Genomic DNA, 72,089 nt, shown 5'->3' with positions numbered 1-72,089 from the left:
ACATCATTTTATCATCTTTATCATCTTTTTCTTCCACCGTAATGAGCTAAGTGCAGATTGCAAGAGTTATCGCATACTCAATCATGTGGCATAGAGATATGACGCATGTAGGAAACCATCGAGAGGTGTGCATTGCACGAGTATAGAGAATCAATCTCATTTGTTTAGTGCGAGGCTATCATAATGCTTGTCTCTGAGTGGAGTAGCTATAACCAAGCTCGAGAAGGTAAGTAGTGAAACTCACTAAGTAAAGGAAGCAGTGTTCCTATAGATAGGAATAACTTTATGCTCGATGCAACCATGTGTTATGAAGATATAAAGCATGTGGCTGACCACCTAGAGTATGTGATGCATTAGTGTGGCGAGCTGGGATTACCTTTGCGACCAAACTTAAAGAATTGGTGATATCTCCTCCACAATTCTATTTCTCCATGCACCTCATTACGCGTTAACAGTTGCTGCATCTCTACCGATTCTCATAGTCAAACTTCAATTGTTCAATCTGTTTAGCTAGGAGTAGAAGTAGCGAATAGTTAATCAACATCTTTCTTTTTATTTTTATTCTATGCCTCAAACGCATTACTTTACAAACATAACTTAGTTGCAAGTCCCCATGTTTGACCTTGGATCATCCTGAGAAACTTACGATCTCGTTATACTTGGTGAGAGAGCAAGAAAACTTGTGATAGGACGTATGGTCATCGCATATACGATTAACGCATAATGCATATTCTTCATATCAATGCATGATCATTGCATGACCATCACCGCATGATAATTAACGCATATCAACAGAACAATTTATCCTCAACAGTCAGCTTGTAATTCCATTGCTCCATGAGAAAATACCTTTATCATTACAAAAGGGCCTGACTATCATGTCTTGAGCTTACCTGAAAACAGATGTGAGTAACATAAAACCCTTTATCCAGATGGGAATGTTCTTGGAGTGATCTTTTGGTGATGCCATCTAGCAGTGCGCTCCTTGTAAAGTTTAACATTCTCATATGCTTGAGCACGAAACTCCTCCATCTCATTGAGCTCAAAGAGTTTATTTGCTTTTACAATTTTATAGGTCCATGTTAAGCTTCTTAATAGCCCAATAAGCTGTATGCTCAAGCTCTATCAGTAAGTGACAAGTCTTTCCAAACACTAACTTGTACAGTGAAGTGCCTATTGGAGTTTTAAAAGTTGTACGGTAGGGTGCATCCTCGAGCTAAATGGCCCAATTCTTCCTATTCATTCGGACCATCTTCACTAAGATTTTCTTGATCCTATTAGATACCTTAGTAAGACTGTTAGTTTGAGGATGGTAAATTGTAGCAATCTTATGTTTAACACCATATTCATTCATCATAAATTCAAATAGATTATTACAAAAAGGAGAACCCTTATCACTAATAATAGCCTGGGGTGTGCCAAATTGTGTAAATACATGCTTATGCAAAAATTTCAAAACATTATGGGCATTATTAGTCCTAGTGATTTGATATAGTGCAAGTGCACACGTCAAATGATAATATAGTAAAACGGTTTTAAGGGACCGAGTATTGTCCTCAGGGATCAACTGTTGTAGATTTGTTTAACTATTTTATAATTTGTGAATTTTATTTGAAGAATGGAAACTAGTGATTTTCTTGAATTTTTTAAGTAACAATAAAGTAAGGAAACAAATATTGAACTTCAAAGGGTAAAGGGCGTCAATTTCATTAATTACTTTATTAAATCATGCAAAAATTCTACAGAATCTTGTGATATTGAAATGTTTATGTCTATAATATAAGCTCCAGTTTGTTATTTTTAAACAATAAACTTTGCTCATGCAAACTTACTTGATTACTAATTACTTGAAATTAAAATAAGAAGCATGGCATTAAAAAAAATCATAAGCAACTTTCATTATCAACTTAACTATTTTCATAAGAGATTAATAATAATTCAATACTATAAATCCGGTTAAATATGCAATCTATCTAATTGAACATTCAACCTAACATGTATCGATGGCCAATCAACACAATAAAAGCACGATGGTATTGAAAAACATTCAATTGCACAATTTCCATAAAATAATTATGCATCAATTTAAATCCATAAGAAAATCCATCAATACCATAGAACTAAAGAGTTTAGCCTCTCATAGTTAACATATACATACTCGCATAGAATTTGACAAGCTTAAAAAGTAAAGAGGGTGAAAGGAACAAAGAAAAACTACTATTAAAGCATTCTGTTGTTATTAGAATCCTTCAAACACTCCTTGGTTTACAACTCGGAATCTCGAATGACTTCCAAAATTATTCTCTCACACTTTTACTCTTTTTTGCAGCAAAAAATCACTTTTAGGGCTCTGAGTTTCATAATTTGGGGCTATTGAAAAATCCACATATTTATAGATAAAATTTTCCAAAACTATCAATTTTTTTTCCAAAAATAACTCTAGTGTCGCGGCAATGCTTGTGCATAGCCCCTCTTTTGTGTCCATCTATCGCAGCGCCACAAGCCTCCAATTTGTGGGCTTCTGTGGATGGCACCATGTCGCGACACTCTCCCCCTATTATGCCAATCTTCACTTTTTCATCTATTTTCTTGGGAATTTGGCCCGATTTATTTTTTTTACTCCCAACTCCAGTTTTCTTGCTAAATCTTTGAAAAACATTAGCAAACAACATCAAATTTAACAAAAAAAACTCTAAATAATTTTCAAAAAAAGCACTTTTCAGGTGCTTTTCATTGCTATAGCCTTACCTACTTAGGGACATAATCAACGTCAACTAGGATATATAAATAACCATCAGAGGGAGAAAAAGCCCCATACAATCAATTATCCAGACATCAAAGAGATCAACCTCCAATATGAGAGTCATAGGAAGCTCATGTTGACTGGAAATATGTTGGCACCTATCACAAGATCTCACATATGTATAACAATCTTTACAAAGAGAAGGCCAGTAAAAACCTTGTTGCAATACCTTTGTTGCTATCCTAGATGGTCTGAAGTGACATTTTATGAAATCGACAAATAAAGAACATGAAAAAACGTAAAAATATAGAATCAACACACAAATTTATATGGTTCACTAACAGTGTGTTAGCTACATCTATGAGTTAGAGGGAGAACAATTTTATTAGAGAGAATAATACAAAATTAAACAATATAGGCACCTCTAGGATTTAGAGAGTTTATATAGTGCACTTCTCTAAACCCTAGGGTCATAAACGTAAATAATATAAAGATGGAAAACATGACCTCTATACTTGGTCGTTCGAAGCACTAGATAATAAATTCAAGACATTCTAAGATGATCTCCATATGGTGAAGAGTGAAAAGTATCAAGTATACTTATTACCTATTCTTGAGGCACACACTTCCTTATGATGTTGTCTAAACAGATCTTAAATAGAAGTCATCTTTTTGTAGGTAGAATCTAACATTGTGTAAAAACATCTTCTTTTGTTGAGAGTTTTAATCAGATGGTAAATGGCCTCCTGCAAGATAGTTAACTATGTCAGCATACCAAGGTAAACTATCATGTATCTAATATAATTGCCCATCAGGGAACTCTTCATCAATGGATGAACTCTTCTTATCATTCCCATTCTCAAGCCTTGACAGGTGGCTAACTACCACATTTTCACATTCTTTCTTGTCTTTTACAACAAAATAAAACTCCTGCAACAATAACACTTATCTGATCAATCTAGTTTTAACTTCTTTCTTAGTAAATAAGAATTTCAAAGCAGCATGGTCAGTATGCACAATTATCTTAAAACCAAGTAGATAGGGTTCAAATTTATCAAAAGAAAACATTACTAGTAATTTTTTCAATAGTAGTGTAGTTCTGTTGAGCATTGTCTAAGGTCTTCCTATCATAGTAAATAGTCCTAAATAAATTAGCCCTATGTTGACCTAATATAGCACCTAATGCATAATCACTAGCATCACACATAATCACTAACTCCAATCAAGTACAACAATCATAGGTGCACAAGTCAATTTTTCTTTCAAATAATTATAAGCTAGTAGACATGTATCGCCAAATCCAAAAGTGGCATCTTTTTCTAAACAATTACTCAAGGGTTTAACACTTTTTGAAACATCTTTAATAAATCTCCTATAAAACCCTGCATGTCCTAGAAACTCCTAATTCCTTTTATATTAGTTGGAGGAGGCAATAGTTAAATAGCAAAAATTTTAGCTCTATCAACCTCCAACCCCTTTTAAGAGACCTTGTGCCCTAGGACAATGCCTTCCTTTACCAACGAAGTTGCATTTTTTTCCAGTTTAATACAATGTTAGCATCTTGACACCTCTGCAACACTAGAGATAAGTTAACAAGACAATAATCAAAAGAGGATTCAAAATAGACAAATCATCTATAAAAACCTCCATTACGTCCTCTATAAGCTCTTGAAATATAATCATTATGCACCTCTGGAAAGTAGCAGGAGCATTATACAACCCAAATGACATTCTCTTGAAAGAAAATGTCCCATATAGACAAGTGAATGTGGTCTTTTATTGACCCATAAAAGCAATGACAGTCTAGTTATAACCTAAAAATCCATAAAAAAAAAAAAAGAAATAATGATGAGAAAAACATGTGAGCCTATCAAGCATATGATCATGAGAGTTCTTAGTGTCTCGAAATATATCCTACAACCATTGCTAACCTCCACAGCCGTATCATTGGGTTCAATTGTTGCATCGATCCATTGAAGGATTGTTGTATCAAATGTCAACCAAAGTTCATTCTTCTTATTAGTTTGAGACACCTTAGCTTTGCCCTTCGCCAAAGGAACAATGTAGTGAATTACCCGATGTGATCTTGTGAAAATCTTGAAAAGTTTGATGAACGCCATATTTTTATATACGTTTTATCTTAAAATCATGATTAAATCATGTCAAAATTAGGTATAAGGTGTGTTATTAAAATCCCAAGAAGTTTTAAGTTAGTCAAAATAAGTTATTATATGTTTATGAGTCATTTTGGATGATTTAAGGATGTTTTGAAGTGAATTAGGATATTCTGAGATGACTTTAACAATGTCATAATTTTGAAGGATAACTAGAGAAATTGTCCTGATGTGACTGCATTGCATTGTGCCCTAAATCCAGTCGAACGGGATTTTTGTAGCAGTTTATATTTTACTACTTTTTCACTCCCAAACCATTCTTTAACCCCAATTCAACTAGGTTCATAGAGCATGAATTTCAATGATTAGTCCTACAAGATCTCCTAAAGATGATACAGTGAATGTCATTGATAATGTTAAAAAAGGAAATGTTGATTTGGATGATAAGGAAAGAATGCATGATATGTTTACTAGCAATGTTAAATTAAATGATGATTGTTTTTGTGAATGCCACTGTGGGCAAAACTTTTGATTCCAGGATGTTCTAGGATTGACATGAAAAAAATCACCTTGGGATCCGACATGATTGATAACCCCATATGGCTAAAGGACATTAAACCAAGCCCTACTTGGGAGGCAACCCAAGTTTTTAAATGCTTTATTTAAATTTTTGTCTTTAGTTTTTTTTTTTAATTTTTTTATAGAGTCACTCATAGCTTTCATTTTTTCAAGATCGTCATTTAACACAAAAAAGTACTCATTCCACTAGCTTATCCGATGGACTCCTGTACACTCTTAAGCTTGTATTTCTATCTCTCTCTCTTTCTCATGCATTGAGGACAATGCATATTTTTAAGTTTGGGGTAGGAGGTCATTCATACTTTTGTGTTGTTGGTTTTCATCTTGCTATGCATGCTAATGTGGTTTTATTGATAATATACATGTTTATTTTTTTGAAAATTGGAGAAAATTTTAAAATTTTTTATTGAGATTTGAGGAGATGATGAGAGTTCTTTGTTGTGTGTTGTTGATGTTGATTATCCATGATGAGATTTGAATATGCATGATTGGATGACTTATTATGGAAATAGAAGAGTAATATCTTAAGTAATGATCTATTTATGACCCTTTTTGAGTCTCTCATATCATGAGCACGTAGTCACTTTGATTTAGAAATTTTAACTAAAAGTATGATCATATTAAGTGTATTTGGTTGTCACCTCAAAAGGCCCCACCGGTTAGAGAGTTGATGTACATGATGATTTGTAATGTTAGACTAAGAGGAAAAGAAAAGAATATTATGTTTGCCTCTGAAAAAAAAAATAGTGTACATTTATGTGCTTAAAAGGAAAATATCTTTATTGTTTAAACTTGTAATGTGCATGCATAGATAGGGGTAAAAAGAGCTACCTTTTATGTGATCAATTAAGACATCTGGGAATTGACTAGGTACGGTTTCCTGTGATGAATGTGTGAAAACTATTGCCCCTAAGTAAAAGAATGCAAGTTTAAAGCCCTTTGTTGCTAATATTAAGGCACATTAGTGGACATATTTCTTGAAATGTGTATATACTTAATGATTGGTGCATGAGTCAGAGTAGGGGAAAATTGGAGAAGCTTTCTTGAACCTAACTATTAGTTCCTGTGTTTTAAATTGAATGTGGCTTGCACACAAGCACATGGGAGATAAATTGATTTGACCATGAATGATGATAACAATGGACTTGCTTGATTATTTTTATGCAGGTCTCTATTTGGCTATTTTCTGAGGCATGAGTTACTAACATACTTACCTAGAACTTCTCTATGATCTTTTCTTATATTTGCTCGGGACTAGAAAAGTCTTAAGTTTAGGATGGTGAAACGCACACAAGATGTGCGTTATTTGCCTTAGATTTAGGATGTTTTTATATGATTTTATAAGATTTGATGTGTTAGCTAATGATTTTTAGTTTATATATTAGAGAATGGAATTATATTCAAAGTGAGCCAAAAAGGATCAAATTATGCCTAAAGAAGTTAAAACCGAGCATTGGATCAAAGGGAGAGAAGAAAAATAAGGAAGAAAATATGAAGATTTGCCAACTACCATCTTTTGTCCGTCATTAAAAGGATAGCGTAATGCATAGGGTAGCTACGTTGCCCCGTTATGCTGTAGCTACCCTAAGTGGAGTGTCGTTACACTACAACTTATGACGAAAAAAGGTTGAGCATGTTAAGGATTCAGTGTCGCTACGATACAAAGAGCATAGTCTTACACTACAACAACAAAAAAACCATGCTACGTTGCAGCCGAGAGTTGCGACGTTGCCTTTCCATAAATGAAAAATCCCGCATTTTAGGAAAGATCTTGAGTTTCAAGTTTTCTTCCTCTATATATTTTGGATGATCTTCAATATTTAGAAGGGGGAATTATACCTAAAAGAAGGAATTACACCCGAAATGGAGGAATTACCCTCGAAAGGGAGGAATTACATCAAAAGAGAGATTTACACCCAAAAAGAGACATCAAGGACAAAATTTTGACCTAAAGAGAGAGTTTATGCATTAGAGGGATATTTTGAAGGTCGTTTAAGTTCCCGAGGTGATGATCAAGGCGAGCTTGGAGGATTCAAGAGATCAAAGAAGTTTTCAAGAGGATTCTTCTACGGTTCCCTTTTATTTCTCTAAATCTTATGCTTGAATAGATGTATGAAAATATGTTTGTGCAGCTATGAGTGGCTAAGCTTGCTTGTTTTAGAGTATTAATGAAGTTTTTATGAATTTGGATTGAGTTTAGTTCTTTTCATGGATATTGTTGAACTCTTTGCTTTTTATGGTATCGTATTTCATTCTTATTGATTGGCCATCGATGATTTGCTATGTTGAATGTTTAATTGAGAGATAGAATATTTTATCGAATTTATATCATTAAATCATTATGAATTTTTAGTTAGGTTAATAGTGAAAGTTGTTGATGACAATTTTTAATGCTTTGTTTCTTAATATGATTTCATCATATTTAATTATCAATTAAGTTGCAAGAGAATAGGCTATTTTTAGAGAAAGTAATCTTGAGTTAAGTTTCTAGACTTAGGCATAGTGTTCATACATGATTCTATGAATTGACTAGGGTAGATCTAATGAAGTAATTAACATATTCAATACCCTAGAACACTCTGATTCTCAGATTTCCAAAACACTTTTATTGCTTTACAAAACCTAAAATTCAAACTCGATTTCAATTCCTTAACTAAAATTGACACAATTCTGAGATAGCTAAACAACAACTATTAACTTGATCCCAGAGCACTACTACAGAAATTGGATTACTTGACATTTTTCTAATGTCAAGTAAAGGGTATACTTGACGCTAATAAAAGTGTCGAGTATTCGACTGTCAAGTATATTGTGATAACTTGATACTAAAAAAATGTCAAGAGAAATATTTCTTGACACAATTTTCGTGTCAAAAATATAATACATTTGACATTGATGACATGTCAAGTGTATTAATTCTTAACACTTATTACATATCATATGTGATTACTCTTGACATTTTTTATTTGTCAACAGTATAATATCAATAATGACCCAACATGGACAGAAAACTTCTCCTATTCGACCCTGTTGTCAAGTTTCTTTAGGAGCCTAAGTAGCTAAACCTATATCTCTATGGCTAGCTGAAACTTAGATCAGTTTCATGCAATTTCTAAATTCTATGGTGTATCTTATCTCTATGGCTCTTAGTCTCGTATTCCTATCTCTAAATCAAGTTTTATCTTAACATTCTCAACATTAAGATTCCACTAACATGTTAAATTAAGTGTCACTTCAATTTAACAAGACTGCAGTAAACTCAACAAAGGAAATGTAAAGATTAAGGCAACATGATAAATTAGCATTAACTCAAGCCATATGAAAGGATCGAATCTCGTGTGGAAGTACGTGAACATGTGTGCTTTTAATTTATATTTTGAATATACATTAGAAATATAAAGAAATTAAAATATTTCATTAAACATGCTTTAATAGTAAAGTACATAGGTTTAAGAAAAGCTTACCTTTGAAGATCTTCTTCAACTTTTTTCTCTGCACGAACTCTTCCACAAACAAGAACGGTAATCAATGGATAGTCACCAGTACATGTCTTCCCTACTATGTCTCAGGGAGGAGTAAAGGTTTGTAGGAACCAAGATTTAGAAGAGAATGGCCAAAAAGGAAGAGAAATAATTTATTTGTGATGATTTTGAGATTAAAAGATAATTGAGACCCTCCTCTGTGTCTTTAAAAAAAAAAAAAAAGATTTTTTTTTTTGTTAGAGTTGATCATTTTTTCACGTACACACAAGTGAGTTATTTTAACTCCCCACTCGCTCTATAGTTAACATAAAATTAGTCGTATTAAACTAAAGGGAAATTATTTCAAATGACAAAACTGCTGAAAATATTTACAAAATATAGCAAAATCTCAAAATCTGTCAATCATAGATACTAATAGACACCGATAGACTTCTATCAGTATCTATTGATAGATACTGATAGAAATCTATCAGTGTCTAGTATCTATCATTGACAGATTTTTCTAAGATTTTGCTATATTTTGTAAATATTTTGGTTTATTTTTCTATATTTGAAAACAAACCTAAATTAAATCTAATTTAATTTAATATAAAATTAATTTTAATAACTTAGTTATTTAAATATCTCATTTTTAAATAATATTTATTTAAATCATATTCAAATAAACATCTCTCATATAACCTACAGTTTTAATATGAATCTTATTCATATTAATTTTAACCTATAATTTTCTATATAAATCTCATTCATATAATTAATAGTTGAATCTTATTCCTCTCTTACATATACTTTACTTTTGAATCTCATCAAAATAAACTTTATACATGTTATTAATTGTAACTTATACAATTAATTTACATTTCTTAATTTTATTTGAATAATTCAAATTATTCCAAAACTAACTGGTTCTCATATTACCCTTAGTGAGCTAGTATGGGGACCTAATGGAACTACAGATTAGAAGCTCCATTGATACGAGATTAAATTAATTAAACTTTTTAATTAAATAATCAACCTTCATTAACTATGGATCGCTCCATTAAAGACCCACAGTTGCACTCTTCGTACCGTAGAATTACCTTTTACTCCTTAAGTAGCATTGATCCCTCTAATGAACAACCAATTTATAGTCCAACTATAAACTAAATTCCTCTCAGGCTAATGAGAGGGTGAGGCCTCATTGTTCAAGACCTAAAACCAGTCTTTAAGGGAGCAATTCATCAACTTACTCTAAAATGAGAAAGAGTGAACTTCATCTTGTTTAGCTATTCCCTACTTAGATAAATCTCCAAAATGGTAGGCTTATTGAGTCGACGACTCGGCCCATTCTCACCCATACAAATTAAAAGACTACCTTCATAGATAGAAGTTCATAACTCACTCAGAATTAAGGTAGAGTAGCCTATGGTTATCCTATAAAATGTTAATCTCTTCAGTCAACAGTGTTATAAAGAGAGATTAATCCATTCGTGGTTCGGTCTTATACAAACTCTTTGTATAGGATACCCCACTCGCATGCCTCCACATGAATGATTTAGATCAAATCGTTTGTAACTTACAACTCTTGTAACATTTACGAAGTGATCATTTCCATAGTGTCACCAAGATAAGGCACCAAACTTTATCTATATACTACAAACCTTTTAGGTTATTATTTGAACAAGATCCACCCATATATCAACCACATACTGTTCAAGTTATATACAATAACCTTGGATCATAGTTTATTGGATTGAGTTATACACAAATGTTAGCTCTAAAAAAAAACTAAGTTTATGGCCTTAACTTTCCTATATTTGGGTAATCTTTGTACTTTATTTGTCTTATTTTGTAGGAGAATTGACCCAATGGAGCAAGTACGTTGCAAGGATGAAGAATCAAGCAAAAAGGAAGGAAAAACCAGGAGTTAAATGCACCAAATCAAGCTTAGATGCAAAAGGAAAACTCTGCCCTGTTCTAGTGTTGCAACGCTCTTCATTTGCTTAAGTTTAATGTTCATTCGACGTTGAAAAGCAGTAGCATCAAGTGCAGAGCAACATTGCAACGCTGCCCCAAGCGTCACGACACTCCAGAGTTGGGTCATCGCCAGCATTCCAATGCATCTCAATGCTTGAACTTCTACGCTAAAAGACAGAACACTCAGCGTTGCAATGCTTGGAATAAGCGTTGCAATGCTACGACGATTGATGAAAATTTGTGCAATGCACGACGCAACCAAGCATTGGACACATCGTTACAACGCCTGCTTGACGCTTTCCAATGCGCACCGTAGCATTGCAACGCTGCACAAAACCTGTAAATAAGGCGTTGGGGGTCAGCCTTCCATCATCTAATTCATGATCGCATTCCTATAGAAAAATACCTCCGAATATAGTGAAATTTGAGAGTTTAGTCCAGTTTTGGGAGCCATTGAAGTCAAATTACTGAGCAATTGTCGCCATAGTCAGCCTCGATTCTCTTTTAATCATTATAATTCCAATATACCTTTTAGAGGTTAGGTAATTTTCTTGATATAGTTTGTATGTCTTAATTCTTGAAGCTTACTAGTTTAATTTATTCAATTGTTTGTGAACCCTTTTGGTGGATTCATTTTATTATTAATAGAGTTTCGATAAATTTTTCCAACCAAATTTATTGAATTTCTTGTATACAAAATCATTCTAACCTGTGCATAATTGCTTGATTAAGTTGCACGTATTAGGATCACATGTTTAAGGTCTATACTGTTTTTAGCCAAATTCATGTATGCCTTAGTATAATCCTTCCCAAATAAATCATGCTATAAGATGTGGTTGTCCAGCTTGTAGTGTGTCTCAATAATTGAACCATTTCTTAATGCTTTTCAATTTTAACTTGTATGTCACTGAGAAGGAAAAGTTTTAAACTGAATTAGTGTTGGTTTAGATTTTTATCAAAATTGACTAATTGGGCTATTATAATTTCTAATAGGTTGAGGGATTCATATAATTGGAGAAATTAACTAGTACCTAATGATAGAAAATAAAAAACATACAAACTAATCCTAAGATTTTCCCTAAATTTGATTCAACCCTTTTCTGTGCTAACTTTTATTTTTCCCTGTTTGATTTTTAATTTATTTTATAAAACAAAAACAAAACCATAAAAACCTTTTTAAGTGGAATTCATAAATTAGCCTAAGTTGATTCAACAGTCTCCCTGTGGATCCGACCGGGTCTTACCACTTTACTACGTTTGTGGTATAAGCCTTGGATCGGTGAAAATAAATTATCTTTGTTCGGGCCAGGGCGGTTACGACAACGCTAGTTGATGACATACAGAAATGGATGTCATCTTAGGCCTTTTACTTAGAATTATGAAGGTTGTTAGGCAGAATATGCGTCAATCATGTTAGGAATTCACGAGAAAAAGAGTTTGCGTCGATCAGCTTGTTGAATCTCAGCTAACCCGTTATTTTTCGTTATTATGCATCCAATGTTCTATTTTTGTAGCTAAAATAGGAAATGGATGCAAATACAGAAATCGGACCACCGCATACGGAGAAACACTCCATCGCAAAGGCAAATGCATCGATTAATGCATGGATGTTGCGGTAATCAACCGTATGCGTCCATCGCATGGGAGTTGCGCTTGTCAAGCGATTGCGGTCATCATGTAGAGTTGCAGTATTAAGCGAATGTGGCCATTGAATGATTACGGCCATGCGACAACGCATTCTAATAGAAACAACACAAGGTTGGTGGAATGAACGCATCAGCGCATCTACCTCGAGAAAAACTAAAAGATGATGTTGACATTTCACTTACCAGCCGTTAGTGGCAAAGGTTCAGAAAGGACTAACGTGCAGAATGTCAGACTCAAAGCAGTCCAATTAATGCTGTCGACGACCCAAGCTCTATAAATAGAGGCCGATGAGTTGAAATTTAAGTTATCTGGGGAGGATCCTTGTGAACCAGGGACTTTCCTCGTGATCCAGACAAAATGCGTGAAAAGATGCTTGAGTGTTCTTCACCTCCTTCATCCATTTCGAGTGACGACCGGAGCCTTTGACCGGAGTTAGATCTCGAGAGAGTCAGCTCCTCCGCCCATCTATGGCACCACCGACAGCCTTGACGCACATCCGCTGGAAGCAAATCTTTGCTTCCAGCCAGTCATTTCATTTCTCTTTCTTTTCTTATATTGTATTGTATGGCATTTTGTGATTAAGGAATTAATACAATGTGTTTTCAACGCATTTCTCTGTTCCTTCGACTCCATCTCCATCTTCTTTGCTTAGCATCTTTACTTTCATTGCAACACTTAGTGGGATTGCTTGGGTATTGCATACTTAGTCATGTGGATTAGGGATATGAAGCATGTAGCATTCCACCGAGTGTGCGTTGCGCGAGTGTGTAAGTAACCTTATTTGCTTAGTGTGAAGCTGCTGTAACGCCTGTCTATAGGCTAACGCATTGCTTGTCTATGAGTAAATTCAGCAACAATCAGTTGTCCAGGAGGGTAAATGGTTGGTCGCATTAAGCAATGTATGCATTGTTCACTAGGGATAGTAACAATATTAGGTCAGCAAAGTTCATGCGGTTACCTTGTCCTATGAGAACTTCATTCATCATTTAGGCATACTTGGGAGAGTAGTCTAAAACACAAATCTAAGACTCGGGAGAGCAAATTGGAACGCATAGGCAAGAATGGGGACCTTAGAGATAAGCTCTGTTTGTCAACACTGTATCGCATGCACCCTAGGAATAGGTATGATATTATGTGGTCGCCTTATTTGTGTGTGTGTCACTTTGTCATCACATAAATAAGAATAGAGGCTTATGTGTAGGTCCATAGACTTATCGCATATATTGCATGCATTCTAACGTTAGAAGTCGTAGCATTCGCACTGAGAGGTGGTTTACTATTGTATGAGTGTTGCATGATTGCATGGCTTGCGTCGACTAGGGTTTCACTTGCGGTCACTCTTAAGGGTTACAATGAAATCATCTCTGCATTTTATCTATTTTCCTATACATTTATTTTATGTCAAGTGTTGTTATGTCTCTACCTCTCATGCATATTCTCATTGCTTTATTTGTTAGATAGGAGTAGGAGTAGGATTAACTAGCAACATCCCTTCCATTCTTTTATTTAAACCGCCGCATGCACATCACCGCAAACATATAGCTACAAGTCCCTGTGTTCAACCTCAGATTACCCGAGAAACTTGCGTTCACGTTATACTTGTCATGAGCGTGAGAAAACTTGTGGCAGGACGCATGGTCATCGCATACATTTGTTAACGCATTATCCTTCCAACCATGACCATTGACGTATGACTATCAACGCATATCATAGGAACATGCATCGTATACTGCGTCCAAGGGATTTTATTTGTTAAATAATTTGACTTTTAAATTTTCATCATCACTAGTCCCGAAGCTCGAACAACAAATAACATAACTTTTTATTTTATTAATTAAACAATTCGTTTATACAAGATTACAAACTACAAGATCCATGAGATTTAGGGCATTAATTTCAACGTTCTTTCACTTATCCTAAAGCTAGTAGAGTGTACAATACAATGTACATTACAAAGTAAGTACACAATATGAAACACCGGAACCCTCATAGAATCCTTAGGTTGAGAGATGAACTCGGAGTTGAAGCCTTCGAAGAAAAATTGTGGTTAAGTACCTAAACTATGCCTTGGAGGAAGCATAGTACTTAGGAAAATTTCTAAGTGTTGAAGGCATAGTAGATTGGAGTTAAAATTTGGCTAAGTGTCCAAAGTATGCTATGAGAATAAGAGTTGGATTCATAGCATAGTAAAGAATGGAGAATTTTGGCTAAGTTCAACTCATAGTATAATTGAGGAAATAAGTCATAGCATAGTTAACAAAGTCATAGCGTAGTAAGTGAAGTCATAGCATAGCTAAGGAAGCTCAACTCATACCATAATGGAGTAAAATCCTACGATGTTGGGTGCATGTTAGGTGCATCCTAAGATAAACTTTGGACAATTTTGGATGCATAGAAACTATGCTATGAGAAAGAAGAAACTATGTTATGAGCATGAGGATCTATGCTGTGAGCATAAGATACTATGTTGTGAGCATGAGGAGCTATGCTGTGAACATGAGGAGCTATAGTGTAAGCATATGGAACTATGCTATGAGCATGAGGAGCCATGCTTTGAGATGAGGGACAAGGTGAAAGCGTAGGGAAGAATGGTTAAGTGTTGAGTAAATCATGCGTTGAACTATGCACAATCAAGAGAGGAAATAAGGTTGGGTGCATAGAGTAAAGTTGGTGAACACATAGGGTATTCAAGGGGAGAATTTAGCTAAGTGTTGGACAACATATGACACTATAAATGGAGAAAACCCCAAATATTGAAGTGTTAGACACATAAATGATGAAGTGGGCGTAAAGATGACCATGTGGGCGCATAATTTGAGATGAAGATAGGCAAAGTGGATGCATGGCTATGCCTTGAGCTCAAAGGAGAAAACTATGCTTTGATAAGGAGATGAAAACTAAGGAAGAATGAAGTTGAGGAAGAGTTTGATGCATAGGGGAAGAGCTAGACGCATAGAAGAACTTTATGGATTCCATTTTGGGTCTTTGAAGGGTAAGATGGAAGCATGAGACAATCCCTTGGGAAAGAGTTATACTAAGAAAACCTAATTGTCATAGTTAGACGCATACCTAAGAAGGAAGACACGGTTGGACATATAACCATGCCATGAGCTCAAAGAAGGAAGCTATGTTATGAGAGGAAGACAAGTTGGTAGCATAGTTAGAGAACCATACGTACAAACCTAGAGAATCGTGGGCACATAGGAAGTGATGATTGGACGCATGACAAGGTTGGTTGGTGAGGTACCATCCGCTGACTTAGTTACCTGGGGAGCAAGATCGAATTGACAGTGAAATGAGGTACGTGACTCGACCAAATGAAGTATTGGACTGAGCCAAGAATGAGGTGGATGCATGAGAGAGCATGCAAAGGGTTGAAGTGCCACTTCAAGGGAAGCTATGTGTTGGCCTATGCATGGTGAAGACACATAGGTCTTGCACGCAAGTAGGAAATGTCAAAAGTGTCGCATTGGGCTTTGCATGGTGTTGACGCATAGGTTTTCCATGCACGTGAAGTGTCATGTGTTGAGGACATGAGAAAAATGACAAGGATAATCTTGGTTGCCTATAAATACCCAATGAGGTCTCATTTCACCTCACAACTCAAATCTCCTCAAAGAAGACCCAAAAAGGAAAGAGTTAGAGAGAATTAAGGTTTTCGGAGAGAGGCCTATGTGTTGAAGAGAGTGCCTATGCATTGAGCACCTGACCATGTGCCCAACTTGATGTCCATGTGTTAGGTAGAGCTGTCAAGGTATCCTGGAATGCTGCCATGTGCCCAATTGCCTTAAGGAAAGATCAACCTTGTGCCTATAGTTGTCCAAGGGTGCTCAAAGGCCTAGTTTCACATATGTTAGGGTTGATAAGACAAATTTAGGGCCAAGAAGGTGTTCTAAGGTTAATTTAACCCTAAACTTGAGATTCTAAAGTTATTATAAATCATTATAGGCTCAAGATTCAATGAAGGACTTAGAAAGATAAGAGGGAAACCTAAAAAGAGGAACTACTACCAGTTAAGTGTAAGTGACTGTTTTTAAAAGAAAATATTGGTTTAGCAAAGCTTAAAAATTATGCTTCCATGCTTGAGTTGTTAAAACTCTAGTTTAAATGTTCATGTATTGCTAAAAGTATTGGTTTTTTAAAGAGAAATTCAAACCATTAGATATAGTACGTGCACGTATGAAAAGTGTTATGCATTGAGTTGGTTCCGCATTAGTAATGACTGGAGGTGTGCGAATGGTTCCACCTCAGTGCCTGGAAGTATTGAGTTGATCTACCATAGAAAAGTCTGGGTACAGGTTTGATGTATGATTTATTATGCCTTTAGTAAGATAAATGAAATGCTTTTCTATATAAGATTTATCGTGTGTGTGTTTGTTAATTCAAAAGTATTTGAATTACTAATCGTGTTTTAAAATGTCACTCACTAGACTTTTCGACTTACATTTTCAAAAAATGTCCCCACCCCCCCCCCCCCCAAAGGTAGCTACAAAAGGAGTTCCAACAACAAGTTCTAAGACGCCACGCGAGGTAAAGGTTTGCAACATACTAGGGTTGAAATGTTGCTAGCAAATCATGTGCTTGGAATTAGGTTGTCTTGGTTAGGATTGAACTTGTATAAACAATGTAATAAGTTGTATTTGATTAGTTGGGCTAATAATCGTTGTGCATGCACTTAGTTATGGGTTTAATAAACTAAAGCAAGTTAAATTGGATAGTAGGTACCATAGAAAGAGTGGTATCTGTCATCCTCACACCACCTACCGGGGGATAAAAATGAGCTCGGGAGGGGGTGTAACACAATACAATAAACTAGGGCATACACTATACCAGTAATACCATAAAGTTATAGCATCCACATGATTGGATTCCTTAAACATTTAGCTCATAGCTAGAATAGAATGAACAGATTTCATTAATTCTAACCCATGAGTACAGTGTCAACAATTAAGAGTAGAAAATAAAAAATGAAAATAAGTGTAAAGAAAAACTAAACAAATGCTGAAAAAAATACAGTAACAAGACTTCTTTGAATAAAATCTCACTCTCTAATGCTCACTTGGTCGAATTCAACCTCTTTCAAGGGTGAATCCTCTATCTATAATCTCTCACAGGGTAGGAAATGATCTAGAACTAGGGCTCTTCAGAGGACTCTCATTCTTGAAGGTTTACTTACTAATTCTTCCAAGGTCTAATAAATTTTGTTGATCCTTGAAGAAGGGGACCTTCACTCCTTTATATAGGCCAAGATTGTTGAGAGATGACCAAAAATCAACCTCTAAATGTCTCTCAAGTATTTTTAGTGTTGAAAAATGGCTTTGGATTGAAAAAGAAGCAACCATAAATGTAGGCACGATTTGGTAAATTAGGATTTTCGAGGTAGGGGTGTTCTTCCTATTGATGCGGGCACATCAAAATACAAATTTGCAAAACAATTAAAAACCCTAGTAAATACTCATAAAATCACTCCAATATATTAAAATCTCACTATAGACAGTTCAAATATATGCTCTTAATCATTTCACCCAATTTAGGCCATCATATCCTCTTTTTACTAAAGTAGTGTACCAAAATATATATCAAATCATGCACGTTGTGACATTTATCATTAAACACTTTTCAAATTCTGATAGTATACCATGATGGATCCTTTTATCTAGTATAGTACCATTGGAGCACTTCACTACCTTACAAATACCTATCCTAACATTTCATAAATTGTGAATCATTTAAGCCCAATTTTGAAACATCTCACTAATATCCATTAGAAAGTTGTAGAGCAGATCTTAGGATACCTAAATGATACTGATACAATAAGGTTATTAATTTAGTCTAGCGATGATTTATCCATCTGTATCTCCTTTTTCCCCTTTTTTATGAGGATTGGCCTCCAAGGTTGATGATAAAAAAAAGTCTATAGTAGGCTATTGTGTATTTATGGGGAATACTCCAGCTTCTTGGTCATCAAAGAAGCTAACAGTCATTGCAAGATTAAGTACTGAGTTTGAATATAGTGCATTAACACACACCTTTATTGAGGTAATCTAACTTTAACAACTTGTTAAAGAAATGAGAGTCACCACACCATATGTTCCAATCATCTGGTGTAATGACATAAGTGCAAGGCTTTAATAGTCAATCCTCATTTTCATGCACGAACCAAACACATCAAAATCGATGTGCACTTTGTTAGAACTCACATTCTTCATGGAGTGCTTGAGGTTTGTTATGTATCCTCAACATATCAAATATCTAACTATTTAGCCAAGCCACTTACTTACGCTCAATTTAACTATTTACAGACCAAACTCGGTGTTGTTGATTTCCTCTCTCGTTTGAGGGGGATGTAAAGGGGAAAACACACAACTTAAACAATGAAGGAGTCACCTCATAATGATTCTAGAATTTTCCTTTATTTATATTTCTTGTAATTCTATTGTTCATTGTTCAATTATGTACAACCAGGTGTCAAGGTAGTTATTCTTTATTATTCTTTGAAACCCTAACTCTAGGGTTGTATATTTGTAAATACATCATCTCTACCTCTATTGAAATTCAATTAAAGTAGTCAATATTTCCCCATTTTCAGTGCCTATAATATTGATTGAATTTACCCAAGATATCTTTCGATGGATGAAGTTTTCGAAATATTTTGGGTATAAAGTCAGATAGGTAAGTGCAGTATTTAGGATATTTAAATTTTTGTGTTATTCAGTTGGATGGGTCAGAACATCTAGATGGTGTATACTAGTGATGAACATTGTGACGGGATGATGAATATGGAAGTGATAATGGCAGTGAGGTATATGGAGTTTGAATATACCTTGGAGAGGCAAATTTGACCCTATTGTTGATGTGTGTATCTTTGACCAACATTTGTAGTTTGGCTCCTTTTCGAGAACGTCATTTGATGACTTTAATACCAATTGATGCAACATGTGAAGGTATTAGGCCAAATTCATGGTCAAACACAGAAGTCTATCTGTTAAATGAGAGAGTGTTCTCCTCAAAATGATATTTCCAAAAACTTCCTATTACAACCATAAAGTGCCTATTTATAGCCTTATAAGAAAATAAGATAATTAACTAATTAATTCTAAAATACTAATTGAACACTAATTATTCTAAATTAGCGACTAACCAAATATTAAACTCAAATTTACTACTTATCTTGTAATTCTCTTCATCATATTATTATTTTCAATAATAATAATAGTAACTATTATTATTATTAATAATCTTATTATATTTTTTAAAAACTTTATGAACTTTATTATTCACTTTTGAAACCTAATGGGGTGTTTCGACCATGGAGTTAAGAAGTGTAGAGTTAACTTCACTCTTTGTTTGGCCCAAAAAGTTTGTGGGTACCACTACTAAAAAACTCCCACTATGGGACAAGGAGTTCACAACTCCTTAAACTTCAAGTTCACACCTCCCCTTCTTACCCCAAACACTTCTAAGGATTTTAATTTTTTTTTTTTAAGTTTAAAGGTACTAGTTATGTCACAATCGCACCCTCATAAGGGTCTCGAGGTGATTGTGCGATGCTTGTTTTCGCCCTCGAACAAGTCTATCAATCCAAACTTGAATAGTTGATGGCATAATGGGTATTTCTCACAACCTCCATCCCCATTCTTGAGAAAAGGTTTTAGAAAACGGGTTTAGAGGAAAAGATTTTCAAAAACATTTGAAAGCATGATTAAGTAATGAAGATTAGTCGTACAGCTAGACAGCAATAAGCAACAACATCGCTTTATAACATACATCTCACTGGTATGAGGATATGATGATTAGTCTTACCCTTATATAGTGCATTCTGAACAAAAACACATCTGCCACCCTAGCATTTGGAAATGGGCGAGCGGTTATAGAAAAGTACATAGAAAGTAAACTACCTCGCAAAAAGAAATACATAGGATGAAAGCATGGTAAAAAAGGATGGAGGCAGACATACGACCATGGAATACACGCCTAGACAAGTATGACCGTGACATTCTCCCCTACTCAATTGGTTGACGTCCCCGTCAACCAACTCTACTTGAACTCAGCAAATTGTTGAGCAGTTGCCTTGAGGTCTTTTGCGCACTCCCAACGAACTTCTCTATCTTGGAGGCTTTTCCACCTCTCTAGGAATTCTTCCAAACCTGGTCTTGGTCTTCTAATTTTGTCGCTTCTTCCATAAGGTCTCTCATTGGCTTCTTCCTCTGTCGTTCTCTTCGTCATGGCAGGTGGATAGGTCACCACCTTACATCGCTCATTGGTAAGGTTGGGGTGATAGGGTTGCAATCTACTTACATGGATGATAGGATGAATCTCCATCAATGATGGTAATTGCCCCCGATAAGAGGCTTTCTCAACCCTTTCGATGACTTCCACCGGTCCTCTACAGCCGTTCACAAGGCGACGTTCTCTTTGGCCTGGACATCGAAACTGTCTTAGGCACAATCTTACCTTAAATTTGTCCCCTATTAGGAACTCTTGGCATCTGGGCTTCCTTCTCCTCTCCTTTGGAGGCAGGGACTTGTGTAAACTGTCCGGCTCGACAATATGACACTTTTACAAGACACACAGAATGTCTTAAGAGGCTTTCTCTTCCGTGGTTCCATCTGACTCATGGATAAGGTCCTTCTCCAACTGGAGGGTCGAGATCATCTTTATTCCATTTAGTTGTTTGATCCCGGCATGCACAACTATGGGCGTAGACCCTGTGAGCACTAAGCATTTGGTGAGAGGTATTGGTATTACCTTATGCTCAAGCAAGAATTCCATCCCCAATATCACGTCAAAGTCTTCCATTTTAACGATCACAAAATCGGCAAGGCCACTCCAATCCTCAAACTTTACAACTGTTATCTTTACCATTCCTATAATAGGCAAGGCCACAGAGTTCACTACTTTCATTTTACTTGCGCCTCCTTCCCAACGGAGATTCAACTATCTAGCTTTTGCTTCAAACATAATGGGTTGCTCTCGAGTCGACCATGGTACTTTTGGCCGTTCTATGGTTAACCCAAACATCTACATATCCACCTTTTTATGTTCATTTGTTTCTCCCATATTCTTCTGGAGGGTAGCTAAAAATCTTAGGGCCCCAATGGGTTTCATTTTCCTCTGTTTGTATATTCTTGCTCTTTATCTGAACAGCTTTGCCTTTCGAGTCCAAGGCTAACGAGGCTTGAAAAGCGTTAAAGGCTGCTTGTTTCGGACGTTCACTTGCTTTGTGCTACCCCTTGCATATATAACAGGATAGGGGCCGATAAAAATTCTATTGATTTTACCCCCGCCAAGTATTTCCAATCTTCTGTTGAAGTGGTTTGTCATCCCCACTAATGTCTCTATCTTCCCCACTATTTCTCGATGGGCTCGAACCATTGCTCTTTCTTCCTCTATTAGGGGATCTCGAGTGTTGTCTCATCTCTTGAGATTCGTTAGTTAAGTCGAACAATCGTTCGGTCACTGCGTACGCAGCTGGGAGATCCTGTACTTTCTATTCATACAATTTTGTTTTTGCCCACGGTTTCAGACCTTCGAAAAAACAGAAAACTTTGTCTTTTTTAGACATATCTCTTATGTCTAACATCAACTCGAAAAATTGCACATAGTCTCTAGTGACAGTATGTTTCAACTCTCGTAGCTTATGTCTGGCCAAAATTTCAACATTCTTGGGGAAGAACTGAGAACGTAACTTTTGTTTCAGTCTCTCACACGTGTTGATGGTGCACCGACCCTCTTGGATGTCCATGAAACGAGACCTTCACCATAACTTGGCATCCTTTACTAGATGCATCATTGCTAAAGTGATCTTTGACTCTTCAGTTGTTCTGTTCGTAGCTCTAAAATACTGCCCCATATCAAAGATAAAATTTTCTAGCATTTTCGCGTCACGAGCCCCACATAAGGGTTTAGGCTCGGGTACTTTTACCCTATTCAATTGGACTGCACCTCCAGCTGGGGCTTGATTTCCCACTCCCATTGTGAGGTTAACTCTTGCACTGATGTCTGCAATCTTTGTCCAGGCGACATCGAGGGTGGCTCAAAAGTCTTCCAATAACTCAGTCCCCATCTAAATTATTGCTTTCTACGAGTTGTTTAGTTCTTCGACATTCTCTTCCATAGGGGCAATAGAGCCCCACGAGCCATCCCCATGCTCGAAAATACCAGTCCTTATAGCTTTTGCCTCTAGGTTCTCAACCCTTGTCAACAATTCCCTGACAGGCATCCCGTCTAAATGGCCAACCACCACATCGATTTCATCGATCTTGTTAGGCTTTTTGAATCAAATTTCTAGGAACTAAACTTGATCAGGGACTTCTACTAGATAGAGCATTTGCTCTTCTATCTCGACCAATCAGTCAACATGGGACTTGTCCAACTGTTTCGTAGCAGACATGATCATAACTTCTTAACTACAAGCCGACTTGGCTTTGATATCAATTACCACAATCGCACCCTCATAAGGGCCATGAGGCGATTGTGCGATACTTGTTCTCGCCCTCGAACAAGTTAGCCAATCCAAATCTGAATAGCCGATGGCATAATGGACATTTCTCACAACCTCTACCCCCATTCTTGAGAAAATGTTTTGGAAAACAGATTTAGAGGAAAAGATTTTCGCAAACGTTTGAAAGCATGATTAAGCAATGAAGATTAGTCGTATAACTAGAAAGCAATAAGTAACAACACGACTTTATAGCATACAACTCACTGGTATGAGGATATGATGATTAGTCTTACCCCCATATAGTGCATTTGAACAAAAACACATCCGCCACTTGCATATGGAAATGGGCAAGCGGTCATACACTAAGAAAAGTATATAGAAAGTAAACTACCTAATAAAAGGAAATACATAGGATGAAAGCATGGTAAAAAGGGGTGGAGACGGACATGCGGCCATGGGCAACATGCCCTGGACAAGCATGACCGTGACACCATACACGTGGTGGTTGTATTTTATATTATTAAACATTACAGTTAACTTTTATAAAATAATAATAATAATAATAATAATTTGATTGAAATAGGTAAATTATTTTATGTAAAAAAATATATATGTTTATAGTTGTACTTTATTTCATAAAAGATGGTTGCTTATTTATTTGCAAACCTATTATAATTCTTAAACTTTTTGCATTCCATTATAGGTTATAAATTAAGAAAAATTCATAAATTTTAGAACTAATTTACAAAAATAGTGAATTTTTTTTAGTGTAGAATTAAATCTTATAATTAGATCATGTTACATTCCCACACAAATGTCATAAATATGTTCTTTACCTATTTTAACATAAATATCACAAATGTCATAAAGCCTTTCGTATTGTAACATCTTATTGATCAATTTAATGATTGTATTTATTCATAAAATTTTATTTGTTTTATTTGTCATCTTTAAAATTGTAAACGGTTTTGTTAAATTCTTTTGATTTTTTATAAAAACATTATAAATGAATTTAAGTGATTAACTTTGATTATATTAATACTTTCGGTAAAATAGTATTTGAACTTTTATAGTTTCAAAACTTTTGAACTTCCATTTTTATTTTTTGAAAAAAAAATAGGAAAAAGAATAAATTCAAGCTTTTCATAAATACGAAAAATAAACTTAACAAAAATTATATTAAACTAAATAATATATTTAAAAATAAAAAATAAAACTTTATAAAATATTCACAAACATGAAAAATAAAATCCTATTAATAATTCTCATTATTATGATACAACAATAGTTTTTATAAACGACGTTATCATGGTTGAGTCTAATTATTTTTTTTTTTAACTGTAGTTGAAAATAAAAAAGAAAGAAATAATACACACAAACATATATATAGAAAATAGGTGCAATCATAAAAAGAAAAATAATAAGAGAATGAATACATTAAAAAAAAAAGTGTAATTGGTTGATGACAACCATAGTAAATGAATAATCATCTATATGAAAGAGAGAGATTTTAAGTAGGTACCATTTCCAAAAGAGAGAAAAATATAGACAATAAAAACAACATATATATTGTTGTTTAAAATAAGTAGAATATGGCATTTCAATATTTGTAAAAATGAAAGAATGAGAAAGAAAAATATATAAATGTAAAAAAGAAGAAGTTGATGATATACCTCTTAAATTGTTGTTGCAATAAGAAGCATTTCTATAGTCGTAGAAATTGAAAAAGTGAGAGGAAAAAAATAATACAAAAATCAAAAAGAAATTATTTCAAATGGTAAAACTATTGAAAATATTTACAAGATATAACAAAATTTTCAAATTATCAATGATAAACGCTGATAGACGATAATTCTAAAATTTTGTCATATTTTATAAATATTTTGATTTATTTTTATATATTTAAAAACAGTCCAAAATCAAATATAAAAATATAAAAAGAGTTGATAATATACCTTTCAAACTCTTGTTGATTGAGAAGAGTAGGTGATTTATAGTTGTAGGATAGGAAATGAAGAGGTTACAGAGCTTTAGACATTCTATAACTTTTGATATTCAATAATTAAAATGATAAAAATTTGCTTTTTCATATTTCAATCTATTAAATGATATTTAACAAACCTAAAATATATACAAACTTTGAGATAGAAAAGCATCAAAGAAGAAGGAAGAAAAAGGCAAACCTCGTGTTGTTGTCGGAGATGAGTGAAACATGATAGTTGTATGGAATAAAGTATTTATAAACTAACTTTTGATATTCTATGGTTGAATATAATTAAATGATGAAAATAAAATTGTTGAGATCATTTTGATGTCGCTCCCAAAAAACCGCCAATCAAATAATATTATAAATTATCGAACAAACTACTCATATTAACTAGTAGTACAATCGATAAATCCGGGATGAAAACTATAGGGAAGTATGGAAAATTAGTTCATGAAACTCATTTTTAGTTAAAGTGGTAAAATGGGGGAGGTTGGTATGAATTGGATAAGTCAAACTACATTAAAAATAAAATATAGAAATGTAATTAATCAAGACTTCCTATTTTAAAGGAATTGAGTTGTCCAATGTAATTTAGGTCATCGAATTTTAATAACACGACTTAACCTTTCTTGCCTATCTAGCCAGATTAATTAGAATCCTACTTAACCGTCCTTAATATCTAATTAGTTAATATGTGAAGACGAATATGCTCTAAACATATTTAATCGCATTAAGCTTTGGGGAGATGCTAGGATGAACTAATTAACTTCCACTGTCTAGTTAACTCATTCAATATGATTTTCATATCGAAATTGATTAAAGCATTACCTAATGCGGTCGACTTCACAATTATGCAAGTTAATCTAATCTCTTACTTCTTATGGTTCATTGTCTTAATCAAGATTAAACCTAAACATGGAACTACATAAACAAGTATTGGTTGTCAATCAAATACGTGAACAAACAATTTGCAATCAATAAATTTAGAGTGAGAATCCATAGACAAGATATATATATATATATATATATATATATTTATATACATATATAAATTTCTCCCAAAAAATACATTGATTTCTTCCAAATCCCTAAACTAGAGAAAACTCTAGAACGTACCTTCTCATGGGATGAAGAAGATAAATCCGTGCTCCATCTCAACCAATTACATGAGTAGAATGAAGAAATTAGAGAAAAATACAAGTGGAAGAGGTGAGAAGGTAGAAAAATCGGATGAAGGCCGATTAGAGATGTTGGAATGACTTAAAAAATGAAGAAGAAACCATTTAAACCAACGTTGCAATGCTCGCACGTGGTACACTGCATCCGTTAAAGTACATAGTGGCTGTGACGCTAGAGAATAGCATCGTGACACTGTACCAAAATCTAGTGCTTCTGAAAAAAGCATTGCACCTCTAGGGGCATTTTTGTCATTTTGCCTCATTTGAAGCTCATATGCTCTTTTTAACTCTTAATTGCTCCAAATTAACCTCGAACAGTCCGTAACAACCGATTCTACCTCTTAGATGTCCAAAACCTACAAAAATACTAAAAAAAACACATTAAAATATAGTAACAATCTAGAATTAAGAGGAGGAAGATAACTTTAACAATAACCCAACCTTTCAAATGACTTGAGCAAAGTCATAAAATAAAATGCAGAAGTATTGGAGGGGTGGGGGAATATGATGGGTGAGATTGAGAAGAAGGGTTAATTAGAGAGAAGAGGGAAATATGATTTGGTGAGGGAAAGAAAGTTGAGAAAGAAAATACGAATAAGTGGAGAGAGGTTAAATAGGAGATGATTAATTATAGGACGAGGTGAAAGCATGTGGAGATATACATACAAGGGAGAGATGAGAAGTAGGAGAATAGAGAAGTAAATTAAGAATGAGACGATAAATCGATATTACCTCGATAAGTAAGATTAATATTGTCCAAATATAGATTATAAATTATAGATTAAGGGAAACTTTGAAAAGAATTCAAGAGTACTTTCGACTGATATAGATATAGTGGGACCCATCTCATTGGTGAATGAATGATGTTCAAAAGATCCATTGTAAAGGTCTAAAATGTCAAATGACCCAAATTTTGAAGAAAAGTAAAATGATCACGTGAAATTACAACATTGCCCTTGCCTTCTTGTTTTCTTCTCCATGTTTCTTTTCCTTTTTCCCGACTTCTTCTGCTATGTCTTTTTCTTTGGTACGGTGAGTTCACACGAGTAGCTCCAAGGATTGTGATTGTTGATATCGGACGAACGACAAGACTATGTGAGAAAAGGAAGATCGAAACTAGTGAAGAAAGGAAGAACGAGACCGGCGAGAAGGGAAAGAAAAATGAGTCTTTTTCGCATGCGAGCGAGAATGTTTTTCGCATGCATGTGAGTATATTTTGGTAATTTCACTCCAATTTATCGTTAACAAAAAATCATTCGACATTATTTTAAAAAATGGGACATTTCGCATTTTATATCTAATTTTTGGATCATCCATCCACGGTGATGTTAAATAAAACTTCGCTCTAAAATTTTCAGACACGGATGCTCATATTGAGACCCTCCGCTTCAACATTTCGCCTTCATTCTACTATTTTCTCGAATTCCATTTCCATCGGGAACCTCCAAATCTCGCCAGACCCATAACCATGGAATCTTCCTTCACACTTCAGCTCTCTGATCATATTTCTCGGTTATGAGCTTTCATGGTAGGTTTTCGGGCTTCTGCTACTTTTTCCGCTGTCGTAATTCTTCCCGTTTTGACCGAATTCTGTTTCGTTAGGTACCCTTTATCGTTTTGTTCAGTATTCAATCACTTGGCGTGTGATTTGTCAGTGGCCCAAATCGAATCGAGTGTGTGTGTCTGTCACATGTAGAGTAGTTCGGACTGTGCTTTTTTTGGTTGATCTTTGATGTTTTTCTCTATCCTAGTAGATGAGTAGATTGTTCAATTTGTTTTTTAGTTTTTCCTCAATGGGACTGTTTCGCTTGTTACTGCCCCAGTTGACCGAATTCTAGGTACCCGTTATTGTATTATTGGGTAATCAATCAATTGTTGTGTGATTCGTCAGTGGCCCAAATTGAAACGATTGTGTGTGTGTGTGGTTCTGTCACATGTATGGGAGTGTGGACTGTGCATATTTTCGTTGATCTTAGACGTTGTCCATTGTTGTAGATGAGTGGATTGTTGATCTTTTTCCATTTCCCTTAACCTTTTAGTTTTAGTTGATGTGTATGTGTATGCATTTCCTTAAAGAGTGGATAAATGGTGATAGAGGTTGGGTTCTAATAGGTTTATATGTCTCGTGCAATATGGGATGGAGCGGGTGGAAGATGATGTGTTAAATGAAAGAATGAGGGAAATCTCCTTTGTGGTCTTTTGAAACATTTAGGTTGAGAGAAATAAGAGAGCTTTAGCAGTGTTCTAGAGTTGTGAAGAGTCGTTGGGAAGTTTGAGGCCTAGGTAGGTTCAATGCCTCCTCTTAGTTGGTGTTCATGTTAATCTCTGGTTCTTATCAACAGAGCCTTTTATGCAATGACCCATCTTCTTTAAGTTTGAGGATGAGTCGATGATCATTGGAGCTCTTTTCTATTCATGCAGGCTTAATTTTGTTTCTTTTATTGGGTATTTTGTTGGTTTGTTGTTTTTTTTTTTTTTTTTTTAATTTTTTTAAAATTTTTATTTATTAATATATATATATATATATATATATATATATATATATATATATATATATATTTTATGAGTTAGGTAGGGCTAGCATAACTGTGTAAGTCTGTCCCTCAGGTGTCTTAGGTTGATTAAATTTCACAATTAGCTGGTTTTTCTTATTTGGGTATGGTTATGTATTCTCTTCCTATGAATGGGTGTGAGACTTGTATGTTGGTTTCGTTTTTTAGAAATAAGAAACAATTTCTGATTCATGTAATGAAAAGGAATAAAAGTTTAAAAGATATAAACTTCCAAAAGGGAAGGTAAAAAAAGTATGAATAACAAATACAGCCAAATAGAGATAAACTTTCTAACAACTCTGACAGACACGTCTCCGTCAAATACTGAAAAAATAATGACGACTACAAAAACTAACAAAGAAAACCAAAAATAAAAAACGACCACCAACCAACAAAGCTCAACAATGGGCAATCTGGAAACACTTCAACTTTGCACTAATGAAAGAAGCTTTTGATGAGCCAACAACACCAAGAAGCTTAAAAAGAAACTTCCTTCTAACGCTCGAAAGTCTTCCAACAGGAGAATGAAACAAAGCCCAACAAGTGATATTCAATTGCCAACACTAAGATCTTCCAAAAACAGCGAACAAAAATCCAACCACCCTCTATAAGGCAACCCCTTTGGATTTACTCCCAAGATCTCCAATTTTAGAAGAAAAGATTCCATACGAACACATTGCCATGACCCCTTAGATCTTTACACGAGGGGATTAGGGATGAATTTCCTTGAGCTATATTTCACATACCTTATCTAAAGATGAGAACTTTGAAGGAACTGAGGTAGGTATTATAACTGACGATAATGGCTGAGACACCACAATCAGATTATCTTGGACATTATCCTTAAACAATGCTTCAAAAGCATCAACAAATGAGTCCACAACATAAGGATCTTCAAACACCCTTTCTTCCAAAAATACTTTGGGTTCCATACTACTCATACTAATTTCAGAATCTCCATCAGAATCAAAAGCATGAGTACATGTAGAAGGGACATATTCCATAGGAGGAGAATGGTTGATAACATCGTTAGTCAAGTTAACATTAGATTTCGAAGGAGAATGAATAGTTGACTGGTTGAAGTACTGAGAGGTAAAGTGCTTGTCGATTCGTCTCATAGTCTCGTGGCAATATCTCCTAATTTGAAGAGGTCGTCAATCTGACACTAGATACTTCCGAAATATCAGCCTTAAAGTATGAGTTTTTGTTGATGGCCTTGACCCCATGGTTTGGAGATTTTGGCCTATGCATAAATGCGATCCTTGCTTGTAAACATCCCAACCGGTTATCAACAAAGAAAAAAAAAAGGATTGAGAGAGCTTTGAAATCTTGAAAGCTCTATTTCTTATGACAAAAAAGCAATGGCTCTGCTTAGAGAGGATTCTACATAAGCATGAGTCTGCTCCATAACCCGTCTTTTTGTTTGATCATGACGTCATTCTAGATTCATCTCTCGGTCGTGGGGTTATTTCAAAGTCAGATCTTCTTTTTTGGATGCACATCAACAACGTGTTCCCTCTTCCACTTTTGCTTTTTGGGGACTACTTGTTCGTTAGTTTGTGACCATTATGTATTTCGGCTATCTTCCTTGTTCTTCATACAGTCATCATCGTTTATTTTTGGGCTTCATTGTTTCTACAGGATGTTTTTTCCTCTTGTACCTATTTAGATTATTTCATTCATCAATAAAATGTTTCTTATCCAAAAAAAGTATAAGTTTTCTTGAACTAGAGAGGAAACTGTCTTTCGTGAATAAAAGAGAGGATATGGTTTGACCTTGCGATAAACCTTGGGAGCCCGTGGGACATTTGGAATTAAAGGTTCAGATTGCTTGTTTGACAAAGGTTGTTCGGCTGGCAAATTATCAAAAACCTCATTAATGCAACGAACTCATTAATAATAGCATTTGAATCACTTGAATTCACATCAGTAGGCTGTAAAATTATCTTCATTTCATTTGCATTCAAATTAGAGAATTATAGGTGATTCTTTGTAATCTTTTCAATTTCTTAGGCTCTGTTTAACCATTTTTTTCCCCTTATTTTTTGGTTTTTGCAAACCAAGCTTATAAATAGTACTTCTACCTATGGATTTCTTTGTTTTGTCATATGCTTTTTACAAATACTTTAAAAATCCAACCCAAGTTTGGAAAACTAAATAAAATGTAGTTTATATAGAAGATGATGAAGAAGAAAAGATGCATGTACTCATGTTAATTACTGTTTGGGGAAGGTGATTTGGTAGTAAAAAGAAAAGGTAGTAACTAATGCTATTGTTTCAGTTAATGAAGAGGTTTTGAGCATGATAAATATAGGAGAATACTTCAGTGTTCTATACACTATGGTTACTTATATTTTAGCATAAACGAAATCCCCAAACTAATAATAGAAAATTACATTAAAGGGAGAAAATCAAAGTATTTTTTGAGAACTTTTTTGATGGCTCTTTGGTAAGGTACACATTTACTGTTCTATATTTTAAGTCTTTGTTTTATGCTTGCCAGAAAACTCTCTGATTGCTGCTGCTAACACTGTATCTATGTGGGGATTTTTTTTTCCCCGTAGAACTTTTATTGATATATTGGGATTACTTTTTTTGGGTTTACTTTATACATTCTTTCAAGGCATTGTTTATTTTGCTATCTCTGTAAACTTTCAAATTTCAAGTGTCAATGAGAAGTTGTCTCTTGCTTGAAAAGATATGCAATATGGGATTATCCTTTATTGTGACTGTGATGTGGCAATGCAATCTTTTTTATTCTCTCTTATTTATTTATTTTTATCTTTCCAGGGGTTAAGTGCTTCAATACCATTCCATTTAATTCAGTATATCAAATCAACAATTCAATTCATTATTGATTTGGATTATGTTGGTAAAGTTATAATATAGGTTGACCTAATATATTGTAGAAGTGTAAAGGTTGACACCTCAGGTAATTTCCTTTCTGTTTTTGGACAGGTTGTTTATTGGGTTGTTTTTTCATTGGTTACGGACTGCACAAATTCTGTGGTTTGGTTGAATGTGTGGGCTTTGATTTCGACATAAGTAGTCAAATTTTTAGAATGCAGAAATGGCTTTAAGAGCGATCTTGGTAAAGAAAAGGCACCTTCTCAGTTGTGAGAATCTGTCTACCAGCTTATATCTAAGGTTCTCCAGATTTGAACATGGGCAAGCATCTCAAGCTGATGATTTACAGAGATTGGGCTACATTTCCGATCCTCCACCTGCAGTTATTGATGGAGGATGTGACGGTGGCTTATCTTCAGTTTGTCGGAAGGATATTTTATCCTTTCCAGCTGCAGAATATATTCGAAGTAATCTTATAAAACCTCAAATTTTTGGTCATGGAATTGGAAGAGGAACATCAGCTTCCTGTATGGGTTTTAGACATGTCTTACAACTTTCACATTATTCTACAACAGCCACAGCTGGTCAACCTGAATTTGGTGGTGATAATGATAGGAATGAAAAACAGGCTGCGAATAGGATTAAAGAGCCATCACCAGAAGATTGTGATCAAGCAGTTGAAGGTTTAAGTACAGTTAAAGCAAAAGCTAAGCAGATGCAAGACTCCCAGAAGAGTGCTGAATCTTTATTGAAAAGCATATGGGCTAAGATTCTAGGAATAGGTCCTGCTTTGAGAGTTCTTGCTTCTATGAGCAGGTTTGTAACTTTTATCCTTCTCACATCATATTTGATCCAAAGCTTGATTCTCATAGTGCATTGAACAAATATTACATCATGTAGGGAAGACTGGGCTAAGAAGCTTCGCCATTGGAAGGACGAATTTAAATCTACAATGCAGCACTATTGGTTGGGTACAAAACTTCTGTGGGCTGATGTTAGGATCAGCTCGAGGTTATTGGTGAAACTTGCAAGTGGGAAGGGTCTTTCTCGAAGGGAGAGGCAGCAACTCACACGCACCACAGCTGATATTTTCAGGCTAGTTCCTTTTGCAGTTTTTATTATAGTTCCGTTCATGGAGTTCTTATTGCCAGTCTTCCTGAAACTATTTCCCAACATGTTACCATCAACCTTCCAGGACAAGATGAAGGAACAGGTAAATGTTGCAGAACTGGGTGGAGATTGCTAAACATGTTGCTCCATCTTGCAGTTCATTGGCTGTTTGTTCTCTCGCTATTTGATTTTTGGAACTTAATTCTTTAAACTGAACTCTCCTGCTATTTTTTTTTCGTGTGCTAGTGCTCTGGTTCATTCATTTCTATTGCTGAAATTGCTGTTTATTTACAAACTATCTTTTTGTGAACAAACCATTACAAGAAGTATGTAGCTTATGCACGGAAACATTTTTGGTCCCATCCAATTGGGGAACTTTTTTATAGTCTCTTTGGATGAATGAAATTGTTTCACATCCCAAAAAAGAATGCATTGTTTTGGCTCATGACATTTTAGAGATGTGACTCTATGAACTTGTGATTGTAAAATGTGTATGACTTTTTTAATGGAAAAAATAGTCTTTAACTTCAGATGTTCTTCGGGGAAGGTTCAATTTTTTGGCTTCATTATGGCCTTTAAGTAGCTTAAAAAGATTCTCCTTTTATCTTTCTTGAATGAATTAGTTATGCAATAATATTTTTTCATTCTGACCTTAACACTTGAGGATCAAGGGAGCTGGAACCTTTTGTAATGAATGTAGCTCTTACATCTGAAGCTCTTCCTCCTATTGGATGAGATAGTTCATAGGTCTCTCAGTCATATGCTTTCTCTCTGTCTCCCTTGACAGAATAGGTCTGATTTTAGATTCCATCTTTCAGGAGGCATTAAAAAGAAGGCTAAATGCTAGAATAGAGTATGCCAAATTTCTTCAGGATACTGTTAAGGAAATGGCCAAAGAAGTCCAAAACTCCAGAAGTGGAGAAATTAAAAAGACAGCAGCAGACCTCGATGAATTCATGACTAAGGCAAGTAGATTATATCCTCCATTCCTGCAGCGTGAGTTAATTTAATTTACCAGTTTTGTCTACCGCAGCTGATGCACCTTGCTCAATGGGGGGTGTTATATTATGCTTATATAGGTCAGAAAGGGTGCTCGTGTTACCAATGAGGAAATTTTGGGATTTGCCAAGTTATTCAATGATGAGCTTACGTTGGATAACATAAGCAGGTCTAGTTTTTATTTATTAACTAAATTCTTTTATCTTTTAGCTTGTATTTTTTTTTTTTTTTCCAAATATCTATCCAGTGAACCTCCATTCATTTGACAGGCCTCGTTTGGTGAATATGTGCAAATACATGGGTATCAGTCCATATGGTACGGATGCATATTTGCGCTTTATGCTAAGGAAAAGACTGCAAGAGTAAGAGTCCTCTACGAACATGACATGCATAATTCCATCCCTAGTGCGTTTTATCATTCGGGACTTGAAGTTTTCAGCTTTGATACATGCGTGTGTGTATATATTGCAGCTTCTATGTACTTGTTTTTCTTACATCTCCCACTTTACCAGTTTATGTCATGTTAAAATGGTTCTGTAATGTAATGGTCAGACTATTCGTTTACTGATTATTATGCATTCTATTTAAGATATTTTTGTGAATATTCACCTTAAAGTTCTTTGTTTTCCTCCTTGTTTCAAGTTTAGTTCGACTTTTAATTGAAAAATCAAACATATGGTCTCATCAACAATGAGAAAATTTCCTTCCAGTCACGCGAGTAGTTTTATGTAATCAATTTGTCAAGTTGTGGTCTTTGATGATATTAAGCTTCTTGTTGTAAGAGTTGGAATCTATGGAATATACCTAAAGGATGTGGAGAAGTTTCATGATATACCCAGTGGAATATGCCCAGAGGATGCTTAAACATCAGGTATCCAACTGTCGGTTAATTAGGAATTCATAACTGGCAACAGATCAGAGAACCTTGCTGGATCCTGCTGGAAGAAATTGTCTGAGGCCTTTAATTTCGGTGTAGTGTTTCCTTCTAACAGTAAAGATGTTATGCTTCAATCGCTCTATGCCCAAGATTTTAGTCATAACTGGCAACAGATCGTAGATCCTTGCCGGATCCTGCTGGAAGAAATTGTTTGAGGCCTTTAATTTCGGTGTATTTTTCCTTCTAACAGTAAAGATGTTATGCTTCAACCGCTCTCTGCCCAAGTTTTTAGGATGAAAGCCAGGATTCTCTGTCCAACCACATTTAGCCCATCCTATTTTGATAAGAAACAAATTTTATTGATGTATGAGTTTGCAAAAGGGCATAAAGCCAAAGCGAAAGGATTACAAAAGATTTCTCCAATCAGCCAAAAGAGAGGAAAGACTATAAGAGCTATAGAAAGAAATATATTTACACCAAGTCATAGCGAAAAGATAACATGTTCCATAAATCTATCAAAAGTGCTTTCCTTGTCATTGACGATGCGGTTGTTTCTTTACATCCAAATGCTCCACAAAAAAGCCCTAATCAAGTGCATCCACATAGAACTTTTACCATCAGTGAAGGGGTGGCCTGCGAGAGTTCATGGGAGGAGGAATTTAGCCAATCCTTTGAGAATTGTTGAATGAAAGACTTTATCTTTGATAACTCTGCCGAGAGTGCGAAGAAGTGTGTGAGGAAGCTAGATGGTTGGCCTTATTTCAGAATTCAGTGTACTCTTACATCCTGTACTTTGGGACTGCTTTGGGACTTGTATCTTCGCTAATTGGGTTTCTTTTATGTAGTTTTAAAGGGTGGATTCCTTTTATCCCTCTCCTTGTGTAAATTTTTTCTTTTAACATGATTTTGGTTTCTTAAAAAAGAATCAAGTCCCACATTTGTGCAGTCTTCTTAGTATAGTAACTCAGAAGATCAGAACCCAAAAATTGTCTTTAAAAATATTCATATTCGGTCTTATTTTTCCCATCAAAAAGGGTTAAGAAACAGAAACAACAGAGTCAATGTAAGACATTTGGATAAGACATATGGTTCTTGATTATATGAGTACGGGACATTGTGCCCAAGCCCATCAAAGGAAGCATAGTTCTTAAGAATAAGATCGGATTGTAAACAAAATGTGAATGAGATCTAACTATAAATGTAATGATTCTGACCACTATCTTCACTCTCTGTGAATTATTCCATTAATTAATTTGTTCTCATTTAATGTCTTCTCTTTTGTCTCTGTGGTCAACCATATTTCTTTACTAGAGAGGTTGCTTCTGATGAAATTTGTTGATAAATCAGAAGCCTTTCCTTGTTCACAAAAGGTTGGGTGGGAGATGCCTAACAAGAAGTCATTATATTTTTTTGTAGTTGAAATTTTCTCCCTATAAAGAATTTGTTCGTTTATATTTGCAGGATTAAGAATGATGATAGGATGATTCAGTTAGAGGGGTTGGAATCTCTTTCAGAAGCAGAGCTTCGTCAAGCCTGTAGAGAACGTGGTTTACTTGGATTGCTTTCGGTTGAGGAAATGAGACAACAGGTCCTCTTTTCTTGTTTATATGTCAATTGTACTAAATGAACTACCTTTTTTTCTACGATCGTTTTAAATTACCGTTTGACCCTAAAGCTTAAGCTAATAGGTGAAGGGTTAAGAGATCATGGGTTCAATCCATGGTGGCCACATATCTAGGGTTTAATATTCTACGAGTCTTCTTGACACTCAAATGTTGTAGAGTCAGATGGAACACCCGTGAGATTAGTCAAGGTGTGCGTAAGTTAACTTGGACATTCTATCCAAAAAAAAAAAAGTGAATGTAAATTAATATTATATCAACAATAACACTCCCCTCACTTGTTCGGGGCCATGGTCTTGATAAAGGGCTAATAGGTCATGAGTTCAATCTATGGTGGTCACCTAACTAGGATTTAATATCTTGCGAGTTTCTTTGACACCTAAATATTGGAGGGTCGTCAGGCGGGTTGTCCCGTGAGATTAGTCGAGGTGCGCGTAAGATGGTCCGGACATTCACAGATTTTTTTTTTTTTTTAAAAAAATAATGTCTTTTTTAGAAAAACCTCACTTGTGGGTTTGGAAATTTGTAGAAGACCCAACAAGTAGAAATCTATATTAATTGGGAGGAAATAACCTTGGAAGAGTTTGAACACAAGATCTCTTGGACCACATGCTTTGATATACCATGTTATTTTTGGAGAAATAATATTTTTCTCTTATTTCTGAAGAAGGGCCTTATAAGTGGTAAATATAATACCAGATAAATTCTAACCAAGGGGACTAATTATAAAAGATAAGTTTCCTTCTCTACCATTTCTTAACTAAGGGAACTAATTATAAAAGGAAAGGACATGTATAAAAATAGTTAAAAGATGTAAATGACTAATCCAAATGCAATTATACTATAAACAAATCTACAATCATCTATTTTATTTCTGGAAATCAAAGTGGAAGTTGAACATTAGTCTCTTCTTTTCAATAATTCAACGTAAAGTTCCGTTTCCTTAAAAAAAAATCAATTTAAAATGTATCCAATTTTATGTTAGTCTTTTTTCTTCTTGTTTCCTAATTTTAATCTTGGTTAGTTATTCCGTTTAATTAACAATCAAGATAGTGCAAAGGCACTAGTAATGTAATAGATGGATAGAAAGGACACAGATTTTATTTGGAAAATTCAAACCCAAGAAAACTCTAATATCGCATGGTCAAACTGAATAAGTAAATATCAATTACTTACATAAGACCTAGGCACTCTATACCTTCTGTGTACAGTGCCTCAGCCTTTACTTTATTCAATTGAACCATGATTTGTTGTGACTTACATGGTTTCCAACCCTGAATTATGTCTGCCACGAATTCCACTGGTTTTGTGAAGCAACACTGACATTCACGCTTTCTGGTAACCATTTTTTGTCTTTTTGTTGCTCCTATTGTTTGAGGCCTATCTTTTGTGTGGCTTGTTCTATTATACTTTCATTCTTCTTAACTAAAGATGGTTTCTTATCCAAATCCAAATATGTTCACCAATATAGCTATGTTAACTTTATTTATCCTGCTTGGAGATTTTAACTAGCTTGTTTAGATCTACAGTGACCCTCCCGGGCTGTATTAGCCTACTGCTTTAATTTGTGTTAAATAGTTAACTTAAAAAGAGAAATATTAGAAGCCTTTTTGTACCCTGTCTCCATCACACCTAAACTCTGCCATGAATTGAAAAGCACATACATAGTGAATAAAAATAAATTAGGGGAAAAAAAAGATAATTGTCTCAAGCAAAATGCTGTCAAGTTGACCTACTATTTTTCGCCTATGTTAGATGTTAAGCCTCATGTCTAACATATATATCGACAGCTGATATGAAAGATATGTGTTTCAATGCAAAGGACTCTCAAGTTAACCTACTACTTTCGTCTTAAAGTTTGATGTTAAACCTCATGTCTAACGACTAAAATATGCAACTGCATTATTTTGTTGTCAAAGAAGTGTCTATGAAACTTGCGTTTCTGCTGTAATATTATTTTCTTCTGGGTTTGGATATAAAGGAAAAACGTCTTTTAGTTTTGACGTAAAATTTTGTTATTTCCTGTAGCTGCGTGATTGGCTGGATTTATCACTCAACTACTCTGTACCATCTTCGCTCTTAATTCTTTCTAGGTAACTAAATACTTTCTGCTGCTTCTTTTTCTAATTGTAAGACATTGAAATATGTGTCTTCTGATTGGTAACCATTGCAGAGCCTTCTCTGTGTCCGGAAAGGTGAGACCAGAGGAAGTTGTACAAGCAACTCTTTCCTCCCTGCCGGATGAGGTTGTGGATACCGTTGGGGTGACAGCTTTGCCATCTGAAGATACTGTTTCAGAAAGAAGAAGGAAATTGGAGTTCCTAGCAATGCAAGAGGAGATGATAAAGGTTTTCTTTTATTTGTTAATTTATTTTTATATGTTTCTTTGTTGTGTGCGTGTGGAGGGAGGTTGGGGGCTTCCTTATTGTTACAATTAATTATTATTATAAGAAAAATTCTGCGAGAAGGGGACTTACCAGTTTGGTTTGAGTCAGATCAGTGTTTCCCTTCATCCCTATGTGAGCTTACATTTAGAATTGTGTGATTTTAAAAATGTAAGCCGATTGCTGATGCCGATTTAGTATAAAATCAAGTTGACTAAACTAATTGCTGATTTAGTTAGAATTGTGTGATTTTAAAAATGTTTGCGATTGCTGATCCTGATTTAGCATAAAATCAATTTGACTAAACTAATTGCTGATTTAGTTAGAATTGTGTGATTTTAAAAATGTAAGCTGATTGCTGATGCTGATTTAGTATACAATCAAGTTGACTAAACCAATTATCTGAATTTTTTTTTTTAAATATATATTAAGGACTATATGCTCTTTTAAATCCAGAGCTACAAATTTCTTCTAACAACCTCTAACTTATTCTAGAAAATGTTAGCTAATGTAGCTCTTGGAAAATCCTGAAAAGAGGGGTGCAAATTTCTTCTTCCTTCTAACTCTCCTTTCTCTCCTGAAATAGAACTTTCAATATGCCTTCTTTATGTCCCAAGTATTTTTAATTATTTTCATGATCTAAATTTTTTATGTACTTAAGTCGCTGATTCTGTATGAGTTCGCCTAAAAGAAGGTCAAACTGCATGTTCTTTTCTACCAAGATGATCTAGGTTTCTTATTCTTGCTGTATCGAATTAGATGTTTCAAAAAGGTTCCTGGAATTTAGATGCTCTTCATAATATATATATATATATATATATAGGAGGAGGAAGAAGAAGAAGAGGAGCTGGCTAAGATGCAAGAAACTGCTGGTAGTCAAAAGGATGTAGCACTAGAAGAGATGACTAGTCCAACAACTGGAGAACCCAAAGAGAAAACAAAAACAATGGAGAAACAAGAGCAACTATGTGAACTCAGCCGTGCATTGGCAGTTTTAGCATCTGCTTCTGTAAGAATTGAAAATAATTTGTGATTTCAAGGACTAGCATTGTCGCTCTTGTCCTTTTTCTTTGCATTTACACATGATGTTTATTTAACTTGCTCTGTTCCACGCTCATTATTCGTTTAGTCGGTCAGCAGGGAACGTGAGGAGTTCTTACAACTTGTAAAGAAAGAGGTATAACTTGTTCCTTCTCGTTGTGTACTGCAAATTAACCTAACAACATAAATGTCCATAGGTTTGTGATTTTTTTTTGTCTCCAAGATGGCTAAAAAATCTTCTGAAGGACCCAAATAATGTATTTTGACCTGAAAAAACCCAGTACATTGCTAATTGGTCGGTGCTTTTTTCTTGCTGTTGTCTCCATTTCCAGATAGACCTGTACAACAGCATGGTCAAGAAAGAGGGCAAAGACGGTGAAGAAGAAGCACGAAGGGCTTACAGAGCTGCAAGGGAGGATACTGACCAGGCTGCTGAGTTGACTTTAGGTCGCAAGGTTTCTTCAGCACTTATTCACAGGGTAACATGATTCTTCATCATGACTGTATTTCATGAGTTTAGTTTGGTCTCTTGATGCTAACCCCGCAGTTGATTATTTAGCATCTGTCTCTGATATGACTCATGTCTTCTCTGCAACTTGGAAAATTCACAATATTGATGATGTATTCAGATTGATACGATGCTTCATAAGCTTGAAAAGGAAATTGATGATGTTGATGCCAAAATTGGGGACCGTTGGCGATTGCTGGACAGGTTTTATGATTGTCACTTTCTTATTTGATGTGAATTCCACATCAGGGCATATCATGTGAGTATATCTATCTATATGGTACTTCTTTGCAGGGATTATGATGGCAAAGTGACAGCTGAGGAGGTTGCATCTGCTGCTATGTATCTCAAGGATACCTTGGGCAAGGAGGGAATTCAGGAAATTATCAGCAATCTCTCCAAGGATAGAGGTAAGCAATGTTGTATCGTTTTACTCTTCTGCCTCAGTTTCTTGTCCTTGATATGTGAAGGTGAAGGGCTTGGGAATTGGTTTTAACCCCGGGGGTGCTTTGTCCGCTAGAGTTTGGAATGTTTGGAGATACTTTACGTGGTTTTAGGTTCAAACCCCAGTTGAAAACTTAATAACTTAAAATATTTGTTGTAGTTAGAATTACCCTTAAGATGACAAAGCCCCACTTGGAATTAGAAAGGTTGGGGCGCAGCCATGAGGCTCATGTGAGGAGCGGGAGTGAGACATTTCATTGATAAAAACAGAATAATGCTCAAATTACAATAAAACAAGATATAGCAATTGCAACCATTACAGCCAAAGGCAACTAAAAATAGCGCTTGAAAAGAATAGAAGCCCTTTGTTATCAACTAAACAGAGAGTACAAAGATTAGACGACCATCAAAGAGAGGGAAAGAATCTGCCATTAAGACGGCTCCAATTTCAAAGATCTGGATGCAAAGCCACTCTTACCCGTACAACAACTTAGAAAAATCTTATCAAAGTTGAACTGTCAATGAAGACGACATGAATCATGGTTATGAATAACCTTTAAGCTTCACCTAAGGAAGGAGAAATAATTATCTCTTAATGGTTACAATCGACCAAACCGCACCTTCTTGACCATCAGATTTTTTATGTCTCAGTATTTTCGTTAATGAATCTCACATGTAGCTACTTTCTCCAATTTTCCTTTTAACAGAAGGAAAGATACTCGTTGAGGACCTTGTCAAGTTAGGCAGTGAAATAGAAGATGCTGATGCATCTGAAGCAGGAAAGTCATAAAGGAAATGCACCATGTTACTTCAAGGGCAAGGGCATCTTTCTGTTTTGATTGGCTGTCGGAAAGTATATAGTGGTCGCTCTTTTTCAACTCTTGAAGCATTGGTTTTAATGTCCTTGAGATTGGCTTTTGTTCCATTAGTCAATGACAATGATACAAATGTACTGAAGATCACAATAATTAAGAAATTCTTTTTAAATGCAATAATGAATGGTCACCTTTTCTATGGTGAATTGTTCTTTTGACAAGCCTCGCATCAAATATATAATGAATCAAGACCCTCTTCAAAAAGAACAATTTTAGTAGGGCAATTGTTCCATGAAAATCTTCAAAACACTCGCGAATAATATATATTTATGTATAAAGGATAAAAAACTTGTAACATTGAAGAGAGTATTCTCTTAATTTTTTCTCAATTTGGATAGTTAGACATTTAAGATAACAATGCACAACGTAAAAGCTCAATCTCAATCGAGTATGTTCACTGAAGTCAGTAGACCTACATGAAAGAATTTGATGTTTCTATATAATTTTATTCTTCTTAAGACTAAGCCATTTTGGACTTGTATTAGAGATTTTGCTTATAATGGAATTTAAGCTTGCAATTTGATGTAAATTATATGTAATTTGTCTGTCTTGGCTTTAATAATAAGGCATAGTTTTACCATTTCATCTCCTCCCAATTTTATGGCTTCAAGCCACGCGTCTGGTTCTAAATTATCCTTAAATTTGAGAGTTGATATTAATAATAGGCAAAAAGGTACGATTAGTTTCTCATATTTGAAATTAGTCAATTTAGTCCTTAAGTTTTCAAGAATAGGTTTAAAAGTACTTCTATTAAAAAAAAAATCCAATTAACTTTGAATAAAAAAATGAAAATATCTAATTCTCATCTCTCTCATATTCTCTCACCTCTCTGGCCATGTTTTAACTGAAGGAAAAAAAAAAAAAAACAATTCTCTCTCTTTTATTTCCCATTAATTTATTTCTCTCACTAACTTTGGAATAAAATGACAAGGCAAGGGTGAAGACTGAAGACTCAAGGGAGAAACTGCTGCCTTCTTCACTCATGAGCATTAAAACCACACCAACAAAACAACTTTCATATCTCCCTACCTATTTCAAAATTACTAACAAAACAATTGCTTTTTTCTAAAAATAATATGAACAGCAGCAACAGTTGTAGAAGTAGTATATATTTAAATATTTTCATATTTTTTTTCAATTTTTCTAAAAATTTAGCAATGGAGAGGAGAGGGGAGAGAATAAGAGAGAAGAGAGAGAGAAAGAGGAACGAAGAGGAGGGAGAGGGAACGAAGAGAGATGAGAAAATTATTAAAAAATATTTTTTTCCAACTCATCTTACCACTTCATCTAGTCAATTTTTTTAATTCAAAGTTAATGACTTTTTTTTAATACAGGAGCCAGAAATTATTTTAAATGACAAAACTGTTAAAAATATTTACAAATAATAACAAATTATCACAGTTTATCTGCGATAGACCATGATAGACTATCATCTGTCTATCATGACACAGATAGTAGTCTATCGTGATATATCATAGATAGACAGTGAAATTTTACTATATTTATAAAATATTTTGATTCATTTTCCTATATTTAAAAACAACCCCTTTTTAAACCTATTCTCAAAAACTTATGGACTAGATTGGCTAATTTCAAACATGAAGAACTAAATGTACCTATTCCTCCACGGATCAAAAAGGTTTTTTTCTTTTCCTCCTCCATAACTCATAAGGTTGAACTTCATAAAAAAATTATGTTGTTTTCATATCTAAAAAGCACACGAAGGAAAATAATACCGTACCGTCTTGAAAACTTGAAAAGAAATTTATGTTTTTATTGAATTAAGAACAGTACTATTAAAATATCGGTGAAACTTAAGAAACGATAATTTTGGTCATGTATACGTTAGGATTGGTGATGAAGCACGTGCCATGATTATATATTTTTACTGTATCTACATTAAATTAAAGAATTTCATTTGCCTTTTACCATTTTGACAGTATAAAAAGGAAGATTTATACTATGCTATTTAATTTGGAGTTCAAATTACATTAGGAAGGAACTTGGACATGTAGCTTTCTAAAGCTTTAGATGAATCATTGGGCACAAAGGCCAGCTCAGCTCAATGATAGGCATTGGATAGTGCATGACTCACAAGTAGTTAGGTCTATGAGCTTTCCTATGGGCCTTACTCATGTAGGCCCATCAAACATTAGGGTTGTGCCTAAGATCATGTTCAAATAGTTGAGATAAATCTAATATTATCAACTTAGGGCTAAAAAATAATACATGGTAACCAGAAATATTCAAGTTGGAAGTGTTTTTGCAAAAATATCTAATAAATTTTCAGGAGAAGATGGTGAAGAGTTTTCTTCTCAATTATACTCCTAATATAGTATATATGTATATTTATGGTCAAAACTAAGGGTGTTTGTGAGTTGAGTTGGATTGAGTTGAAATACTTTTTGGACCTAACCCAATTGTCCCGTTGTTAATTTCATAACCCACATAACCCTTATTAAAAAATAAATTCAACCCAATCCAACCATGAAACATTTGGGTTGGATTGGTTCGGATTGATCGAGTTTTGTTCTAAAAGAAAGTAAGTTGTTAATATATAAAAATTCGATTTAATTTTTTTCATATATTGAATTAAGATTACCAATTCAATTTCAATTTATATAATGAATATTTTCTTTCTAAAGTGCTAAAAAACTGTTTTTAGGAGTTTTGGAGAATAAATTATCAAAAAAAATGATAAAACTTAAATAAATATATGTATATATGATTGTATCATAAGTAATAGATATATATCGTAAAGTTAATAATAAGTTCGGGTTGGTTCGGGTCATTTTAGGTGAACCCATGAACCAATCCAACCCACAAAAATTTCATTTATTTGAACCCACCAAACCCAAATGAGTTGATAACCAAACCCAAACCGCATGGGTTGGGTTTGGTTGATCGGTTTTTTTTGGGTCATTGGGTTTTTTGGACACCCCAAGCCAAAACCAATCTAATTGAAAATTATTATTATTATTATTATTATTATTTTATAAAGATAAAGATATGTTTTGCATTTTTTTTACCCATCACTAGCATGATTTAGAAGAAAATCAAAGTGGAGTTTTCTTTTCATGTATACTCTTAGTATATAAGTATATTTACCATCGTACCAGTCCAATCGATAATTATATTTTTTTAATAAAAAATTAATATAATGTTTTGTATTCTCTTGCCATTCCTTGGTTTTTTTGTTTTTTTTTTTTTTTTTTTCATAAAGACATATGTTGGGTAAGATTTTGGTCTTTTTTTTCCCCTCAAATTTTACTTGGATTTCTTGTGAATACATTTAATAATTTTTAAATTTGTAAGCTATCTTCTATATGTTAGTTGCTTTTTACAATTTTTAATCCTAAAACGGCTATAAGATTTTTTTTCATATATTATTTAAAATTACTAATTTAATGATTTTTAAATATAAAAAAAATTCTATAAGATTAAGCTGTTTTTTCAACCATTTCAATTAAAAACTTCAACTTTCAACAAAATTCCTAAATATATTGGTATGGAGTTAAGGGTTTAAATACAAAACATTTTTTAGATGGTATTTAAACGAAAAAAAAAAAAAAAAAACCTAAATCCAAAGTTCAACCAAAAGTTAAATTGCAATTTGTAAGTCGTCCATAAACCACACACTCCTCGGATGGAGTATCATAAAGATTTACATACTATCATTTTATGGTTCTAGTAGATCTTGAGCAAGAAGGAGATGGAGATCATCGAAGGTGAAGCTTATGAAGACAGAGAGGGGCACGAAGATATAGTAAAAGGCAACCAATGTTTTTTTCCCTGGACATTGGATGATTCCCAATGTCTCAATTTCATGGTTGCAGATAATCATTTCTATTCATGTGTTACTTTTCCATCAATACACCCAATAATTTATTTAGGGATTTAGAACCCTAAATCTCCAATTTTTTTTTTCTCAATGTTAATTACCTAGCATTTCATGGAAGTTACGATGGGTTAGGATATATACTCACATATACATTATATAGACTCTTCGATGTACTTAATTATAGGTGTATATAACATTTCACCAAGGTTAGGACATATACTTACATATACACTATATGGACCCTTTAAGGGATGCGGGTTAGGCATCCCAAGTCCAATCCTTGTTTGGGACAAGGGTTTAGGGAGCCAGGACTTCTTACTCTTTTTCCCATGGGTTTGAATAGTAAACACTATTCAAACTCATGGGTTACACTTTTTTTTTTTTTTTTTATAATTTAATTTAAGAAGTTTGTCGGCCAATTTTTGGACATCACCTCCAACGATCACTGTCGGCCAACTCTAACTATCACCTTTGACAACCGCCATCGACCACCTTCAGTCGCACTTCTGGCGACCTTAGCGGCAGACTACTGACCACCAACTCTAGCCAAACTTCGGTCGCAGTCGGTCAACTTTGACTGCCACCTCCGGCGACTGATGTCGGCCAACTCCGACGAACATCATTGGCCCCTGTGGGCAAACTTCTGACCAACGACTCTGGAAAAAACTTCGGTTACCACCAAACAACTTTTGAAAACATTAATAAAAATATTTTTAGTATATAACAAACCAAACAAACTTGTATACAAAAATACTTCTAAGAAAGAGTTGCCAAATACACATGTGTTTTTATTTTAAGTAGTTTTTTTAATCAAGAGTGTTTAAATAATTTTTTAATTCATTCCAAACAAGCCCTTAGTTTAATTACAATAATTTTTTTTTAAAAATAAACTTTCTCATTCTTTTTTCATTTGGAGTTTTTCTTTTAATTATTATAATTACTTAGATTATCTTTTTTAATTATTATTATTTACTTGATTATCTTTTTTTAATTATTATTATCAAATTATGAGAACAATAAATTAAATAACATTATAATTTTAGTCAAATCTATATTTCAAAATTCAAAAAAACAAATGTTCTTCTAAATTTTTTAAATTATTTTAAACTTAACTATATTAAAATAATTAAGATGAGAAGTTTGAACTAATCTAAAATCTAATCGGATCAAATACAAGAAAATATTTCACAAACTTAAGATTTATAAATCTGCACTTCATTTCTCGTCTTCCTAAGTCTGTACAGTGTGCACGAATTTGAAGCGTCCAAATTTAGTTTTTGGAGCAAAGCATTAAATATATACGATATATTTAACCTAATGTTTAATTGTGAATGAAATATAAAGAGAGAGAAAATAGGAGATATTAAAATAAGATTTAAATATCAAGATTATGAATAGTGATTCATATTGATTGGGATTAGTGTTGGATTTAATATTAAATTAAATCAATTAAATTATTTAATATTAATTTAATTTTTAAAATTGATTATTATAATTAATTTTGAAATTGAATGAAATTGGTCAAAATTGCATTAAAAGTTAAATGTTGACTAGGTAAAAAATGCAATAGAAGTCAAATTGTTGACTTTTGACTTTTGAAAGTTAAAAAGTCAAATTTGTTGACTTTGGACTTTGAGATGGAGATGTCTAATTTTCCCATGAGGATGAGGCCCTGCCTCCCTCCCCCGATTAGGCAGGGAATGGGGGAGGGAGTGGGGGAAAAAGTTTCTCATGAGTTAAATGGGGACGGGGACGGGGAATGCATTCCCTATCCCCGACCCCACCCCCGTCTCATTCCCCGTCTCCACCCCCGTCTCATTCCCCGTCTCCACCCCGATCAGCTTCTACATATTTATTTAGTAGAGTTATCCAATGTTATGTTGTTATTATTATTATATAAATATTACATTTACATTTAAATTTTGATTATTTATTGGGAAAGATAATGAATATGTTTAAATTGAATGTTTAAATTTAAATTATATATGTGGATAATTTGATTTATATTTATTTCTTTCTATTAAAAAAAATTAATTAGCTTTTTAGGCTAAAATTTGAGTAATTTATCTTTAAATTCAAATTGTCATATAAAATTAATCATAATAAACAATTTAGTGATAAAGTTAATTATTTAATTTAAATTTGCTCACATTAGTAATTTAAATTAATTGAATTTTTACAAAAAAAAAAGAAAAGAAGGTAACGAGAAAAATTTCACGGGGATGGGGAATGAAATGGGGAGCGGGGACAGGGATGGAGAATGAAATCCCTGGCCCTACCCTGTCCTGTGGACATCTCTACTTTGAGAGTCAAACTTTGACCAAGTTAGTGGAAAGATCCAACATTTGTGAGTGAAAAATGTCAACTTTTGTATGACTAAGTGTTGTCTTTATTTGAAGACACTTGTCCCACTAAATCCCACTTTGAGATAGTGGATTTTTTAGTGTCAAATTCTCATCAAACTCAAAGTTGCATGTTTTGAATGTAATGGTCTTTAAAAAGGGAGTGTTTAATGAATTTTAAAAACTTTTGGCCATAGTGGAATTTGATGAGATTATGTGATAATCTCATAACATCTTTCTCTCAAAGTTTTAACCTTTTTCCTCTCCAAATTAGTCACTCACCGGATCCCACCATCCCGTACTAAGGTAGAAGAATAGTCGGAAGACTCTTGTGGTGGTCTATGAATCGTTCATGAGAAGATTAGAACTAATTTGGAGAAGATTCAAAGTCTACAAAGGTCGTATTCTTTTTCCTATTTTATTTGTTTCAATTGCATGCTTATCTTTGTAATTATCTAATTAGAATAATTATCTAATTAGAATACTTTAGATCCGTTTTTTTCTTCGAAGCTTCTCGCTAATTTTTGCTTTCATTTGAAGGGGCTTTCCTTGCGTGGATTTTGAAAAAAAAAAAAAAAAAACTATTTTGGAGAAATTTCCCTTACCTACATGATATTAGAAACTTTTCTAATGCATTTTTTGATATTATTATTGTTTTTTTAAAGCCTTTTTTCTCATATGCGACGTTCGTTTTTTTTTTTTAAATGTGAATTACGAAGGGGTGTGAATGTCATTTGGGCCTGGTTTTTATGTAATATCCCAACCCTAATGGCTATTAGTATAATTGGGCCTCTTCAAATAGGCTATTAGTGTAGAAAGTTCATATTTTTTTTGGAGTATGCATATTTTGAGGGGATAATTTCCTATAAAAAAATGAGAAACTTTGTTGGTTGATTATAGCCTAATTATTTGTAATATATATATATATATATATATATATTTTACAATATGCGGGTGGGAGATCAAAACTCTGACTTTGAGGTTGATAGTACAAACACTATGCCAGTTGGGTTGTGTTTAATTTGATTAATTATTCGTAACATTTATGACTCATGATTAATTTATGATATTTATAGTTGTTTGTGTATTATTCATTTGTCCATGCATTATATGACTCATGTTTAGGGGGCTATTTTTCTTTGAAATAATTATGCTCATATTTATATATTTTGGTGAGTTTATTATTATATTGCTTGATTATTGTTTTGAGGGGGGAGCCTATACTTTTTAATTGTTATCTTTTGATGATAACCAAAGGAGGAGAATTTGTTTAGAGAAATATATATGTTCTTTGATGACTAAATGCGATTGGATTCTTTCAATATTATTATACACATTATACTTTTAGGATATTTTTCTTGAATAGTTTGTCATCATTAAAAGGGGAGAAATTGTTACTATATGAGCTTTCAATCATATCATATATTTTGATGATACCGAACTAAAGATGTTTTACTGATGATTTTTAGTATTTAAAAGTGTATATTTTATAGAGTTCGAAGAGACAATTCCAACACACTTTGAAATCGCTCAAATTCAATGTCAAACAAAGAAGTTGTAGCCAAAATATTTTTTAAAATAAAAATCCTATGTGGTAATGACGTGGCACACGTGGACCAATTACCAGCTGAAGAGATAGTATATATGTGGAAAAATAATCAAATCAATTAGATGACTGAAACTATGACACATGACACCTTTAAAGTATTTTAAAAAATGGTTATTTTGACAAACGTCAATTTTGAAATTGGTCTTTTTAAAAACAACTTTTTCTAGTACAATAGGGTGGAGAGGATTTGAACCACATACTTTTGTGGCTGCTAATACATACAAATGAAAATTGAGCTATGTTGTTTTGTAGACCATTTTAATGTCCTAAAGATAGATCAATCACGTCCATGACATGAGCTAAGAAGCATAGAAACTTTAGTTTGACTAGCATGTTTGTATTGGACACTTAGACACTATTTAAGAATGTATGAGACACTTGTTAGTGCAACAAATGCATTAGACATACATAGAACACTTGTTGAATAGACTAAAAAGACACGTACATGACAATAATAATAAAATTTGAGTGTGAAACACATCAAACTAAGTTTTTTTAAGCATATAAATGTATCAAATTACTTTGTTGGTATAAAAATAATATATATTTTTAAAATATGACATGTCACTTTGTTCATGTCGTGTTGTATCCATATTTGTGCTTTTTAGGTCGTGAGATCACAAACTAAAACTTGAGATTTTTTAGCAAGTGACCACGGCGAGGAAAGGAAATGTGACATGCATGAACCTACGAGCGGGGAAGGAAGGGGCAAATGTAAGTGGTGAAGAAATAAAGGGGAAAAAAGACATAAAAGAGTATGAGAACTTAGTAGTAGATCATTTGGGTAGATTGGCACAGAATGCATATGAGTTGCTTGATACACACATGCGCACTTGTTGAAGCATGCATGGACGCAATTTTGAAGAAATTTATTTCTCTTTCCTCTATTCAAATGGGAATCATTCCAGAATTCCACTTGAAAAAGCGATAGGTTGATTCGTCACTTGAATTACGGATGTTAAACAGAAAGCACTAACAAGTACTATAACAATAAAATACTAACAACAAGAAAACAAGTAAATGGACATAGGAGTTGGTAACCTAGTTCAGCGATAAACTACCTACGTCCGGGGGTAGTGTGCTTAGTAAAGATAATCTACTAATATTAAAGAGTTGAGCAATTACAACGTAGTACTTATCTGTAATACACCAACTACTATAGTAACTCATGTAAAGCCCAAATCATAAGTCATCTATCTAGGCTCCCCTTAGATGTGAAATTTCCTCTCAATTGTACTTAGGCTCCCTATAAGTGTAATAATATTAGTGTTGAACACTTTGGCTTTCGACAGTATGTGAGACTCCTCTCAGCTTGATTATATTCCTTGTAACTCAATGAACTCTTTTCGCATGAGAACTTAGGCCCCCCAAGTCTTGAGAACTCCCTTCTCGATAAATAACACCCTATGCTTCTCCTAAGGCTTGAGAAATTCTTCTCGATGAATGATGTCTTAGGCTCCCCCTAAGACCGAGAATCCCTTCTCTTCAACTACGCCTTAGGCTGCCCTTAAGACATAATAATCTTCACGTTCTTGAATGATTCACACAATGATGTTGCACAACGGAAAATAGGGAGCAAAGATCAAGAACACTTTGTTAAAACAAAATGACCACCAAGAATAAATATACTCCTCACAATAAACAAATGCGACCACCCTAAACGAGGGTAAAAAATCTTCTTTTAAGACTGTTGGCCAAATAAGGAAAGAATTTCTAGAAAAACATTTTTCTTTTTGTCAAAATAAGATCCATCACAAACGATCAAAATACTTCTGCTAAGATTTCCCAGATTAGGAAATAAAAATATTTCACATATAAGTTTCGGATTAGGAAAGAAAAATATTATATAGGAAATAGTAATGAGGCAGATGTTAAGACTTCATTTGTGACAACTGCAAAACTACCAGGAACTACTTTAAAAAAAAAAAATAGAGACAATCAACAAATCTCCAATAATCTCCCCCTTTGGCTAATATTTTTTTAAGGCAGAATCATATTAACAAAGAGAGATGCCATTAAAGGAAAGTATTCTTAGCAGAATCAAAATAAAGTGTCAACAGATTAGCAAAAACATCAACACAATTCAGAACAAAATATTGTCACCACATCCCACAACCACCAGCAGCAAAACAAGAGTTTTCTATCAGTAAAACAACAATTTTTAAACTAGTCTTGTCGTTGAGAAGAAGACGTCAAACCAGACTTAGCCAATGTCACACGTTTGCATTAACATCTCATTAACAATCGCTTTATGCTCTTGACGTCTCTATAGTTGGACGTTAATATCTTTGGATTCATCTGATAGGAGACTCAATCAAGGCCTGACTAAGGCCAGCAACATTAAATGAAGAAGAAGGAGTAGCAAGGTCAGGGACATGATAGTTTTGTAATAGTTTAGGATTGATCAATATGAGAGTAGGAGCAGGGTCAATAGGTTTTTTTTAGCTGTAATCAAGTCTGGTTTCCAAGCAATCAAAATTCCATAAATTAATTGAGGATAATAGATAGGTAATTTCAAGGCTTGAGATCTAATGTGGTGCTTGGTCTGATTAAGTACAAAATTATCATAATTGAATGGAACTTTAGTCCCAATCTGATATAAAAAGGTGGCGGTGAAATAGAATGACCTAATTTATAAGAGGAAGGATACTAGTTGAAGATCCCAATCTTATGTAAGATAACATGTTTGGTACTTAGTAGGGTAATTGGTAACTGCCCTGTCCTCGGCCAAGAAGACCTCGTCCCACCTGTCAATTCAAACACTAACTCCCTCATCGATGGGCATTGTTCAGATACATCAGCAGGAATCGATCGGTTGAGGTATTTATTAATGAGATCAATAGAGAAGATAAATGGATGCCTTTGCATATGAACTTTCTGAAAGTCGAGACTATTGGGATTGTCAAACTCTAGAGACAGGTTGACAAATATGATTTCTCTCACAATTTGAGGGTAGAATGGCCTCAAGTTTAGCACAGTCCTATCAAGTTGAGCTTTGAGAATAAGGTTGACAAGATCAAAGTGTTCTATAAGATAATTTCTTTTCATCAACAAATTTTCTTTTAGCCATGAATTTCAACATACTAGTCCCCACCTCAGTATGAAAAGAGAAACCATCTAATAGATCATATGACACATTTGATGTAGTAGGTTTTGAAGAATCAGTTTTCTTCCCTTTGGACTTAATTGAAGCTCGAGTGTCCCAAACTGGAACAGAGTTACCATCATTAGAAGAGTTATTCAAATCCCAGTTCTTTGGAGAAGCAGAGTTGTCCTCAGAGTCAGACTTATTAAAATTAGGCTCTGATGTTTTGGAAGATGCATCATCAACACTTGCATTTACAATTTTCTTGGAAGCCACTTCGGCCAAAGAAATATCAACATTAGATTCAGACTCTTCCTCTATATCATGATCACTAGAATCAACCATATCATGATCAGACACACTATTCTTACTTACAACAACAGACTTTCCTTCATCAACAGAGACATGATCCCTGAGATCAACAACCTCTAAATGTTTTGTTTCAGGGGGAACAAATGTTTTAGGCACAACACCAACACTTGCAGACACTATTTCAGGAATACTAATTTTAGTAAAATTATTCACTGGTACCTTAGAAGACATAGGAATATTAACATTTACACTGTTCCCAATTTCAGATGGTTGGCTTTTAAAAACAATATTTTAGTAATTATTTTATCAACAGTCTCATCTAAGCCTTCCTCATCACACTGTTTTTCAGACCCATAAAAATCATGCACATTAGACTGAACAGTATTTTCAACAGCAGTAAACTCAAGCATAACTATACTGGCCATATTTTCAAAAACCCTAACTGAAGTGAGATCACCTGTATTCAGAACAATTTCCCTAGAAGATCAATTAACAGTAACAAATCTTGCATGAATTCTGACAAACCACTAGATGTGGTTTGGGCATCTACTGGATGAATTTCTCTACTTTGATCGACAAGATCAATGACGGTCAAATTAGAAGAACTAATCTTTTCTTTACTCTTTTCAACAGGCATTGTACTAGCGCCTGATTGTCTTCTATTTTCAGTGGGAAGAGGAACCCCAATGCCTTTATTTGGTTCAGGAAGATTGCACACGCTTACACCATACTTATTGGTGAAGAAGGTGGAACATCCTTCTTGATAAGCTGCTTTCGTCGAGCTTTTTCCTTATACCGAACCATTTTACCTACAAATGTGTGAGTACCTTGATGAGTTCTCACCATTACAATGGGCTTCAAGTAGCATGTAAGGATGAAGATGAAAAGTTGTTGAAAGAAAATACCCATGATTGAAGTCGAAAGCCTGAAATGAAATAACTGATACTGCAACAAACTCAAATTAGAATTTGAAATTAAACACAATTTACACATGAAACCACTTCCAACTTCCATAACTAATGAAGTAATTAAGCACAATAATCAAATGAGCTTAACATTTCTATGGTCCCCACAAGATTTTGAGAAAAACCCAACAAACTAATTGCTATGATTGCACAAAACATAATCCTATAGTAGCTCTCAGGGCCTCAAAATGAGCAGCATCTATTGTCTTTGTAATAATGTCTGCAATTTGATCTTTTGTGCTGGTATGTTCCAAAATAATCTTTTTTTCTCCACTGGGTCACGAATAAAGTGATGTCTTATGTCAATGTATTTAGTGCGGTTGTGCTAAACATGATTTTTAGATATATTGATCGCACACATGTCGTCATAGTAAATAGTCATGACATCTTGTGGGACATCATACTCTTGTAACATCTATTTCATCCATCAGTTGAGTACAACTACTCCCCACAACAATATTTTCAGCTTCTGCTATTGATAAGAGACACAATTATGTTTCTTGCTAAACTACGAAATCAAGTTGTTGTTTAGAAAGAAGCAACCTCCAGATGTACTTTTCCTGTCTTCAAAGCTTCTAGCCCAATCTGCATCATATTAGTCAACTAGGGAGCTACTTATATCAAAGTGTATAAAAACCATAATCACTCGTGTCATTGATATATTTAATTATTGTTTTAGCACTAAACAAGTGACTGGTCTTGGGACAGGACTGATATCTGACATAAAACCAACAACAAATGAAATGTCAAGTCTATTGGCTGTTAAATAGAGTAAACTTCCAATAATACTTCTATACAGACTCTCACCAACATGAGTTCCATCTGAGTCTTTTGACATTTTAGCATGAGTGGGAGCAGGGGTTCTTTTAATACTAACCTTCTTAAGGCCAAACTTCTTCACAATGTTTTTGGTATATTTACTTTTAGAGATAAAAATTCTCTCATTCAGTTGTTTAATCTAAAACCATGAAAATACGATAGTTCTCCTACCATGCTCATTTCGAATTCCTTCTGTATTTTTTTCACAAAGAGTTCTACCATCTCTTGTGACATCCCTTGAAAAAATGTTGTCAACATAAATCTAGACAATCATAAGCTTCTCTTGAGATTTTTTTTCACAAATAAGGTCTTATCAACGCCTTCTCTACTGTAACAATTGTTCACAAGGAATTGAGTCAAATGTTCATACTAGGCTCTAGGCATCTGTTTGAGTCCATAAAGATCCTTGTTGGGTTTGTACACATAATCAGGATATGAAGGATTCATAAAGCCTTTAGGCTTCTCAACGTACACTTTCTCATTCAGATATCCATTCAGAAATGCACTCTTTACATTCATTTGATACAGTTTGAATTTCAGGAGGTAAGATATTCCAAGCAACTGTCTGATACTAGACGAGCAACTGGGGCAAAGTTTCATCAAAATCCACACATTTTATTTGAGTATACCCCTAAGCAACTAATCTGGCTTTATTTCTGGTGACATTGTCATTCTCATTAGTCTTGTTCTTGAATATCCACTTTGTGCCAATCACATTAACAAATCTTCCAAAAACACTTCTCTATATGGACACCATCTTCCAAAAAATACAACAAACCAAAGGAACACACCAAGAGGTAATCCTATGTATTCTCCGTAGGGGATGAGAATCACAAGAGGTGTGGTCTATGTGTTCTTTTGGGAAGATGGAGAGAGATTTGAGAGAGGAAAAATCTTGCAGGGAGAATGCTTTTAGGAATAATCTCTCTGACACTTGAGAGACCTCTATTATTCTTCTATGTAGAAGATGAAGCCATCGTGGAAAACAAAACTACCCACAGAAGATTGATGAGAAAAATTAAGGGGGAGAGGAGGGAGGGGGTACTAAATTTAATTATATGGATCTCATCTATATAATTAGTATTTGAATCATATTCAAATACTTAATTCCTCTAAAAAAAAGAAACTTTCTATTATAATGTATAAAATATATATAATAACTAACTTATTATATGTTAACTATATGTTATATCAAATATAACACATAACCTATAGTTTTCATATTGTATCAAATACAATATAACCTACAGTTTTATTTCTCTCAATAATGTGTGGTATTTAATATAAATCACATTTATACTAAATTTAATTATGTGAATCTCATCCATATAATTAGTATTTGAATCATATTCAAATACTTAATTCCTCTAAAAAAAAAAACTTTATATTATAATATAACAAATACATTATATTAATTATAATTTAAATTAATTATATCATATATGATTAATTCTCTCAATTTGAACAATTCAAATTAATCCAAAATTAGTTCTCAATAATCCTCGTTGAGCTACAGAGGGGACCTTATGGACCTGTAAATTGAAGCTCCAATGGTACTCGAATAATTAGTTAAATTATCCAACATCCGTTAACTATCGGTCACTCCACTGAAGACCGACAGTTGCACTCTTCGCACTATAGATATATTTCTATGTCCATTGGATATAACTAGTCAACAACGCGATGATCCTTCACAAATTGTTTGTAATTATAGTTGGGTCAAATTACTGTTTTGCCCCTGTATTTACATCTAACTTCTTAAGTATCACTGATCCCTCTAATGAACAATAAGTCATAGTTCAACTATGACCAAACATTCTCTTGGGCCAAGAGAAAGTGCCATATTGTTCAAGCCCCGAAATCAGCCCTTAAAGGAGAAATTTATCTACTTACCTCGATATTAGGAAAGGAGTGAATTCCCTCTTGTGTAGTTGTGTTCCCAACTTCTCAATCAGACGAATCCCTAAAATGGTAGACTTATTGAGTCGGCGATATGGCCACTCTTACCCATACAAATCAAAGGACTGCCTTCATAGGCAGAAGTTTACAACTCACTCAGGATTCAGGTCATGTCACCTATGGTTATCCTAGTGAAATGTAAGTCTCTATTATTAATGGCATTATATAGTGAGACTATTCATTTCATGGTCCGGTCTTATACAAACCTTTTGTATAGAACACCCCCACTCACATGTCTCTACATGAATGATCAGGATCAGATCATTTGTAGCACTTTACAACAATTGTAACATCTACAAAATAGGTCGTATTCGCAGTGTCACCAGGATAAGGTATCTAGCCTTATCCATCTACTACAAACCATTTAGGTTATCACATAAACACCTTTATATCTCTATTTTTAAGCTATAAAAGATAACCTTGGATGTTAGTTTCTTGGTTTTTTTGGTTAATGCTACTAAATGTCGAATAAAATATCGCATATTTTATTAAATAAATAAATCGTTTGTACATTACAATTACAAACTACAGGACCCACAAGATTTAGGGCATCAACTTCAATAATCTCCCACTTGTCCTAAAGCTAGTGAGGTGTACATCATAAAAGTCACACAAATATAAAAGTACACAAAACATTAAACTAAGGCATAATACACACCCAGTACAAAAACTCTCACTAGCCCAATGTGGTTTGTCCCATAGACCCATACTCTACAGGTGACCCTCAAACACCTTAGCTATGAAGGCCTTTGTATATGGATCATCAACATTGTGCGCCGAAGCTATCTGTGTGACGATCACGTTCTCTCGATGCACAATCTCTTGAATGATATGATATTTTCACTCTATGTGCTTCCCGCGCTTGTTACTCATAGGCTCTTGGGAATTAGCCACAACACCACTATTATCACAATAAAGAGCGATGGGTGTAGACATGTCTGGAATCACTTCCAGATCAGTTAGAAACTTCTTGAGCCATACAACTTCCTTAGCAGCTTCACAAGCTGCCATGTACTCAACTTCCATAGTGGAGTCAGCAATGCACCCCTGCTTGGTGCTCTTTCAGACTACTGCCTCTCAGTTAAGAGTGAACACTGATCCTGATGTAGATTTTCTATACTCCTTGTCAGTCTAGAAATTAGAGTCCATGTATCCTATAAGGATCAAATTCTTAGAACCATACACAAGTATGTAGTCCCTCATTCTCTATAGATACTTGAGAATGTTCTTAACAACGGTCTAGTGTTCAAATCCTGGACTAAACTGATATCTACTAACTATCTCCACTACATAGCAGATGTCAGGTCAGTACATAACATCGCATACATCAAGCTACTAACAACCAATTCATAGGGGATCCGTCTCATTTCCTCACCCTCTTGAGGTGTCTTAGACATTGTTCCTTAGAAAAAATAACTCCATGCTTGAAATGGAGTAAGCCCCTATTGGAGTTCTCCATAAAAAACTTGACAAGCAACTTGTTAATGTTTGAGACAGGGCTAATGTTTTGTTCTTTTGATCTCTAAAGATCTGAATGTCCAGAACAAACTGTGCCTCTCCTAAATATTTCATATGGAATTGGGTCGCTAGCCAATTCTTAATTTTAGTCTGCATACCTACATCCTTCCCAATGAGTAGGATATCGTCTACATACAACACAAGAAAAGCTACTGAACTATTGATGATTTTCTTGTAAACACAAGGCTCATCAACATTCTGATCAAAGCTATAAGATTTTATCGCAGTATCAAATCTTATATTCCAAGAACGAGAAGCTTGCTTCAATCCATAAATGGTTGATTAAACTTGCAAACCTTTTGCTTTTGACCTTGGGTTATGAATCCCTCAAGCTGCTCCATATAAATGGTCTCCTCAAGATTTCCATTCAGAAAAGTAGTCTTGACATTTATTTGCCAAATCTCATAGTCATAATATAATGTAGTAGACAGAAGTATCCGGATAGGCTTCAACATGGAAATAGGTTAGAAAGTCTCCTCATAGTCGACTCTTTCAACTTGGGTATAACCCTTTGCCACAAGTCTAACCTTGAAGGTTTGCACCTTCCCATCAGCATCTTGTTTTCTCTTCTAGATCCACTTGCAACCTATAGGTTTTTTTTACCCCATCAAGTTGATTTACAAGATCCCAAACTGAATTGAAGTACATAGACTCCATTTCGAGATTCATAGCTTTGATCCATTCATCTTTGTCAACATCCTCCATTGCCTTATTGTAAGAAAATGGATCCTTAACATCTTTATTAGCTACGATAGCTAGGAAACCCATGTAACGAACAAGCGGGTTCGCAACCCTCCCACTACGTTGAGGCTCCCTCAACACTCGAGATAGATGTGACCTACCAGATGAACCAACTTTAACAACTCTTATTGCGGTCTTAGGCTCTTCAACAACTCTTGTTGAAGGTTCAATAGTTTCACTGGAAAACTCATTCAACACAATTTTACTGCAGGGCTTATGCTCCCTTATGTGGTCCTCTTCTAATAAGGTAGTGTTTGTCAATACAAATACTTTATTATCCTTAGGATCATAGAAGTAACCAGCTTTCATTCCTTTAGGGTAACCTACAAATAGGCACAATTTTGAACGGGGTCCCAATTTCTTAGGATTTGCCTTAAGTACCTTGCTAGGTAACCCCAGATCCTAAAATGGCATAAACTACCTTGACGACCATTCCACAATTCCAAAGGTGTTCCAGTAACACTCTTAGAAGGAACACAATTCAAAATGTATGCTGCAATCTATACTGCATAACCTTAAAATGAATCAGGTAAATAACTCATCATAAACCGAACTATGTCCAATAGGGTCCGATTTCTTCTTTTTGATACACCATTCTACTAAGGTGTACCAGGTGCTGAGAGTTGGGATACAATTCCATGCTCTATTAAATAGTCTTGAAATTTTAGATTCAAATACTCTCCACCTTGATCAGATCAAAATGTTTTAATCATTTTATTTAATGCATTTTTAACCTCAGCCTTGTATTCCTTGAACTTTTCAAGGGTTTTAGACTTATATTGCATTAAATAAACATACCCATACCTAGAATAATCATTAGTAAAGTGATAGAATATTCAAACCCTCCTCTTTCCTTAACATTCATCAGACCACAAAGGTTTGAATGTACAAGTTCCAACGGTTTTTTGGCTCTATGAACTTTTCCAGTAAAAGATCTTTTAGTCATTTTGCCTTCAAAGCATGACTCACATACAGGTAAAAAAGTTTCTTCTAACTCACTTAGATGCACATTCTTGACCAGTCTCTCAATCCTATTTAGATTTATGTGTCCTAATCTTAGGTGCCAAAGATGAGCATTTTTCTTAGGAGAAATTTTCTGTCTTTTTATTTTGAGTTATTGTAGCTTTAAACAGTTTAATATTAAGGAGAGCTTTAGTTGCTAACGGTCTTAGCACATAAAGATTATCTTTGAGATTAGATTTGCAGAACAAATATATACTCCAGTTTTATAAACAAACACTTTATTTACATTAAATGATAAAAAGTAGTTCTGTTCAAGCAAGCACTTTACAGAAATAAGGTTTCTTTTCAAACTTGAAACCACATATACATTATCTGATATAATATATGATTTCTATAAACAAAGTCGAAGTCTTCCCATTGTAGTAGCTAAGACGATGTGCCCAGTTCCAACACGCATCGTCATCTCTTCAGCATTCAGTTGCCACCAAGAACTAATTCCTTGAAATGAAGAACAAACATGGTTAGTGGCGTCTGAATCTATTATCCAGGCTCAATTATCATTCTACACGAAACAAGTCTCCAAAACAAATAAATCATATTTACCTTACCTAGCCTTATTTTTTTCTGGTAAGTACTTGGGACAATTTCTCTTCCAATGTCCCTTTTGGTTGCAATGGAAACAGATTCCCTTTGCAGTCTTGGCCTTTTTGCCCTACTGGGCAGCAGCTGGTGGGTTAACTTCCCCTTTTTCACCTTTCTTCTTCTTCCACTTTTTGGTGCCGAAAGAAAAAGGCACAAAATTAGTTCCAGAGGTCGAACCTCTAAAGAACTTCTTAGAGGATGAGGCAACATTTATCTCTCCCTTCTGTTTCTTGATTTTCATTAAGGGTTGGAAAGTCTATAGCTTGTTGAGCAAGGTGGTCAAGTTGTAGTCAATCCTATTCATAACAACATTACTATGGAATTGTAGGAAACTTTCAGGTAAAGTTTCCAGGATGAAGCTAACCTGACTAGCCTCATCGATGACAGACCTATTCATCTCTGCTATGTTAAAGTGGACCATCATTTTAAGAACATATTCTCGAACAGATATGCCTTTTTGCATACGGGCATTGAAGATGAATTTAAGAGCGTCATACCTGAGTTGAGCGGACTGTTGTCCGAACATTCCCTGTAGGGACTCCATGATCTCACAGGTAGTGAGCATGGGATCATGCTTCTTGGCCAAGACTTCAGAAAGACTTGTCAAGATATATGCTCGAGCCTTTTCATTTGACCGTACCCAACGGTCGTATGCCTCCCGAATATTTCGAGCGGCATTTGGAGCTGGAACTGGAGGACATTCCTCCACCAGGACAAATCTCAAGTCATCGATGATTAAAATGGTGATAATTGTGTTTTTCTAGGTGTAATTATCACCTATTAACTTATCAGCATCGAACATGTTTAATGTAGTGGAAGTCATTTTGTAAATTTTTTGAAAGATACAATTGATTTATACTAGTATTCACGCATTACCCAGTTAGAAAAACCAATCAAATTTTAGCAAAATAATTTAGTTCACCCTATGTGAATTTTATTTTGCAATGATGATTGCAATGAGGTAGAGTAAAAGCTACCTAGGGTGATTAGGTACCCCTTCATTGAAATGAGACCATCTCAACCAATATACAGAACAACTCCTTGTTCTTGTAAATATCAGTCACCATTGTTCGATCCAGAAATTGTTAACTAGCTTAACATTTTCTTGTAAGTATAACCCCTCATTTTAGATTTTAAAGTTCTATCCCAATGAGCCAATTGTAGGGAAAAACTGATTGGGGCAAAAATTAAAGAAATCCTATCCATTTCTAGAGTGTTAGTAAAGAGTTATACAAATGCCATTCGTAGGGGGATACAAGCAAAGGTGCCTTGAGGCCGAGCATGAAAATTTACTACAAACTAATGAGAGAGACTGTGGGATGTGTTGAGACACGTTCCGTTCTCACTTACTATAAACACTCTCTCCATTCACCTTGGTATTGACCTATACAAACACCACCCGTAGGATGATACAAGTAAAGGTGCCTCGAGGCCAAGTATAGATCTCACGGTGTGAACTTTGAGGGAGAAACATGAAAAAGAAAAAATGAAGTATCTTATACCTCATTTTTCTTCCATTGAGTGTTTTACCTAGGGTTAATTTAACTTAAAAAAATAAGGCTACTTATTTTTATTATGTGATTGTTTAAATTTGCCCAAAAGTAACACTTACTTTGGATAGTTAAACAACTTTGATTAATGTTCATTAAATATTTTAATAAATTTTAATCAATAATTGCATGCTTGTAGCAAATCTATCTAATTCACCTTTTCAGGTCAGTTCCTAGGTAGGGGTGTTCCGTTCTCGTCAACTTAAATACCCCAGCCTAGATAAACCTAGTCTTAGACAAAAGGTCTCTTATAGATACAATTGTTACAAATTTAATCTTTTAATTAAAACCAATTTAATCCTATTAAATTAATCAAAAGATTAAACTAATTTCTAATCTCCTTAGAAATTTTGTGATCAGATCTATGTAAATCATATTTTAAAACTATTTTAAAATTGACTTGAACCTAATTTGCATTCAATTCTGAATTATTGATTTTAATTTCTAATTTAATTTAATTATAACAATTATAAAAAATGAAACAAATTAAAATCACACATTGTATTAAATGACATACTTAATAAAATTATCTAAAGTAGTGTCATGCCTCATGCAATTTTCATTTCATTACTTAACGTACATAACATTTATATATTAAAGTAATGAAATTCAAATAATAACATACATACATACATCCAACTATATATTATAACTCTTATAATATAAATGATGCATGGCAATGTTACTATGCATGTATACATATATTATACCATTTACCTTATATGATGCATGAACATGGTATAAAATTAAATCATACAATTATATATTATGACATTTATAATATAAATGATGCATGAATAGTGCATAACCAATGGTGGGATTTTACTATATGACATACATTATGACATATATAATTAAAAATAAATCATACATCAAATGAATAATTTAAACAACAATTTATGGACTAGGATTAGACTCCTAAACCATTAATTAAATGAATATAACATTTATATTAATTTAATAACTAACTATTACAAATAATAGTCAAACTGGTTCAAAACAAGTGAACCGGGCCTTGAACCACATAAACAGACTGCCCAAAACTTGAACCACCCACCAAGCAAACCGGATGCGAATCAGCTGAGCCACGAATCAAACCACGTGCGAACCAGAAAATTTTTCCGTCTCGGAGCATTTCAACGCTATGAAAAATTTTTCTGTTTCGCCTTTTGCAGTGTGCAATGCTAGGTCATAGTGTTGCAATGCTACTGTATAGTAGCCACTGTACAGACGTGAAAACCTTCGATTCTTCTCTGATTTGGGCCTCGTTTTCTCCAAGAAAATGCTAGAATCAACACAAACGACTCAAGACTTTAATAATATGGACATGATTGCAATTAATGCCAAAAAACAAAGAGCCCTTACAAACCAAATATGTAAAATTGAAGCAAGAAATCTAAAGACCTTCCGAAAGGAGAAGGAAGGCTGGAACGCCAATAGGCGCCTATTACACATCTTGCACCTTCTATGATCCATTCAACCTGCCTGAAAGTGCAAACCATACATTCCATACATATTCATCAACATGAATCAAGAAATACATAATGCAACCCACTAAGAAACTGAATTTTAATTATGGAAAATTAAAATTGGGACCAAGAACGCAACTCTAATACCAAATGAAGGAACCGTGAGGTCCACTGTGGAAGTGGGATCGTCCCCCTTTCACAATGATTAAAATTACAGAGAATATAAGATTATGCATAAACATATTTTACAACATGCAAATAAGAGAAAGAGGAAGGGTTAAAATTTGCTTACCCTTGAAGAACAACTTCTTCGCGTAAATCTTCATCAAAGGTCATAAACACTTTGAACTATCAATCTTCCAAAAAATACAGTAAATCAAAGGGGCACCACCAAGAGGTAATTCTTTGTACTCTGTAGGGGATGAGAATCATAGGAGGTGTGAGCTCTGTGTTCTTTTGGGAAGAGAAAGAGAGATTTGAAAGAGGAAAAATCTTGCAGGGAGAGTGCTTTTAGGAATAATCTCCCTGACACTTGAGAGACCTCTATTATTCTTCTGTGTAGAAGATGAAACCATCGTGAAAAACAAAACCAGCCACACATGATTGATGAGAGAAAATTAATGGGAGGGAGTTGTAACTCCCTCCCTTTAATTTTAAAATTAAATTTAAATTTAAATTAAATTTAATTTTAATTAATATATATATATATATATATATATACTAACTTATTGTATGTATATATAACTATATGTTATATCAATTATAATGCATAACCTATAATTTTCATATTATTTCAAATACAATATAACCTATAGTTTTATTTCTCTCAATATTGTATGGTATTTAATCTAATTCACATTTCTACTAAATTTAATTATATGAATCTCATTCATATAATTAGTATTTGAATCATATTCAAATAATTAATTCCTCTAAAAAAAACTTTATATTATAATGTATCAAATACATTATATTAAGTGAAATTGCATTGTATGACAAATACATTTTAAGAAACCAAAGTCATGACTTCAACTCTTTTGTAATTGCAGGTGTGGCAATCACATAGCAATCACATACAAACCAGATAGTAATCACATGACAATCACATAGAAATCATATAGCAATCAAATTTTCAGGCGGAAGTTTTTTTCCTTGTTTTTTTTTTTAAAAAAGTAAAACTTAGGGACACACACCCAATTTTCAATTTATTTATTTTTATTAAAGTTGCAATTGCCCCTTATATTAATTATAATTTAAATTAATTATATCATATATAATTAATTGTCTCAATTAATTTGAACAATTCAAATTAATCCAAAATTAATTCTCAACAATCCTTGTTGAGCTACAAAGGGGACCTTATGGACCTGTAGATTGAAGCTCCAATGGTACTCAGATAATTAATTAAACTTCTTTAATTAAATTATCCAACATCTAATTAACAGTTACACTCTTCGCACTATAGATATATTATTGTGTCCATTGGATATAACTAGTCAACAGTGCGATGACCCTTCACAAATTGTTTGTAATTACAGTTGGGCCAAAATTATTATTTTGCTCATGTAGTTACATCTAACTCCTTAAGTACCACTGGTCCCTCTAATGAACAATAAGTTATAGTCCAACTATGACCAAACATTCTCTCGGGTCAAGAAAGGGCGTGGTGTCACATTGTTCAAGCTCCGCAATTAGTCTTTAAGGGAGCAATTTATCTACTTTCCCCGACAATAGGGAATGGGTGAATTCCATCTTGTGTAGCTGTGTTTCCAACTCCTCAATCAGACGAATCCCCAAAATGGTAGACTTATTGAGTCAATGATCTGGCCACTCCACTCATACAAATCAAAGGATCAGGCAGAAGTTTACAACTCACTCAGGATTCAGGTCATGTCACCTATGGTTATCCTGGAGAAATGTAAGTCTCTATTATTAACGACATCAATATAATGAGACTATTCATTTCGTAGTACGATCTTATACAAACTCTTTTATATAGAACACCTCCGCTCCATGTCTCTACATGAATGATCAGGATCAAATCATTTGTAGCACTTTACAACAATTGTAACATCTACAAAGCGTGCCGTATTTGTAGTGTCACTAGGATAAGATATTCATCCTTATCCATCTACTATAGACCATTTAGGCTATCACTTAAACATGATCCACTTGTATATCTTTACATATATGTTTAAATTACAAAAGATAACTTTGGATATTAGTTTATTGGTTTTGTGGGTTAATGCTACTAAATTTCAAATAAAATATCGCATATTTTATTAAAAAAAAATAAATATTCTGTACATTACAATTACAAACTACAAGACCCACAAGATCTGGGACATCAACCCCAACACATACGTTATTTCTCATAAATTGTCCAAGCTCTTCTTGCATGACATTAACCCAACATTCATCCTCAAGAGCTTCTTTGATATTTCTTGGTTCAACAAGGGAGGTGAAGCAAATATTACTAACCATCTCCAAATAATTTGTTTTATCTTTCTTTCTGGTAGTCACCCTTTCTTTAAGATTACCAATGATGTTGCTAGAGAGATCATTCTTACAAACTCTGTTGGATGGGTGCTTGTTACTAGTTTCAGCCTGCTAAAAAACTAACTGGCTATTCTCCACAGGTGCTTCAGAATTCTTGTCAAATAATATGTCAGAGGTGATGTTAGGAACATTTGTATTTACAAGTGGAAGTATACTAGTATCTTTTTCTTCCTCATTAGCAGATCAGTCAAATCATCAATCACAACATTGATTGATTCCATAACACAACGAGTTTTTTTACCATAGACACGGTATCCTCGACTATTTGGGAAATATCCAAGAAATATGCCTTCATCTAACTTTGAATCCCATTTACTTCTAGCTTTTCTATCAACCAGGATGTAACATGTACTATCGAAGATATGGAAGTATTTTAATATTTGGTTTTCCCCCTCTCCATATTTCATAAATAGTGCTTGAGGAACCTGGTCATAAAACAATTCAGTTGTGTATATGACATACTGTGTTTAGAGCCTCTGCCCAAAAATGAAATGACAGATGTTTAACATGTAATATTGCTCGAGCCATCTCTTGAAGTGTCCAATTCTTCCTTTCCACAACTCCGTTTTGCTGGGGAGTAATAGGAGCTTAGAATTCATGGTGAATCCCAACTGAAATGCAAAACTTAGTAAAGTGAGAGTTTTCAAACTCCCTACCATAATCACTCCTGATTTGTATCACATTCAAATCTTTCTTCCATTGTAATTGAAGATAAAAAGCTTGAAAAGCAGCAAATGCATCTAATTTTTCATGAAGAAAATGTACCTAGGTGTATCTGAAGAAGTCATCAACCGAAGTAATCGAATTCTTTACAAAAGCGCATGATGTAGTGCAATTGAAATTCAATTTAAAAAATGCTTAAATACAGAGAAGCAAATATGCTATTAATATAGGATAAACACAAGAATTCTAAGCATACATTCTACTAAGAGTTTGAAGAAGAGAAAACTCACCCTTGATGTTTCACTTCTTCATGTTAATCCTCTCCACAGATCATGAACTACAATTTTTCCGATTGAACAGGAAAGTTTTCCCCTGAATCGGCAAGAACACGAGCTCAGCAAAACAAGTTCTTGAGGACATGACCACTCAACCACCTGTTATTCTCAAGACATAAGGAATGATGGAAGTGTGGGCTCCAACTTTATTTTTGGTAGAAGGGGTGAATGTAGAGAAGATGAGAGAATGAGAGAGTTTTTTGTTTTTTTTGTTTTTGCTTCTGTAAGAACTCTCTTGTTTGTATTCTCAATATAGATTAATAGGAAGAGGGAAGGGATGAGAGTTATTCTAACTCTCATCCATGTGAAGAATACCTCCTTTGTAGTGGGAAATTATTAATTTTATAATATAATATAATATAAAATTATATTATGTTATAATAACAAACCTTATAATATGATTGATTAAATAACTAACTTAATTAATCGATCATATTATATGTTTTTTAATCACATTAAAATGCACATCTCTCTTATAATCTATAGTTTTAATATGACGTATATTCATATTAATGTTAACCTCCAATATTTATATGAATCTTATTCCTATAATTAATATTTGAATCTTATTCAAATATTTATCTCCAACATGTTATATAGTTTTAATTATAAATCACATTTATAATTAACTAAATATTATAATGTATCAATATACATTATACTTTATACTAATCATATTAATATAACTAGTAGCTTAAATTCCCTTAAATAATTTGATCAATTCAAATTATTCCAAAAACAATTATTCCTTGTTTTTATCCTTAGTGAGCTAACAAGGGGACCTTATGAACCTACATATTGGTGAAGAAGTTATATAACATGCAATGGAAGAATTCAAAACCAATAAGCACTCTAACTACTTTTAATTCAAGTTCAAAACATGCTACTCATAACAAGTTTATAAGAGGGTTTGAGTTACACATTACCTTTAAAGAAACCTCCACGAACTCAGCAGAATATCCACGAATGTGAGCTTGAATCTTCAATTAGACCACCACCAAAATCTTCTCTACTAATCTCAAGAAGGATTGTGTGGTGGAAACACTCAAATTGAACTGAATTTGGATGATTTTGAGAGAGGGAAGAGGGTTTCTACTTCAGCAGAAGTTTGGTTAAAAAACACAGCATGCTTGCATACTTCTTAGCCTCATTCTTTAATTTATAGGCTCATTTTCATGCAAGGAGAAGGGGTGTATGTAGGCCAGCTTCTACTTCACATTTAAGAGAGAATTAATGTGAAATTTGATTGAGCTAGGTGCTTGGCAACATAGTGGGTTCTTTGCTCAAAATTGTTTTTCTTTTCATAAATCAATCAAATTGGTTTTTAAATTAAAAAAAATTATATTTAAATATTAGTTTTTTATAAAAATAATTCAATTAATTAATTTTTAAATAAAACTAATTTTAATTAAACCTTTTAATTAATTGATTACTTTAATATCTTAATATTAAATTAATAAAATATCAATTCCACTTTTATGAATCAATTTCATATAATTAATATTTAATCTGATTCTCCAATTTTGTTTAATTTTTTATAAAATCAAATGTTTCATTTGTATCATATACAATTAATTGAAACCCTAAATCGAATTTGAATGTTCATAATTTCATCCATTAATACTCAATTTATTAATCCAATTTATGAGCTAGTAGAGGGACCTAATAGATCTGTAGATCATGAGCTCCAACGATTTGTAATTAATTGGTTAAACTCTTTAAAACCAAATTAATGACTATTCGTTAACTATCAAGACACACCACTATAACTCAATAGTGGCACTCTCCTCACTGTAGATATATTTCTGTCAATTTTGACCATAATTGGTAAGTCGATCATTCACAAGTCATTTGTATTTACAGTTGGGTCAAAATTATCGTTTTACCCCTGTAAATGCATATTGTTCCTTAAGCTTCTACTGACCCTCTATTGAACAACTGATTCACAATACCACTTATGAATCATGTCTCTCTCTACAAAGAGAGGGCGGGGTCCTGTCGTTAAAGACCAGGAATTAGCACTTAAGAGAACAACCTATCTGCTAACCCTAAGACAGGTAGGAATGAATTCCATCTTGCAAGGTGATAACTTGTAGAAATACAAGTTATTTATACCGTTTTATTTAGATTATGCAACAAAAAGAAGGAAAAAGTTGCGTCAACCGTATAGAAATTGACTTTGAAATGAAAAAGTTGTAAAGTGTCATAAGCACACCCGCTAACCCCATTGCGATGGAAAAATAGAATGTCCAAGTCTTTATTTTGCAGGAAATAGGTCACCGCATGCGACAACCGCTCGAGAACGAAAAAGAACAACGCAATTGTAGCGCATGCGATGATCGATCATGGACGCAAACGATCAACGCATTTGCACTGCATGCAGCAATCGATAAAAGGATCAACGCAATTGCATCGTATGTGGCGATCGATCGTAGATGAAAAGAGCGACACATTCATAGGGATTTCTAAAATTGTACAACTTTTCTGTTCTACGATCTGACAAATTGAATGTGGAGCAGAGCAGACGTTTCCACCAAGCCGTGGCAGAAAAAACAGCTTTTCAGAGCGGGACCACTGATGCAAAAGGTGCCAAGGTCTATAAATAGCTACATCAATTTCAAAGAAAGGTGGCTGGTCTGAAGAGACAACTTAGAGAAAATCTGGGGAGAAAAACGAGACAAGACTGAAAGGGAAGGCTCTGGTGCAATAAATTCATTCCCATTCCCGAAGAGAAGCTCTGTACAAAGATCACTTTTACCTGGAAAACAAGCCTGAGAAGGAAGTTCTCCACCACATTCCTCCCACACGTCAGCAAGCACATCGTCTCCAATCGGGATTCGTGTCAAGACATTGACATGCTTTCCTTATTTGTTCTCACGTTCTATTCATCAATTGTGTTCATCTCTAATCTTTCATTCATTATCTGTAAAAAATGCTTATCTTTAGATTTTAATATCATTATCATATTCATCGTCATATCTCTGTTCTTCACCATACATTCATCATCCATTTCCTTCACCAAGTGTAATTAATTCCTCAGGGTAAGGGGGAAGGATTAAGCGAGTAAATTAATCCTTGTTGAAGAAAGCCGAGTTTAGCTAACACATGCTCAATGACATCTTCACTTGTGAGAGCAGAAGTGAAGATGTTATTCCACCTCTCGAAAGAAGGTTGAAAGAATGCATTAATTAAAGCGAGAAGTATTTCCAGAGATGGAAACAACTTTGCATTCACAACGTTCATCCCTGATTCACCATAGACATATGGGAACACGACCGATCACTGAGAGGTGTAAGCCAAGGGAAAGCGGAACTTTAGTTGAGTCCTCAACAGGATTGACGAACTTGCGATGTCCTTTCCCCCAACCCATTCTCTTTCTGACACATTTCACAAGACTTGCCATCATATTCACCAGATATTTACACATCTTCACAGACAGTACTCAATTTTTTTTATTACCGCATCTTATTTTATCACCGTAATTTACGTTATCATCGCACTCTATTTTATTATCGTATTTTTACTTTTCATCGCATTTTACTTTTCCCAAAATAATTCATTATTATTTTGTTTCCTGGTCGCATATATCACATTAGTATCGCATTAATCACTGCAATCCTCGTGTTCGACCTCAGATCACTCTGAGACACTTGCGTTGGAATTATACTTGGTTCCAGTGCAAGAAAACTTGTGACACGCGCACACTACACAAACACATCTAAGCATCACCGCATACATCATTTTAGAACGTAGTATCGCATTTATTATTATCGCAAAGCGCATACGTCATCAACCTTACAAGTTTTTGACAATCAAAATTACAAGCGAACACAAGGCTATGTCCCCCGCTATCTATTCGGTCTTATCCCCAAAATGGGAGGCTTATTGAGTAGTGCTGTTGGACTACTTTTACCTATGTAGATCAAAGGATAATCCCGAATAAATAGGAGTTCATAGTTAGCTCAGGATTAAGATCGAGTTATCCTAGGTTATTTTAGTATGAAATAGTTAGTTTTAACAGTAAACGATTGTTATAAAGAAAAGTGACTATTTCTTGGTCCAGTCTTATGCAAACTCATTGCATAGGATGCCCCCACTCATATGTCTTTACATAACTGATCTACGGTTCACATCATTTGTATCAGCATACAAAATGGGATACATCCAATAATGTTATCAAGATGAGATACCCAATTTCATCCATATACTTATAAACCATTTAGGCTATATACTATAACTTGATCCTATTTATGTCATCACATAAAGTTAAAGTATTCATACTATAGCCATGGATTTATTTATTGTATTTTCATATGCAATATCAAAAAATTTATTAAATAAAATACTCATTAATATTTTATCGATAAATAGAATGTTTAACACGAAATTTACAAACTGTGAGTTTTAGGACATTTCCCAACAATTAGAAGCTCCAATGATATGAGATTAATCAATTTATTTATTTAATTAGATTAATCAACATTCATTAACTACCGACCACTTCATTAAAGACGGATAGTTGTACTCTTCATATTATAGATATATTTATGTGTACAAAGATATAACCAATCAACAGTAAGTCAACCCTTCACGAATTACTCATAACTATAACTGGGTCAAATTGCTGTTTTACCCTTGTAGTTGATGGAACCAACACATGTGCAATGGAAAAAAAGGGATCTAAAGTACTCTAATTATATTAATTACAAATATAAGCATGCATTAAATCAAACAAGTAAAAGGGGAAAAGAATACAATCTTTGTGTTGGGTATGTCCTAGGACTCGCAGTTCGTGTTAAACATTCTATTTATCAATAAAATATTATTGAGTAACTTATTTAACAAAGTTGTTGATTTTTCATTCTATTATGAAAATCCAATAAAACATATCCATGACTATAGTGTGAATACTTTAACTTTATGTGGTGACATAAACAGGATCAAGTTAATAGTATATAGCTTAAATGGTCTAATAAGTATATGGATGGAATTGAGTATCTCATCCTGGTAACACTATTGGATGCGGCCCATTTTGTAGGTAATACAAATGATGTGATCCACATATCATTCATGTAGAGACATATGAGTGGAGGCATCCTATGCAATGAGTTTACATATAGATTGGACCACGAAAATAGTCACTTTTCTTTATAACGACCATTTACTGTTAAAATTGTCTATTTCATTATTAAGTAACCTAGGATAACTCGATCTTAATCCTGAGCTAGTTATGAACTCCTGTTTGTTCGGGATTATCCTTTAATTTGCATGGTGAGAGTAGTCCAATAGCATTGCTCAATAAGCCTTCCATTTTGGAATAAGACCGGA

At 34.1% G+C, this 72,089-nt stretch overlaps 1 protein-coding gene across 1 annotated transcript; it reads left to right on the top strand.

Annotated features, from left to right (window-relative positions):
• The first annotated feature begins 27,449 nt into the window (after positions 1-27,449).
• LETM2 (LETM1-like protein) lies at positions 27,450-41,550 on the top strand. The gene is made up of 15 exons (XM_039033998.2): positions 27,450-27,658; positions 31,641-32,345; positions 32,430-32,742; positions 33,458-33,604; positions 33,719-33,807; positions 33,908-34,000; positions 35,977-36,103; positions 38,166-38,230; positions 38,311-38,485; positions 39,345-39,530; positions 39,651-39,698; positions 39,895-40,041; positions 40,192-40,274; positions 40,365-40,480; positions 41,222-41,550. Exons 2-15 carry the CDS (start codon positions 31,753-31,755, stop codon positions 41,302-41,304), a joined length of 2,265 nt encoding a protein of 754 aa, XP_038889926.1. The 5' UTR covers positions 27,450-27,658; positions 31,641-31,752; the 3' UTR covers positions 41,305-41,550.
• Positions 41,551-72,089: the final 30,539 nt, after the last annotated feature.

The sequence above is a fragment of the Benincasa hispida genome, chromosome 6 (assembly GCF_027475165.1).
Source record: "Benincasa hispida cultivar pf3 chromosome 6, pf3_genome.v1.1, whole genome shotgun sequence".
NCBI lineage: Eukaryota > Viridiplantae > Streptophyta > Magnoliopsida > Cucurbitales > Cucurbitaceae > Benincasa > Benincasa hispida.
The sequence above is the reverse complement of the archived record's forward strand: the minus strand, read 5'-3'. Positions and strand labels throughout refer to the sequence as shown.

Bases quoted from the DNA above. Each gene is read 5' to 3' on its own strand.
- LETM2 (XM_039033998.2), top strand. From the start codon at position 31,753: ATGGCTTTAAGAGCGATCTTGGTAAAGAAAAGGCACCTTCTCAGTTGT. The intron at 32,346-32,429 runs GTTTGTAACTTT...TACATCATGTAG, and splicing joins GTTCTTGCTTCTATGAGCAG to GGAAGACTGGGCTAAGAAGC. The intron at 40,042-40,191 runs GTAACATGATTC...TGATGTATTCAG, and splicing joins CTTCAGCACTTATTCACAGG to ATTGATACGATGCTTCATAA.